This window comes from Capricornis sumatraensis, unplaced genomic scaffold (genome assembly GCF_032405125.1).
Source record: "Capricornis sumatraensis isolate serow.1 unplaced genomic scaffold, serow.2 scaffold1, whole genome shotgun sequence".
Lineage (NCBI taxonomy): Eukaryota > Metazoa > Chordata > Mammalia > Artiodactyla > Bovidae > Capricornis > Capricornis sumatraensis.
Window position 1 is genome coordinate 16,003,152 of NW_027184612.1, and position 70,491 is coordinate 16,073,642.

Sequence of the window (70,491 nt, forward strand, 5' to 3'; positions counted from 1 at the left end):
AAATGACGTCTGTCAGGCACCTTCTGGGCGCTCACCGAGTCAGCCTCCGCGTGTGTGGGGCTGCAGATCCCAGCCAGTGGCCCTGTGATCCTTGTGCTCTCCGTGCTGTGCTGAGTCTCGGCGGTCAAGCAACCGTCAGAATAGACTTCCAGTTGCCCTCCCATTGCCTCTGATAGAGCCCTCACTGCTGGAGCGCTTGGCAGTGTGCAACGCACCGGTAACGAAGCCCTCCACAAGAACGCCTGGGGACTAGGTGCAAAGGCAAGGCAGGAGTGGAGCTGAGGCCAGGAAGGCGCCAGTAACATCTCCCAGTCTCGCGCAGCCCCCTCCTTTCTGGACTGGAAGCCTAACGTGCGGCAAGTCTGGGCAAGGCTCGCCCAGGGCACAGCAGCCTCACGCCAGCAACTCTGAGAGATCGGGCCTTTGAGCAGAGCTGGAGCTCTGCCGTACTGGAGGGGCACTCGGCTCTGCCAAAGTAGTGATTGCAGCCGCACGCCGCTGGGCTGCCTTCTCTTGTACTGAGGAGGCTCGCTTCCAGCATGCTATAAACTGGGCTTCCAGGCGGGGGCGCCCCGCGCCTCCTACAGGTCTTAGCTGAGGAGCTGCTTCCCTGAGCTGGGGCTGTGGAAGGGAGTCCAGACACTCAAGGACAGGCCCCAACCACCTGCACAAGTCTCTGCTGGGGAGGAGAGCACTAGGGAAATGACGTCTGTCAGGCACCTTCTGGGCGCTCCCAGAGTTCCCCTCCGGTGTGTGGGGCTGCAGACCCCATCCAGGGGCCCGGTGAGCCTTGTGCTTTCCGTGCTGTGCTGAGTCTGGGCGGTCAAGCAAACGCAAGAGGCGACTTTCAGTAGCCCTCCCTTTGCCTCTAATAGAGCCCTCACTGCTGGAGCGCTTGGCAGTGTGCAACAAACCGGCTACTAAGCCCTCCACAAGAACGCCTGGGGACTAGGTGCAAAGGCAAGGCAGGAGTGGAGCTGAGGCCAGGAAGGCGCCAGTAGCATCTCCCAGTCTTGCACAGCATGCTCCTTCCTGGACTGGAAGCCTAGCCGCTAGGCAAGTCTGGGCAAGGCCCGCCCAGGGCAGAGCAGCCTCACGCCAGCAACTCTGCCAGATCCGGCCTCTGAGCAGAGCTGGAGATCTGCCGTACTGGAGGCGCACGCGGCTCCGCCAAAGCAGTGAATGCAGCCGCACACAGCAGGGCTGCCTTCTCTTCTCCCGAGGAGGCTCGCTTACCGCATGCTGTAAACAAGGCTTCCAGGCGGGGCCACCTGCGCCTCCCACATGTCTTGGCTCAGGAGCTGCTTCCCTGAGCTGGGGCTGTGGAAGGGAGTCCAGACACGCAGGGGCAGGCCCAAACCACCTGCCCACGTCTCTGCTGGGGAGGAGAGCACTAGGGAAATGACGTCTGTCAGGCACCTTCTGGGCGCTCACCGAGTCAGCTTCCGCGTGTGTGGGGCTGCAGACCCCAGCCAGGGGCCCTGTGAGCCTTGTGCTCTCCGTGCTGTGCTGAGTCTGGGCGGTCAAGGAACCGCTGGAGGAGCCCTGCAGTTGCCCTCCCATTGCCTTAATAGAGCCCTCACTGCTGGAGCGCTTGGCAGTGTGCAACCCACCGGCAACTAAGCCCTCCACAAGAACGCCTGGGGACTAGGTGCAAAGGCAAGCAGGAGTGGAGCTGAGGCCAGGATGGCGCCAGTAGAATCTCCCAGTCTCGCGCAGCCTGCTCCTTCCTGGACTGGAATCCTAGCCGCGAGGCAAGTCTGGGCAAGGCTCGCCCAGGGCAGAGCAGCCTCACGCCAGCAGTTCTGCCAGATCGGGCCTCTGAGCAGAGCTGGAGCTCTGCCGTAATGGAGGGGCACTCGGATCCGCCAAAGCAGAGATTGCAGCCGCACGCAGCTGGGCTGCCTCCCCTTCTGCCAAGGAGGCTCGCTTCCCGCATGCTGTAAACTGGGCTTACAGGCGGGGCCCCCTGCGCCTCCCACAGGTCTTGGCTGAGGAGCTGCTTCCCTGAGGTGGGGCTGTGGACGGTAGCCCAGACACGCAGGGGCAGGCCCCAACCACCTGCACATATCTCTGCTGGGGAGGAGAGCACTAGGGAATTGACGTCTGTCAGGCACCTTCTGGGCGCTTAAGGAGTCAGCCTCCGCGTGTGTGGGGCTGCAGACCCCAGCCAGGGGCCCTGTGAGCCTTGTGCTCTCCGTGCTGTGCTGAGTCTGGGCGGTCAAGCAACCGCTGGAGGAACCCTGCAGTTGACCTCCCATTGCCTCTAATAGAGCCCTCACTGCTGGAGCGCTTGGCAGTGTGCAACAAACCGGCAACTAAGCCCTCCACAAGAACGCCTGGGGACTAGGTGCAAAGGCAAGGCAGGAGTGGAGCTGAGGCCAGGAAGGCGCCAGTAGCATCTCCCAGTCTCGCGCAGCCTGCTCCTTCCTGGACTGCAAACCTAGCCGCGAGGCAAGTCTGGGCAAGGTTCGCCCAGGGCAGAGCAGCTTCACGCCAGCAGCTCGGCCAGATCTGGCCTTGAGCAGAGCTGGAGCTCTGCTATACTGGAGGCACACTCGGCTCCGCCAAAGCAGTGAATGCAGCCGCACGCAGCTGGGCTGCCTTCTCTTGTACTGAGGAGGCTCGCTTCCAGCATGCTATAAACTGTGCTTCCAGGCGGGGCCCCCTGCGCCTCCCACAGGTCTTGGCTGAGGAGCTGCTTTCCTGAGCTGGGGCTGTGGACGGGAGCCCAGACACGCAGGGGCAGGACCTAACACCTGCACACGTCTCTGCTGGGGAGGAGAGCACTAGGGAAATGACGTCTGTCAGGCACCTTCTGGGCGCTCACCGAGTCAGCCTCAGCGTGTGTGGGGCTGCAGATCCAGCCTGTGGCCCTGTGATCCTTGTGCTCTCCGTGCTGTGCTGAGTCTCGGCGGTCAAGCAACCGTAAGAATAGACTTCCAGTTGCCCTCACTTTGCCTCTAATAGAGCCCTCACTGCTGGAGCGCTTGGCAGTGTGCAACCCACCGGCAACTAAGCCCTCCACAAGAACGCCTGGGGACTAGGTGCAAAGGCAAGGCAGGAGTGGAGCTGAGGCCAGGAAGGCGGCAGTAGCATCTCCCAGTCACGCGCAGCCCGCTCCTTTCTGGACTGGAAGCCTAACGCGAGGCAAGTCTGGGCAAGGCTCGCCCAGGGCACAGCAGCCTCACGCCAGCAACTATGAGAGATCGGGCCTTTGAGCAGAGCTGGAGCTCTGCCGTACTGGAGGGGCACTCGGCTCCGCCAAAGTACTGATTGCAGCCGCACGCAGCTGGGCTGCCTTCTCTTGTACTGAGGAGGCTCGCTTCCGGCATGCTATAAACTGGGCTTCAAGGCGGGGGCGCCCCTCGCCTCCTACAGGTCTTAGCTGAGGAGCTGCTTCCCTGAGCTGGGGATGTGGAAGGGAGTCCAGACACTCAAGGGCAGTCCCCAAACAGCTGCACACGTCTCTGCTGGGGAGGAGAGCACTAGGGAAATGACGTCTGTCAGGCACCTTCTGGGCGCTCCCAGAGTTCCCCTCCGGTGTGTGGGGCTGCAGACCCCAGCCAGGGTCCCTGTGAGCCTTGTGCTTTCCGTGCTGTGCAGAGTCTGGGCGGTCAGGCAAACGCAAGAGGCGACTTGCAGTAGCCCTCCCTTTGCCTTTAATAGAGCCCTCACTGCTGGAGCGCTTGGCAGTTTGCAACCCACCGGCAACTAAGCCTTTCACAAGAACGCCTGGGGACTAGGTGCAAAGGCAAGGCAGGAGTGGAGCTGAGGCCAGGAAGGCGCCAGTACCATCTCCCAGTCTCACGCAGCCTGCTCCTATCTGGACTGGAAGCCTAACGTGCGGCAAGTCTGGGCAAGGCTCGCCCAGGGCAGAGCAGCCTCACGCCAGCAACTCTGCCAGATCGGGCCTCTGAGCAGAGCTGGAGATCTGCCGTACTGGAGGCGCACTCGGCTCCGCCAAAGCAGTGAATGCAGCCGCACACAGCAGGGCTGCCTTCTCTTCTCCCGAGGAGGCTCGCTTACCGCATGCTGTAAACAAGGCTTCCAGGCGGGGCCACCTGCGCCTCCCACATGTCTTGGCTCAGGAGCTGCTTCCCTGAGCTGGGGCTGTGGAAGGGAGTCCAGACACGCAGGGGCAGGCCCAAACCACCTGCCCACGTCTCTGCTGGGGAGGAGAGCACTAGGGAAATGACGTCTGTCAGGCACCTTCTGGGCGCTCACCGAGTCAGCTTCCGCGTGTGTGGGGCTGCAGACCCCAGCCAGGGGCCCTGTGAGCCTTGTGCTCTCCGTGCTGTGCTGAGTCTGGGCGGTCAAGGAACCGCTGGAGGAGCCCTGCAGTTGCCCTCCCATTGCCTTAATAGAGCCCTCACTGCTGGAGCGCTTGGCAGTGTGCAACCCACCGGCAACTAAGCCCTCCACAAGAACGCCTGGGGACTAGGTGCAAAGGCAAGGCAGGAGTGGAGCTGAGGCCAGGATGGCGCCAGTAGAATCTCCCAGTCTCGCGCAGCCTGCTCCTTCCTGGACTGGAATCCTAGCCGCGAGGCAAGTCTGGGCAAGGCTCGCCCAGGGCAGAGCAGCCTCACGCCAGCAGCTCTGCCAGATCGGGCCTCTGAGCAGAGCTGGAGCTCTGCCGTAATGGAGGGGCACTCGGATCCGCCAAAGCAGAGATTGCAGCCGCACGCAGCTGGGCTGCCTCCCCTTCTGCCAAGGAGGCTCGCTTCCCGCATGCTGTAAACTGGGCTTCCAGGCGGGGCCCCCTGCGCCTCCCACAGGTCTTGGCTGAGGAGCTGCTTCCCTGAGGTGGTGCTGTGGACGGTAGCCCAGACACGCAGGGGCAGGCCCCAACCACCTGCACATATCTCTGCTGGGGAGGAGAGCACTAGGGAATTGACGTCTGTCAGGCACCTTCTGGGCGCTTAAGGAGTCAGCCTCCGCGTGTGTGGGGCTGCAGACCCCAGCCAGGGGCCCTGTGAGCCTTGTGCTCTCCGTGCTGTGCTGAGTCTGGGCGGTCAAGCAACCGCTGGAGGAACCCTGCAGTTGACCTCCCATTGCCTCTAATAGAGCCCTCACTGCTGGAGCGCTTGGCAGTGTGCAACAAACCGGCAACTAAGCCCTCCACAAGGTCGCCTGGGGACTAGGTGCAAAGGCAAGGCAGGAGTGGAGCTGAGGCCAGGAAGGCGCCAGTAGCATCTTCCAGTCTCGCGCAGCCTGCTCCTTCCTGGACTGGAAACCTAGCCGCGAGGCAAGTCTGGGCAAGGTTCGCCCAGGGCAGAGCAGCCTCACGCCAGTAGCTCGGCCAGATCTGGCCTTGAGCAGAGCTGGAGCTCTGCTATACTGGAGGCACACTCGGCTCCGCCAAAGCAGTGAATGCAGCCGCACGCAGCTGGGCTGCCTTTTCTTGTACTGAGGAGGCTCGCTTCCAGCATGCTATAAACTGGGCTTCCAGGCGGGGCCCCCTGCGCCTCCCACAGGTCTTGGCTGAGGAGCTGTTTTCCTGAGCTGGGGCTGTGGACGGGAGCCCAGACACGCAGGGGCAGGACCTAACCACCTGCACACGTCTCTGCTGGGGAGGAGAGCACTAGGGAAATGACGTCTGTCAGGCACCTTCTGGGCGCTCACCGAGTCAGACTCAGCGTGTGTGGGGCTGCAGACCCAGCCAGTGGCCCTGTGATCCTTGTGCTCTCCGTGCTGTGCTGAGTCTCGGCGGTCAAGCAACCGTAAGAATAGACTTCCAGTTGCCCTCACTTTGCCTCTAATAGAGCCCTCACTGCTGGAGCGCTTGGCAGTGTGCAACCCACCGGCAACTAAGCCCTCCACAAGAACGCCTGGGGACTAGGTGCAAAGGCAAGGCAGGAGTGGAGCTGAGGCCAGGAAGGCGCCAGTAGCATCTCCCAGTCACGCGCAGCCCGCTCCTTTCTGGACTGGAAGCCTAACGCGAGGCAAGTCTGGGCAAGGCTCGCCCAGGGCACAGCTGCCTCACGCCAGCAACTATGAGAGATCGGGCCTTTGAGCAGAGCTGGAGCTCTGCCGTACTGGAGGGGCACTCGGCTCCGCCAAAGTACTGATTGCAGCCGCACGCAGCTGGGCTGCCTTCTCTTGTACTGAGGAGGCTCGCTTCAGGCATGCTATAAACTGGGCTTCCAGGCGGGGGCGCCCCTCGCCTCCTACAGGTCTTAGCTGAGGAGCTGCTTCCCTGAGCTGGGGATGTGGAAGGGAGTCCAGACACTCAAGGGCAGGCCCCAAACAGCTGCACACGTCTCTGCTGGGGAGGAGAGCACTAGGGAAATGACGTCTGTCAGGCACCTTCTGGGCGCTCCCAGAGTTCCCCTCCGGTGTGTGGGGCTGCAGACCCCAGCCAGGGTCCCTGTGAGCCTTGTGCTTTCCGTGCTGTGCAGAGTCTGGGCGGTCAGGCAAACGCAAGAGGCGACTTGCAGTAGCCCTCCCTTTGCCTTTAATAGAGCCCTCACTGCTGGAGCCCTTGGCAGTTTGCAACCCACCGGCAACTAAGCCTTTCACAAGAACGCCTGGGGACTAGGTGCAAAGGCAAGGCAGGAGTGGAGCTGAGGCCAGGAAGGCGCCAGTAGCATCTCCCAGTCTCACGCAGCCTGCTCCTATCTTTACTGGAAGCCTAACGTGCGGCAAGTCTGGGCAAGGCTCGCCCAGGGCAGAGCAGCCTCACGCCAGCAACTCTGCCAGATCGGGCCTCTGAGCAGAGCTGGAGATCTGCCGTACTGGAGGCGCACTCGGCTCCGCCAAATCAGTGAATGCAGCCGCACACAGCAGGGCTGCCTTCTCTTCTCCCGAGGAGGCTCGCTTACCGCATGCTGTAAACAAGGCTTCCAGGCGGGGCCACCTGCGCCTCCCACATGTCTTGGCTCAGGAGCTGCTTCCCTGAGCTGGGGCTGTGGAAGGGAGTCCAGACACGCAGGGGCAGGCCCAAACCACCTGCCCACGTCTCTGCTGGGGAGGAGAGCACTAGGGAAATGACGTCTGTCAGGCACCTTCTGGGCGCTCACCGAGTCAGCTTCCGCGTGTGTGGGGCTGCAGACCCCAGCCAGGGGCCCTGTGAGCCTTGTGCTCTCCGTGCTGTGCTGAGTCTGGGCGGTCAAGCAACCGTAAAAATAGACTTCCAGTTGCCCTCACTTTGCCTCTAATAGAGCCCTCAAGCTGGAGCGCTTGGAAGTGTGCAACCCACCGGCAACTAAGCCCTCCACAAGAACGCCTGGGGACTAGGTGCAAAGGCAAGGCAGGAGAGGAGCTGAGGCCAGGAAGGCGCCAGTAGCATCTCCCAGGCTCGCGCAGCCCGCTCCTTTCTGGACTGGAAGACGAGCCTCGAGGCAAGTCTGGGCAAGGCTCGCCCAGGGCAGAGCAGCCTCACGCCAGCACTCTGCCAGATCGGGCCTCTGAGCAGAGCTGGAGCTCTGCCGTACTGGAGGCACACTCGGCTCCACCAAAGCAGTCAATGCAGCCGCACACAGCAGGGCTGCCTTCCCTTCTCCCGAGGAGGCTCGCTTCCCACATGCCGTAAACTAGCCTTTCAGGCGGGGCACCCTGCGCCTCCCACAGGTCTTGGCTCAGGAGCTGCTTCCCTGAGCTGGGGCTGTGGACGGGAGCCCAGACACGCAGGGGCTGGCCCAAACCAGCTGCACACGTCTCTGCTGGGGAGGAGAGCAATAGGGAAATGACGTCTCTCAGCCACCTTCTGGGCGCTCACCGAGTCAGCCTCCGCGTGTGTGGGGCTGCAGACCCCAGCCAGGGTCCCTGTGAGCCTTGTGCTCTCCGTGCTGTGCTGAGTCTGGGCGGTCAAGCAACCGTAAGAATAGACTTCCAGTTGCCCTCACTTTGCCTCTAATAGAGCCCTCAAGCTGGAGCGCTTGGCAGTGTGCAACCCACCGGCAACTAAGCCCTCCACAAGAACGCCAGGGGACTTGGTGCAAAGGCAAGGCAGGAGTGGAGCTGAGGCCAGGAAGGCGCCAGTAGCATCTCCCAGTCTCGCGCAGCCCGCTCCTTTCTGGACTGGAAGCCTAACGCGAGGCAAGTCTGGGCAAGGCTCGCCCAGGGCACAGCAGCCTCACGCCAGCAACTATGAGAGATCGGGCCTTTGAGCAGAGCTGGAGCTCTGCCGTACTGGAGGGGCACTCGGCTCCGCCAAAGTACTGATTGCAGCCGCACGCAGCTGGGCTGCCTTCTCTTGTACTTAGGAGGCTCGCTTCCCCCATGCTGTAAACTAGGCTTCCCGGCGTGGGCGCCCCGCACCTCCTACAGGTCTTAGCTGAGGAGCTGCTTCCCTGAGCTGGGGCTGTGGAAGGGAGTCCGGACACTCAAGGGCAGGCCCCAACCACCTGCACACGTCTCTGCTGGGGAGTAGAGCACTAGAGAAATAACGTCTGTCAGGCACCTTCTGGGCGCTCCCGGAGTTCCCCTCCGGTGTGTGGGGCTGCAGACCCCAGCCAGGGGCCCTGTGAGCCTTGTGATCTCCGTGCTGTGCTGAGTCTGGGCGGTCAAGCAAATGCAAGAGGCGACTTGCAGTAGCCCTCCCTTTGCCTCTAATAGAGCCCTCACGGCTGGAGCGCTTGGCAGTGTGCAACCCACCGGCAACTAAGCCTTTCACAAGAACGCCTGGGGACTAGGTGCAAAGGCAAGGCAGGAGTGGAGCTGAGGCAAGGAAGGCGCCAGTAGCATCTCCCAGTCTCGCCCAGCCTGCTCCTTCCTGGACTGGAAGCCTAGCCGCGAGGCAAGTCTGGGCAAAGCTCGCCCTGGGCAGAGCAGCCTCACGCCAGCAACTCTGCCAGATCGGGCCTCTGAGCAGAGCTGGAGCTCTGCCGTACTGGAGGGGCACTCGGTTCCGCCAAAGCAGTGATTGCAGCCGCAGGCAGCTGGGCTGGCTCCTCTTCTCCCGAGGAGACTCGCTTCCCGCATGCTGTAAACTAGGCTTCCAGGCGGGGCCCCCTGCCCCTCCCACAGGTCTTGGCTCAGGAGCTGCTTCCCTGAGCTGGGGCTGTGGACGGGAGCCCAGACACACAGGGGCAGGCCCCAACCACCTGCACACGTCTCTGCTGGGGAGGAGAGCACTAGGGAAATGACGTCTGTCAGGCACGTTCTGGGCAGTCACCGAGTCAGCCTCCGCGTGTGTGGGGCTGCAGACCCCAGCCAGGGGCCCTGTGAGCCTTGTGCTCTCCGTGCTGTGCTGAGTCTGGGCGGTCAAGCAACCGCTGGAGGAGCCCTGTAGTTGCCCTCCCTCTGCATCTAATAGAGCCCTCACTGCTGGAACGCTTAGCAGTGTGCAACCCACTGGCAACTAAGCACTCCACAAGAACGCCTGGAGACTAAGTGCAAAGGCAAGGCAGGAGTGGAGCTGAGGCCAGGAAGGCGCCAGTAGCATCTCGCAGTCTCACGCAGCCTGCTCCTTCCTGGACTGGAAGCCTAGACACGAGGCAAGTCTGGGCAAGGCTCGCCCAACGAAAAGCAACCTCACGCCAGCAACTCTGCCAGATCGGGCCTCTGAGCCGAGCTGGAGCTCTGCCGTACTGGAGGGGCTCTCGGCTCCGCCCAAGCAGTAATTTCAGCCGCACGCATCTGGGCTGCCTCCTCTTCTCCCAAGGAGGGTCGCTTCCCCCATGCTGTGCACTAAGCTTCCAGACGGGGGCGCCGCGCGCCTCCTTCAGGTCTTGGCTCAGGAGCTGCTTCCCTGAGCTGGGGCTGTGCACGGCAGCCCAGACATGCTGGGGCAGGCCCAAACCACCTGCACATTTCTCTGCTGGGGTGGGGAGCCCTACGGAAATGACGTCTGTCCGGCACCTTCTGGACGCTCACCGAGTCAGCATCCGCGTGTGTGGGGCTGCAGACCCCAGCCAGGGGCCCTGTGAGTCTTGTGCTCTCCATGCTGTGCTGAGTCTGGGCGGTCAAGCAACCGCTGGAGGAGCCCTGCAGTTGCACTCCCATTGCCTCTAATAGAGCCTTCACTGCTGGAGCGCTTGGCAGTGTGCAAACCACCGGCAACTAAGCCCTCCACAAGAACGCCTGGGGACTAGGTGCAAAGGCAAGGCAGGAGTGGAGCTGAGGCCAGGAAGGTGCCAGTAGCATCTCCCAGTCTCGCGCAGCCTGCTCCTTCCTGGACTGGAAGCCTAGCCGCGAGGCAAATCTGGGCAAGGCTCGCCCAGGGCAGAGCAGCCTCACGCCAGCAACTCTGCCCGATCGGGCCTCTTAGCAGAGCTGGAACTCTTCCGTAATGGAGGTGCACTCGGCTCTGGCAAAGCAGTGAATGCAGCCGCACACAGCAGGGATGCCTTCTCTTCTCCCGAGGAGGCTCGCTTCCCAAATGCTGTAAACTAGGCTTCCAGGCGGGGCCCCCTGCGCCTCCTACAGGTCTTGTCTCAGGAGCTGCTTCCCTGAGCTGGGGCTGTGGACGGGAGCCCAGACACGCAGGGGCAGGCCCCAACCACCTGCACACGTCTCTGCTGGGGAGGAGAGCACTAGGGAAATGACGTCTGTCAGGCACCTTCTGGGCACTCACCGAGTCAGCCTCCGCGTGTGTGGGGCTGCAGACCCCAGCCAGGGGAACTGTGAGCCTTGTGCTCTCCGTGCTGTACTGAGTCTGGGCGGTCAAGCAACCCTAAGAATAGACTTCCAGTTGAACTCACTTTGCCTCTAATAGAGCCCTCACTGCTGGAGCGCTTGGCAGTGTGCATCCCACGGGCAATTAAGCCCTCCAGAAGAAAGCCTGGGGACTAGGTGCAAAGGCAAGGCAGGAGTGGAGCTGAGGCCAGGAAGGCGCCAGGAGAATCTCCCAGTATCGCGCAGCTTGCTCCTTCCTGGACTGGAAGCCTAGCCGCGAGGCAAGTCTGGGCAAGTCTCCCAGGGCAGAGCAGCCTCACGGCAGATACTCTGCCAGATCGGGCCTCTGAGCAGAGCTGGAGCTTTGCCGAACTGGAGGCGCACTAGGCTCCGCCAAAGCAGTGAATGCAGCCGCACACAGCAGGGCTGCCTTCTCTTCTACCGAGGAGGCTCGCTTCCCAAATGCTGTAAACTAGGCTTAAAGTCGGGGCCCCCTGCGCCTTCCACATGTCTTGCCTCAGGAGCTGCTTCCCTGAGCAGGGGCTGTGGACGGGAGCCCAGACATGCAGGGGCAGGCCCAAACCACCTGCACACGTCTCTGCTGGGGAGGAGAGCACTAGGGAAATGACGTCTGTCAGGCACCTTCTGGGCGCTCAACGAGTCAGCCTCCGCGTGTGTGGGGCAGCAGACCCCAGCCAGGGACCCTGCGCGCCATGTGCTCTCCGTGCTGTGCTGAGTCTGGGCGGTCAAGCAACCGATGGAGGAGCCCTGCAGTTGCCCTCCCATTGCCTCTAATAGAGCCCTCACTGCTGGAGCGCTTGGCAGTGTGCAACCCACCGGCAACTAAGCCCTCCACAAGAACGCCTGGGGACTAAGTGCAAAGGCAAGGCAGGAGTGGAGCTGAGGCCAGGAAGGCGCCAGTAGCATCTCCCAGTCTAGTGCAGCCCACTCCTTTCTGGACTGGAAGCCTAACGTTAGGCAAGTTTGGGCAAGGCTCGCCCAGGGCAGAGCAGCCTCACGCCAGCAACTCTGCCAGATTGGGCCTCTGAGCAGAGCTGGAGCTCTGCCGTACTGGAGGGGCACTAGGCTCCACCAAAGCAGTGATTGCAGCCGCACGCAGCTGGGCTGCCTCCCCTTCTCCCAAGGAGGCTCGCTTCCCGCATGCTGTAAACTAGGCTTCCAGGGGGGGACCCCTGCGCCTCCGACAGGTCTTGGCTCAGGAGCTGCTTCCCTGAGCTGGGGCTGTGGACGGGAGCCCAGAAACGCAGGGGCAGGCCCTAACCACCTGCACACGTCTCTGCTGGGGAGGAGAGCACTGGGGAAATGACGTCTGTCAGGCACCTTCTGGGCGCTCACCGAGTCAGCCTCCGCGTGTGTGGGGCTGCAGACCCCAGCCAGTGGCCCTGTGAGCCTTGTGCTCTCCGTGCTGTGCTGAGTCTGGGCGGTCAAGCAACCGCTGGAGGAACCCTTCAGTTGCCCTCCCATTACCACTTATAGAGCCCTCACTGCTCGAGCGCTTGGCAGTGTGCAACCCACCGGCAACTAAGCCCTCCACAAGAACGCCTGGGGACTTGGTGCAAAGGCAAGGCAGGAGTGGAGCTGAGGCCAGGAAGGCGCCAGTAGCATCTCCCAGTCTCGCGCAGCCCGCTCCTTTCTGGTCTGGAAGCCTAGCCGCGAGGCAAGTCTGGGCAAGGCTCGCCCAGGGCAGAGCAGCCTCACGCCAGCAACTCTGCCATATCGGGCCTCTGAGCAGAGCTGGAGCTCTGTCGTACTGGAGGGGCACTCGGCTCCGCCAAAGTATTGATTGCAGCCGCACGCAGCTGGTCTGCCTTCTCTTGTACTGAGGAGGCTCGCTTCCCGCATGCTGTAAACTAGGCTTCCCGGCAGGGGCGCCCCGCGCCTCCTACAGGTCTTGGCTGAGGAGCTGCTTCCCTGAGCTGGGGCTGTGGACAGGAGCCCAGACACGCAGGGGCAGGCCAGAACCACCAGCACACGTCTCTGCTGGGGAGGAGAGCACTAGGGAAATGACGTCTGTCAGGCACCTTCTGGGCGCTCACCGAGTCAGCCTCCGCGTGTGTGGGGCTGCAGACCCCAGCCAGGGACCCTGTGAGCCTTGAGCTCTCCGTGCTGTGCTGAGTCTGGGCGGTCAAGCATCCGTTATAATAGACTTCCAGTTGCCCTCACTTTGCCTCTAATAGAGCCCTCAAGCTGGAGCGCTTGGACGTGTGCAACCGACCGGCAACTAAGCCCTCCACAAGAACGCCTGGGGACTAGGTGCAAAGGCAAGGCAGGAGTGGAGCTGAGGCCAGGAAGGCGCCAGTAGCATCTCCCAGTCTCGCGCAGCCCGCTCCTTTCTGGACTGGAAGCCGAGCCTCGAGGCAAGTCAGGGCAAGATTCGCCCAGGGTAGAGCAGCCTCACGCCAGCACTCTGACAGATCGGGCCTCTGAGCAGAGCTGGAGCTCTGCCGTACTGGAGGCACACTCGGCTCCGCCAAAGCAGTGAATGCAGCCGCACACAGCAGGGCTGCCTTCCCTTCTTCCGAGGAGGCTCGCTTCCCGCATGCTGTAAACTAGGCTTCCAGGCGGGGCCCCCTGCGCCTCCCACAGGTCTTGGCTCAGGAGCTGCTTCCCTGAGCTGGGGCTGTGGACGGGAGCCCAGACACGCAGGGGCCGGCCCAAACCACCTGCACACGTCTCTGCTGGGGAGGAGAGCAATAGGGAAATGACATCTCTAAGGCACCTTCTGGGCGCTCACCGAATCAGACTCCGCGTGTGTGGGGCTGCAGACCCCAACCAGGGGCCCTGTGAGCCTTGTGCTCTCCGTGCTCTGCTGAGTCTGGGCGGTCAAGCAACCGTAAGAATTGACTTCCATTTGCCCTCACTTTGCCTCTAATAGAGCCCTCAAGCTGGAGCGCTTGGCAGTGTGCAACACACCGGCTACTAAGCCCTCCACAGGAACGCCTGGGGACTAAGTTGAAAGGCAAGGCAGGAGTGGAGCTGAATCCAGGAAGGCGCCAGGAGGATCTCCCAGTCTCGCGCAGCCCGCTCCTTTCTGGACTGGAAGCCTAACGCGAGGCAAGTCTGGGCAAGCCTCGCCCAGGGCACAGCAGCCTCACGCCAGCAACTCTGCCAGATCGGGCCTTTGAGCAGAGCTGGAGCTCTGCCGTACTGGAGGGGCACTCGGCTCCGCCAAAGTACTGATTGCAGCCGCACGCAGCTGGGCTGCCTTCTCTTGTACTGAGGAGGCTCGCTTCCGGCATGCTGTAAACTAGGCTTCCCGGCGGGGGCGCCCCGCGCCTGCTACAGGTCTTAGCTGAGGAGCTGCTTCCCTGAGCTGGGGCTGTGGAAGGGAGTCCAGACACTCAAGGGCAGGCCCCAACCACCTGCACACGTCTCTGCTGGGGAGCAGAGCACTAGAGAAATGACGTCTGTCAGGCACTTTCTGGGCGCTCACCGAGTCAGCCTCCGCGTGTGTGGGGCTGTAGACCCCAGCCAGGAGCCCTGAGAGCCTTGTGATCTCCGTGCTGTGCTGAGTCTGGACGGTCAAGCAAACGCTGGAGGAGCCCTGTAGTTGCCCTCCCATTGCATCTAATAGTGCCCTCACTGCTGGAACGCTTAGCAGTGTGCAACCCAGTGGCAACTAAACCCTCCACAAGAACGCCTGGAGACTAAGTGCAAAGGTAAGGCAGGAGTGGAGCTGAGGCCAGAAAGGTGCCAGTAGCATCTCGCAGTCTCACGCAGCCTGCTCCTTCCTGGACTGGAGGCCTAGTCACGAGGCAAGTCTGGGCAAGCCTCGCCCAGGGCAAAGCAGCCTCACGCCAGCAACTCTGCCCGATCGGGCCTCTGAGCGGAACTGGAGCTCTGCCGTACTGGAGGCGCTCTCGGCTCCGCCCAAGCAGTGATTGCAGCCGCACGCATCTGGGCTGCCTCCTCTTCTCCCAAGGAGGTTCGCTTCATGCATGCTGTGCACTAGGCTTCCAGGCGAGGGCGCCGCGCGCCCCCGTCAGGTCTTGGCTGAGGAGCTGCTTCCCTGAGCTGGGGCTGTGGACGGGAGCCCAGATATGCAGGGGCAGGCCCAAACCACCTGCACATTTCTCTGCTGGGGTGGGGAGCCCTAGGGAAATGACGTCTGTCAGGCACCTTCTGGGGGCTCACCGAGTCAGCCTCCGCGTATGTGGGGCTGCAGACCCCAGCCAGGGGCCCTGTGAGCCTTGTGCTCTCCATGCTGTGCTGAGTCTGGGCGGTCAAGCAACCACTGGAGGCGCCCTGCAGTTGCACTCCCATTGCCTCTAATAGAGCCCTCACTTCTGGAGCGCTTGGCAGTGTGCAACCCACCGGCAACTAAGCCCTCCACAAGAACGCCTGGGGACTAGGTGCAAAGGCAAGGCAGGAGTGGAGCTGAGGCCAGGAATGTGCCAGTAGCATCTCCAGTCTCGCGCAGCCTGCTCCTTCCAGGACTGGAAGCCTAGCCGCGAGGCAAGTCTGGGCAAGGCTCGCCCAGGGCAGAGCAGACTCACGCCAGCAACTCTGCCCGATCGGGCCTCTGAGCAGAGCTGGAGCTCTGCCGTAATGGAGGCGCACTCGGCTCTGGCAAAGCAGTGAATGCAGCCGCACACAGCAGGGCTGCCTTCTCTACTCCCGAGGAGGCTCGCGTCCCAAATGCTGTAAACTAGGCTTCCATGCTGGGCCCCCTGCGCCTCCTACAGGTCTTGGCTGAGGAGCTGCTTCCCTGAGCTGGGGCTGTGGACGGGAGCCCAGACACGCAGGGGCAGGCCCCAACCACTTGCACACGTCTCTGCTGGGGAGGAGAGCACTAGGGAAATGACGTCTGTCAGGCACCTTCTGGGCGCTCACCTAGTCAGCCTCCGCGTGTGTGGGGCTGCAGACCCCAGCCAGGGGCCCTGTGAGCCTTGTGCTCTCCGTGTTGTGCTGAGTCTGGGAGGTCAAGCCACCGCTGGAGGAGCCCTGCAGTTGCCCTCCCATTGCCTCTAACAGAGCCCTCACTGCTGGAGCGCTTGGCAGTGTGCAACCCACCGGCAACTAAGCCCTCGACAAGTACGCCTGGGGACTAGGTGCAAAGGTAAGGCAGGAGTGGAACTGAGGCCAGGAAGGCGCCAGTAGCATCTCCCAGTCTCGCGCAGCCTGCTCCTTCCTGGAATGGAAACCTAGCCGCGAGGCAAGTCTGGGCAAGGCTCGCCCAGGGCAGAGCAGCCTCACGCCAGCAACTCTGCCAATTGGGACTCAGAGCAGAGCTGGAGCTCTGCCGTACTGGAGTCGCACTCGGCTCCGCCAAAGCAGTGTATGCAGCCGCACACAGCAGGGCTGCCTTCTCTTCTCCCGAGGAGGCTCGCTTCCCGCAAGCTGTAAACTAGGCTTCCAGGCGGGGCCCCCTGCGCCTACCACAGGTCTTGGCTTAGGAGCTGCTTCCCTGAGCTGGGGCTGTGGACGAGAGCGCAGACACGAAGGGGCAGGCCCCAAACACCTGCACACGTCTCTGCTGGGGAGAAGAGCACTAGGGAAATGACGTCTGTCAGGCACTTTCTGGGCGCTCACCGAGTCAGCCTCCCCGTGTGTGGGGCTGCAGACCCCAGCCAGGGGCCCTGTGAGCCTTGTGCTCTCCGTGCTGTGCTGAGTCTGGGAGGTCAAGCCACCGCTGGAGGAGCCCTGCAGTTGCCCTCCCATTGCCTCTAATAGAGCCCTCACTGCTGGATCTCTTGGCAGTGTGCAACCCACCGGCAACTAAGCCCTCCACAAGAACGCCTGGGGACTAAGTGCAAAGGCAAGGCAGGAGTGGAGCTGAGGCCAGGAAGGCGCCAGTAGCATCTCCCAGTCTAGCGCAGCCCACTCCTTTCTGGAATGGAAGCCTAACGTGAGGCAAGTTTGGGCAAGGCTCGCCCAGGGCAGAGCAGCCTCACGCCAGCAACTCTGCCAGATCGGGCCTCTGAGCAGAGCTGGAGCTCTGCCGTACTGGAGGGGCACTCGACTCCACCAAAGCAGTGAATGCAGCCGCACACAGCAGGGCTGCCTTCTCTTCTCCCGAGGAGGCTCGCTTCCCACATGCTGTAACTAGACTTCCAGGCGGGGCCCCCTGCGCCTCCCACAGGTCTTGGCTCAGGAGCTGCTTCCCTGAGCTGGGGCTGTGGACGGGAGCCCAGACACGAAGGGGCAGGCCCAAACCACCTGCACACGTCTCTGCTGGGGAGGAGAGCATTAGGGAAATGACGTCTGTCAGGCACCTTCTGGGCGCTCACCGAGTCAGCCTCCGCGTGTGTGGGGCTGCAGACCCCAGCCAGGGGCCCTCTGAGCCTTGTGCTTTCCGTGCTGTGCTGAGTCTGGGCGGTCAAGCAACCGCACAAGGAAACTTGAAGTTGCCCTCCCTTTGCCTCTAATAGAGCCCTCACTGCTGGAGCGCTTGGCAGTGTGCATCCCACCGGCAACTAAGCCTTTCACAAGAACGCCTGGGGACTAGGTGCAAAGGCAAGGCAGGAGTGGAGCTGAGGCCAGGAAGGCGCCAGGAGCATCTCCCAGTCTCGCGCAGCCTGCTCCTTCCTGGACTGGAAGCCTAACCGAAAGGCAAGTCTGGGCAAAGCTTGCCCAGGGCAGAGCAGCCTCACGCCAGCAACTCTGCCAGATCGGGCCTCTGAGCAGAGCTGGAACTCTGCCGTAATGGAGAGGCACTCGGCTCCGCCAAAACAGTGATTGCAGCTGCACGCAGCTGGGCTGCCTCCCCTTCTCCCAAGGAGGCTCGCTTCCCGCATGCTGTAAACTAGGCTTCCAGGCAGGGCCCCCTGCGCCTCCCACAGGTCTTGGCTCAGGAGATGCTTCCCTGAGCTGGGGCTGTGGACGGGAGCCCAGAAACGCAGGGGCAGGCCCTAACCACCTGCACACGTCTCTGCTGGGGAGGAGAGCACTAGGGAAATGACGTCTGTCAGGCACCTTCTGGGCGCTCACAGAGTCAGCCTCCGCGTGTGTGGGGCTGCAGACCCCAGCCAGGGGCCCTGTGAGCTTTGTGCTCTCCGTGCTGTGCTGAGTCTTGGCGGTCAAGCAACCGCTGGAGGAGCCCTGCATTTGCCCTCCCATTACCAGTAATAGAGCCCTCACTGCTGGAGCGCGTGGCAGTGTGCAACCCACCGGCAACTAAGCCCTCCACAAGAACGCCTGGGGACTAGGTGCAAAGGCAAGGCAGGAGTGGAGCTGAGGCCAGGAAGGCGCCAGTAGCATCTCCCAGTCTCGCGCAGCCCGCTCCTTTCTGGACTGGAAGCCTAACGCGAGGCAAGTCTGGGCAAGGCTCGCCAAGGGCACAGCAGCCTCACGCCAGCAACTCTGAGAGATCGGGCCTTTGGGCAGAGCTGGAGCTCTGCCGTACTGGAGGGGCACTCGGCTCCGCCAAAGTACTGATTGCAGCCGCACGGAGCTGGGCTGCCTTCTCTTATACTGAGGAGGCTCGCTTCCGGCATGCTGTAGACTAGGCTTCCCGGCGGGGGCGCCCCGCACCTCCTACAGGTCTTAGCTGAGGAGCTGCTTCCCTGAGCTTGGGCTGTGGAAGGGAGTCCAGACACTCAATGGCAGGCCCCAACCACCTGCACACGTCTCTGCTGGGGAGCAGAGCACTAGAGAAATGACGTCTGTCAGGCACTTTCTGGGCGCTCACCGAGTCAGCCTCCGCGTGTGTGGGGCTGTAGACCCCAGCCAGGGGCCCTGAGTGCCTTGTGCTCTCCGTGCTGTGCTGAGTCTGGGCGGTCAAGCAACCGCTGGAGGAGCCCTGTAGTTGCCCTCCCATTGCATCTAATAGTGCCCTCACTGCTGGAACGCTTAGCAGTGTGCAACCCACTGGCAACTAAGCCCTCCACAAGAACGCCTGGAGACTAAGTGCAAAGGTAAGGCAGGAGTGGAGCTGATGCAAGAAAGGTGCCAGTAGCATCTCGCAGTCTCACGCAGCCTGCTCCTTCCTGGACTGGAAGCCTATGTGTGAGGTAGGTCTGGGCAAGGCTCGCCCAGGACAGAGCAGCCTAACGCCAGCAACTCTGTCAGATCGGGCCTCTGAGCAGAGCTGGAGCTCTGCCGTACTGGAAGGGCACTCGGCTCCGCCAAAGCAGTGAATTCAGCCGCACGCAGCAGGGCTGCCTTCTCTTCTCCCGAGGAGGCTCGCTTCCCGCATGCTGTAAACTAGGCTTCCAGGCGGGGCCCCCTGCGCCTACCACAGGTCTTGGCTCAGGAGCTGCTTCCCTGAGCTGGGGCTGTGGACGGGAGCCCAGACACGCAGGGGCAGGCCCCAAGCACCGGCACACGTCTCTGCTGGGGACGAGAGCACTAGGGAAATGACGTCTGTCAGGCACCTTCTGGGCGCTCACCGAGTCAGTTTCCGCGTGTGTGGGCCTGCAGACCCCAGCCAGGGGCCCTGTGAGCCTTGGGCTCTCCGTGCTGTGCTGAGTCTGGGCGGTCAAGCAACCGCTGGAGGAGCCCTGCAGTTGCCCTCCCATTGCCTCTAATAGAGCCCTCACTGCTGGAGCGCTTGGCAGTGTGCAACCCACCGGCAACTAAGCCCTCCACAAGAACGCCTGGGGACTAGGTTCAAAGGCAAGGCAGGAGTGGAGCTGAGGCCAGGAAGGCGCCAGTAGCATCTCCCAGTCTCGCGCAGCCCGCTCCTTCCTGGACTGGAAGCCTATGTGTGAGGCAAGTCTGGGCAAGGCTCGCCCAGGACAGAGCAGCCAAACGCCAGCAACTCTGTCAGATCGGGCCTCTGAGCAGGGCTGGAGCTCTGCCGTAATGGAGGCGCACTCGACTCCGCCAAAGCAGTGATTGCAGCCGCACGCAGCTGGGCTGCCTTCTCTTGTACTGAGGAGGCTCGCTTACGGCATGCTATAAACTGGGCTTCCAGGCGGGGGAGCCCCGCGCCTCCTACAGGTCTTAGCTGAGGTGCTGCTTCCCTGAGCTGGGGCTGTGGAAGGGAGTCCAGACACTCAAGGGCAGGCCCCAACCACCTGCACACGTCTCTGCTGGGGAGGAGAGCACTAGGGAAATGACGTCTGGCAGGCACCTTCTGGGCGCTCCCAGAGTTCCCCTCCGGTGTGTTGGGCTGCAGACCCCAGCCAGGGGCCCTGTGAGCCTTGTGCTTTCCGTGCTGTGCAGAGTCTGGGCGGTCAAGCAAACGCAAGAGGCGACTTGCAGTAGCCCTGCCTTTGCCTCTAATAGAGCCCTCACGCCTGGAGCGCTTGGCAGTGTGCAACCCACCGGCAACTAAGCCGTTCACAAGAACGCCTGGGGACTAGGTGCAAAGGCAAGGCATTAGTGGAGCTGAGGCCAGGAAGGCGCGAGTAGCATCTCCCAGTCTCGCGCAGCCCGCACCTTCCTGGACTGGTAGCCTATGTGTGAGGCAAGTCTGGGCAAGGCTCGCCCAGGACAGAGCAGCCTTACGCCAGCAACTCTGTCAGATCGGGCCTCTGAGCAGAGCTGGAGCTCTGCCGTACTGGAGGCGCACTCGGCTCCGCCAAAGCAGTGAATGCAGCCGCACACAGCAGGGCTGCCTTCTCTTCTCCGGAGGAGGCTCGCTTCCCGCATGCTGTAAATTAGGCTTCCAGGCGGGGCCACATGCGCCTCCCACAGGTCTTGGCTCAGGAGCTGCTTCCCTGAGCTGGGGCTGTGGACGGGAGCCCAGACACGCAGGGGCAGGCCCCAAGCACTGGCACACGTCTCTGCTGGAGAGGAGAGCACTAGGGAAATGACGTCTGTCAGGCACCTTCTGGGCGCTCACCGAGTCAGCCTCCGCGTGTGTGGGGCTGCAGACCCCAGCCAGGGGACCTGTGAGCCTTGTGCTCTCCGTGTTGTGCTGAGTCTGGGCGGTCAAGCAACCACTGGAGGAGCCCTGCAGTTGCCCTCCCATTACCACTAATAGAGCCCTCACTGCTGGAGCGCTTGGCAGTGTGCAACCCACCGGCAACTAAGCCCTCCACAAGAACGCCTGGGGACTAGGTGCAAAGGCAACGCCGGAGTGGAGCTGAGGCCAGGAAGGCGCCAGTAGCATCTCCCAGTCTCGCGCAGCCCGCTCCTTTCTGGACTGGAAGCCTAACGCGAGGCAAGTCTGGGCAAGGCTCACCCAGGGCACAGCAGCCTCACGCCAGCAACTCTGAGAGATCGGGCCTTTGAGCAGAGCTGGAGCTCTGCCGTACTGGAGGGGCACTCGGCTCCGCCAAAGTACTGATTGCAGCCGCACGCAGCTGGGCTGCCTTCTCTTGTACTGAGGAGGCTCGCTTCCAGCATGCTGTAATCTAGGCTTCCCGGCAGGGGTGCCCCGCGCCTCCTACAGGTCTTGGCTGAGGAGCTGCTTCCCTGAGCTGGGGCTGTGGACAGGAGCCCAGACACGCAAGGGCAGGCCCCAACCACCTGCACACGTCTCTGCTGGGGAGGAGAGCACTAGGGAAATGACGTCTGTCAGGCACCTTCTGGGTGCTCCCGGAGTTCGCCTCCGGTGTGTGGGACTGCAGACCCCAGCCAGGGGCCCTGTGAGCCTTGTGCTTTCCGTGCTGTGCTGAGTCTGGGCGGACAAGCAAATGCAAGAGGCGACTTGCAGTAGCCCTCGCTTTGCCTCTAATAAAGCCCTCACTGCTGGAGCACTTGGCAGTGTGCAACACACCGGCTACTAAGCCCTCCACAAGAACGCATGGGGACTAGGTGCAAAGGCAAGGCAGGAGTGGAGCTGAGGCCAGGAAGTCGCCAGTAGCATCTCCCAGTCTTGCACAGCATGCTTCTTCCTGGACTGGAAGCCTAGCCGCGAGGCAAGTCTTGGCAAGGCTCGCCCAGGGCAGAGCAGCCTCACGCCAGCAACTCTGCCAGATCGGGCCTCTGAGCAGAGCTGGAGCTCTGCCGTACTGGAGGCGCACTCGGCTCCGCCAAAGCAGTGAATGCAGCCGCACACAACAGGGCTGCCTTCTCTCCTCCCGAGGAGGCTCGCTTCCCGCATGCTGTAAACTAGGCTTCCAGGCTAGGCCCCCTGTGCCCCCCACAGGTCTTTGCTCAGGAGCTGCTTCCCTGTGGTGGGGCTTTGGACGAGAGCCCAGACACGCAGGGGCAGGCCCCAACCACCTGCACATGTCTCTGCTGGGGAGGAGAGCCCTAGGGAAATGACGTCTGTCAGGCAACTTCTCGGCGCTCACCGAGTCAGCCTCCGCGTGTGTGGGGCTGCAGACCCCCGCCAGGGGCCCTGTGAGCCTTGTGCTCTCCGTGCTGTGCTGAGTCTGCGCGGTCAAGCAACCGCTGGAGGAGCCCTGCAGTTGCCCTCCCATTGCCTCTAATAGAGCCCTCACTGCTGGAGCGCTTGGCAGTGTGCAACACACCGGCAACTAAGCCGTCCACAAGAACGCCTGGGGACTAGGTGCAAAGGCAAGGCAGGAGTGGAGCTGAGGCCAGGAAGGCGCCAGTAGCATCTCCCAGACTCGCGCAGCCCGCTCCTTTCTGGACAGGAAGCCTACGCGAGGCAAGTCTGGGCAAGGCTCGCCCAGGGCAGAGCAGCCTCACGCCAGCAACTCTGCCAGATCGGGCCTCTGAGTAGTGCTGGGGCTCTGCCGTACTGGAAGGGCACTCAGCTCCGCCCAAGCAGTGAATGCAGCCGCACGCAGCCGGGCTGCCTTCTTTTCTCCCGAGGAGGCTCGCTTCCCGCATGCTGTGAACTAGGCTTCCAGGCGAGGCCCCCCGCGCCTCCCACAGGTCTTGACTCAGGAGCTGCTTCCCTGAGCTGGGGCTGTGGACGGGAGCCCAGACACGCAGGGGCAGGCCCCAACCACCTGCACATGTCTCTGCTGGGAAGGAGAGTACCAGGGAAATGACGTCTCTCAGGCACATTCTGGGCGCTCATGAAGTCAGCCTCCGCGTGTGTGCGGCTGCAGACCCGAGCCAGGGGCCCTGTGAGCCTTGTGCATTCCGGGCTGTGCTGATTCTGGGCGGTCAAGCAAACGCTGGAAGAGCCCTGCAGTTGCCCTCCCATTGCCTCTAATAGAGCCCTCACTGCTGGAGCGCTTGGCAGTGTGCAACCCACCGGCAACTAAGCCCTCCACAAGAACGCCTGGGGACTAGGTGCAAAGGCAAGGCAGGAGTGGAGCTGAGGCCAGGAAGGCGCCAGTAGCATCTCCCAGTCTCGCGCAGCCCGCTCCTTCCTGGACTGGAAGCCTAGCCGCGAGGCAAGTTTGGGCAAGGCTCGCCCAGGGCAGAGCAACCTCACGCCAGCAACTCTGCCAGATAGGGCCTCTGAGCAGAGCTGGAGCTCTGCCGTACTGGAGGGGCACTCGGCTCTGCCAAAGCAGTGATTGCAGCCGCACGCAGCTCGGCTGGCTCCTCTTCTCCCGAGGAGGCACGATTCCCGCATGCTGTAAACTAGGCTTCCAGGCGGCGACCCATGCGCCTACCACAGGTCTTGGCTCAGGAGCTGCTACACTGAGCTGGGGCTGTGGACGGGAGCCCAGACACCCAGGGGCAGACCCCAACCACCTGCACACGTCTCTGCTGGGGAGGAGAGCACTAGGGAAATGACGTCTGTCAGGCACTTTCTGGGCGCTCACCGAGTCAGCCTCCGCGTGTGTGGGGCTGCAGACCCCAGCCAGGGGCCCTGTCAGCCTTGGGCTCTCCGTGCTGTGCTGTCCGGGCGGTCAAGCAACCGCTAGAGGAGCCCTGCAGTTGCCCTCCCATTGCCTCTAAATGAGCCCTCACTGCTGGAGCGCTTGGCAGTGTGCAACCCACCGGCAACTAAGCCCTCCACAAGAACGCCTGGGGACTAGGTGCAAAGGCAAGGCAGGAGTGGAGCTGAGGCCAGGAAGGCGCCAGTAGCATCTCCCACTCTCGCGCAGCCTACTCCTTCCTGGACTGGAAGCCTAGCCGAGAGGCAAGTCTGGGCAAGGTTCGCCCAGGGCAGAGCAGCCTCACGCCAGCAGCTCTGCCAGATCAGGTCTTGAGCATAGCTGGAGCTCTGCCGTACTGGAGGCGCACTCGGCTCCGCCAAAGCAGTGAATGCAGCCGCACACAGCAGGGCTGCTTTCTCTTCTCCCGAGGATGCTCGCTTCCCGCATGCTGTAAACTAGGCTTCCAGGCGGGGTCACCTGCGCCTCCCACAGATCTTGGCTCAGGAGCTGCTTCCCTAAGCTGGGGCTGTGGACTGGAGCCCCGACACGCAGGGGCAGGCCCCAAGCACCATCACACGTCTCTGCTGGGGAGGAAAGCACTAGGGAAATGACGTCTGTCAGGCACCTTCTGGGCACTCACCGAGTCAGTTTCCGCGAGTGTGGGGCTGCAGACCCCAGCCAGGGGCCCTGTGAGCCTTGTGCTTTCCGTGCTGTGCTGAGTCTAGGCGATCAAGCAATCGCAAGAGGCGACTTGCAGTAGCCCTCCCTTTGGCTCTGATAGAGCCCTGACTGCTGGAGCGCTTGGCAGTGTGCAACCCACCGGAAACTAAGCCCTCCACAAGAACGCCTGGGGACTAGGTGCAAAGGCAAGGCAGGAGTGGAGCTGAGGCCAGGAAGGCGCCAGTAGCATCTCCCAGTCTCGCGCAGCCCGCTCCTTTCTGGACAGGAAGCCTAACGCGAGGCAAGTCTGGGCAAGGCTCGCCCAGGGCACAGGAGGCTCACGCCAGCAAATATGAGAGATCGGGCCTTTGAGCAGAGCTGGAGCTCTGCCGTACTGGAGGGGAACTCGTCTCCGCCAAGGTACTGATTGCATCCGCACGCAGCTGGGCTGCCTTCTCTTGTACTGAGGAGGCTCGCTTCCGGCATGCTGTAAACTAGGCTTCCCGGCGGGGGCGCCCCGCGCCTCCTACAGGTCTTAGCTGAGGAGCTGCTTCCCTGAGCTGGGGCTGTGGAAGGGAATCCAGACACTCAAGGGCAGGCTCCAACCACCTGCACACGTCTCTGCTGGGGAGGAGAGCACTAGGGAAATGACGTCTGTCAGGCACCTTCTGCGCGCTCACCGACTCGGCCTCCGCAAGTGTGGGGCTGCAGACCCCAGCAAGGGGCCCTGTGAGCCTTGTGCTCTCCGTGCTGTGCTGAGTCTGGGCGGTCAAGCAGCCGCTGGAGGAGCCCTGCAGTTGCCCTCCCATTGCCTCTAATAGAGCCTTCACTGCTGGAGCGCTTGGCAGTGTGCAACCCACCGGCAACTAAGCCCTCCACAGGAACGCCTGGGAACTAGGTGCACATGCAAGGCATGAGTGGAGCTGAGGCCAGGAAGGCGCCAGCAGCATCTCCCAGTCTCGCGCAGCCCGCTCCTTCCTGGACTGGAAGCCTAGCCGCGAGGCAAGTCTGGGCAAGGCTCGCCCAGGGCAGAGCAACCTCACGCCATCAACTCTGCCAGATCGGGCCTCTGAGCAGAGCTGGAGCTCTGCCGTACTGGAGGGGCACTCGGCTCCGCCAAAGCAGTGATTGCAGCCGCACGCAGCTCGGCTGGTTCCTCTTCTCCCGAGGAGGCACGATTCCCGCATGCTGTAAACTAGGCTACCAAGCGGCGCCCCCTGCGCATACCACAGGTCTTGGCTCAGGAGCTGCTACACTGAGCTGGGGCTGTGGACGGGAGCCCAGACACGCAGAGGCAGGCCCCAACCACCTGCACACGTCTCTGCTGAGGAGGAGAGTACTAGGGAAATGACGTCTTTCAGGCACCTTCTGGGCGCTCCCGGAGTTCGCCTCCGGTGTGGGGCTGCAGACCCCAGCCAGGGGCCCTGTGAGCCTTGTGCTTTCCGAGCTGTGCTGAGTCTGGGCGATCAAGCAATCGCAAGAGGCGACTTGCAGTAGCCCTCCCTTTGGCTCTGATAGAGCCCTCACTGCTGGAGCGCTTGGCAGTGTGCAACCCACCGGAAACTAAGCCCTCCACAAGAACGCCTGGGGACTAGGTGCAAAGGCAAGGCAGGAGTGGAGCTGAGGCCAGGAAGGCGCCAGTAGCATCTCCCAGTCTCGCGCAGCCCGCTCCTTTCTGGACTGGAAGCCTAACGCGAGGCAAGTCTGGTCAAGGCTCGCCCAGGGCACAGGAGGCTCACGCCAGCAACTATGAGAGATCGGGCCTTTGAGCAGAGCTGGAGCTCTGCCGTACTGGAGGGGAACTCGTCTCCGCCAAAGTACTGATTGCATCCGCACGCAGCTGGGCTGCCTTCTCTTGTACTGAGGAGGCTCGCTTCCGGCATGCTGTAAACTAGGCTTCCCGGCGGGGGCGCCCCGCGCCTCCTACAGGTCTTAGCTGAGGAGCTGCTTCCCTGAGCTGGGGCTGTGGAAGGGAGTCCAGACACTCAAGGGCAGGCCCCAACCACCTGCACACGTCTCTGCTGGGGAGGAGCGCACTAGGGAAATGACGTCTGTCAGGCACCTTCTGGGTGCTCCCGGAGTTCGCCTCCGGTGTGTGGGACTGCAGACCCCAGCCAGGGGCCCTGTGAGCCTTGTGCTTTCCGTGCTGTGCTGAGTCTGGGCGGTCAAGCAAACGCAAGAGGCGACTTGCAGTAGCCCTCGCATTGCCTCTAATAAAGCCCTCACTGCTGGAGCGCTTGGCAGTGTGCAACACACCGGCTACTAAGCCCTCCACAAGAACGCATGGGGACTAGGTGCAAAGGCAAGGCAGGAGTGGAGCTGAGGCCAGGAAGGCGCCAGTAGCATCTCCCAGTCTTGCACAGCATGCTTCTTCCTGGACTGGAAGCCTAGCCGCGAGGCAAGTCTTGGCAAGGCTCGCCCAGGGCAGAGCAGCCTCACGCCAGCCACTCAGCCAGATCGGGCCTCTGAGCAGAGCTGGAGCTCTGCCGTACTGGAGGCGCACTCGGCTCCGCCAAAGCAGTGAATGCAGCCGCACACAACAGGGCTGCCTTCTCTCCTCCCGAGGAGGCTCGCTTCCCGCATGCTGTAAACTAGGCTTCCAGGCTAGGCCCCCTGTGCCCCCCACAGGTCTTTGCTCAGGAGCTGCTTCCCTGTGGTGGGGCTTTGGACGAGAGCCCAGACACCCAGGGGCAGGCCCCAACCACCTGCACATGTCTCTGCTGGGGAGGAGAGCCCTAGGGAAATGACGTCTGTCAGGCAACTTCTGGGCGCTCACCGAGTCAGCCTCCGCGTGTGTGGGGCTGCAGACCCCCGCCAGGGGCCCTGTGAGCCTTGTGCTCTCCGTGCTGTGCTGAGTCTGCGCGGTCAAGCAACCGCTGGAGGAGCCCTGCAGTTGCCCTCCCATTGCCTCTAATAGAGCCCTCACTGCTGGAGCGCTTGGCAGTGTGCAACCCACCGGCAACTACGCCCTCCACAAGAACGCCTGGGGACTAGGTGCAAAGGCAAGGCAGGAGTGGAGCTGAGGCCAGGATGGCGCCAGTAGAATCTCCCAGTCTCACGCAGCCTGCTCCTTCCTGGACTGGAAGCCTAGCCGCGGGGCAAGTCTGGGCAAGGCTCGCCCAGGGCACAGAAGCCTCACCCCAACAGCTCTGCGAGATCGGGCCTCTGAGCAGAGCTGGAGCTCTGCCGTACTGGAGGCGCACTAGGCTCCGCCAAAGCAGTGAATGCAGCCACACGCAGCAGGGCTGCCTTCTCTTCTCCCGAGGAGGCTCGCTTCCCGCATGCTGTAAACTAGGCTTCCAGGCAGGGCCCCCTGCACCTCCCACAGGTCTTGGCTCAGGAGCTGCTTCCCTGACCTGGGGCTGTGGACGGGAGCCCAGACACGAAGGGGCAGGCCCCAAGCACCTCCACACGTCTCTGCTGGGGAGGAGAACACTAGGGAAATGACGTCTGTCAGGCACCTTCTGGGCACACACGGAGTCAGTTTCCGCGTGTGTGGGGCTGCAGACCCCCGCCAGGGGCCCTGTGAGCCTTGGGCTCTCCGTGCTGTGCTGAGTCTGGGCGGTCAAGCAACCGCAAGAGGAAACTTGCAGTTGCCCTCCCTTTGCCTCTAATAGAGCCCTCACTGCTGGAGCGCTTGGCAGTGTGCAACACACCGGCAACTAAGCCGTCCACAAGAACGCCTGGGGACTAGGTGCAAAGGCAAGGCAGGAGTGGAGCTGAGGCCAGGAAGGCGCCAGTAGCATCTCCCAGTCTCGCGCAGCCTGCTCCTTTCTGGACTGGAAGCCTAACGCGAGGCAAGTCTGGGCAAGGCTCGCCCAGGGCACAGCAGCCTCACTCCAGCCACTCTGCCTGATCGGCCCTCTGAGCAGAGCTGGAGCTCTGCCGTACTGGAGGCGCACTCGGCTCTGCCCAAGCAGTGAATGCAGCCGCACACAGCAGGGCTGCCTTCTCTTCTCCCGAGGAGGCTCGCTTCCCGCATGCTGTAAACTAGGCTTCCAGGCGGGGCCCCATGCGCCTCCCACTGGTCTTTGCTCAGGAGCTGCTTCCCTGAGCTGGGGCTGTGGACGGGAGCCCAGACACGCAGGGGCAGGCCCCAACCACCTTCACACGTCTCTGCTGGGGAGGAAAGCACTAGGGAAATGACGTCTGTCAGGCACCTTCTGGGCACTCACCGAGTCAGTTTCCGCGTGTGTGGGGCTGCAGACCCCAGCCAGGGGCCCTGTGAGCCTTGTGCTCTCCGTGCTGTGCTGAGTCTGGGCGGTCAAGCAACCGCTGGAGGAGCCCTGCAGTTGCCCTCCCATTGCTTCTAATAGAGCCCTCACTGCTGGAGCGCTTGGCAGTGTGCAACACACCGGCAACTAAGCCGTCCACAAGAACGCCTGGGGACTAGTTGCAAAGGCAAGGCAGGAGTGGAGCTGAGGCCAGGAAGGCGCCAGTAGCATCTCCCAGTCTCGCGCAGCCCGCTCCTTTCTCGACAGGAAGCCTACGCGAGGCAAGTCTGGGCAAGGCTCGCCCAGGGCAGAGCAGCCTCACGCCAGCAAATCTGCCAGATCGGGCCTCTGAGCAGTGCTGGAGCTCTGCCGTACTGGAAGCGCACTCGGCTCCGCCCAAACAGTGAATGCAGCCGCACGCAGCCGGCCTGCCTTCTCTTCTCCCGAGGAGGCTCGCTTCCTGCATGCTGTAAACTAGGCTTCCAGGCGGGGCCCCCTGCGCCTCCCACAGGTCTTGGCTCAGGAACTCCTTCCCTGAGCTGGGGCTGTGGACAGGAGCCCAGACACGCAGGGGCAGGCCCCAACCACCTGCACACGTCTCTGCCTGGGAGGAGAGCACTATTGAAATGACGTCTGTCAGGCACCTTCTGGGCGCTCACCGAGTCAGCCTCCGCGTGTGTGGGGCTGCAGACCCCAGCCAGGGGCCCTGTGAGCCTTTTGCTCTCCGTGCTGTGCTGAGTCTGGGCGGTCAAGCAACCGCTGGAGGAGCCCTGCAGTTGCCCTCCCATTGCCTCTAATAGAGCCCTCACTGCTGGAGCGCTTGGCAGTGTGCAACCCACCGGCAACTAAGCCCTCCACAAGAACGCCTGGGGACTAGGTGCAAAGGCAAGGCAGGAGTGGAGCTGAGGCCAGGAAGGCGCCAGTAGCATCTCCCAGTCTCCCGCAGCCTGCTCCTTCCCGGGCTGGAAGCCTAGCCGCGAGGCAAGTCTGGGCAAGTCTCCCGGGGCAGAGCAGCCTCACGCCAGCAACTCTGCCAGATCGGGCCTCTGAGCAGAGCTGGAGCTCTGCCGTACTGGAGGCGCACTCGGCTCCGCCAAAGCAGTGAATGCAGCCGCAAGCATCTGGGCTGCCTCCTCTTCTCCCAAGGAGGCTCGCTTCCCGCATGCTGTGCACTAGGCTTCCAGGCGGGGTCGCCCCGCGCCTCCTACACGTCTTGGCTGAGGAGCTGCTTCCCTGAGCTGGGGCTGTGGTCGGGAGCCCAGACACGCAGGGGCAGGCCCCAACCACCTGCACACGTCTCTGCTGGGGAGGAGAGCACTAGGGAAATGACGTCTGTCAGGCACCTTCTGGGCGCTCACTGAGTCAGCCTCCGCGTGTGTGCGGCTGCAGACCCCAGCCAGGGGCCCTGTGAGCCTTGTGCTCTCCGTGCTGTGCTGAGTCTGGGCGGTCAAGCAACCGCTGGAGGAGCCCTGCAGTTGCCCTCCCATTGCCTCTAATAGAGCCCTCACTGCTGGAGCGCTTGGCAGTGTGCAACCCACCGGCAACTAAGCCCTCCACAGGAACACCTGGGGACTAGGTTCAAAGGCAAGGCAGGAGTGGAGCTGAGGCCAGGAAGGCGCCAGTAGCATCTCCCAGTCTCGCGCAGCCTGCTCCTTCCTGGACTGGAAGCCTACCGCGAGGCAAGTCTGGGCAAGGCTTGCCAAGGGCAGAGCAGCCTCAGGCCAGCAACTCTGCCAGATCGGGTCTCTGAGCAGAGCTGGAGCTCTGCCGTCCTGGAGGCGCACTCGGCTCCGCCAAAGCAGTGAATGCAGCCGCACACAGCAGGGCTGCCTCCTCTTCTCCCGAGGAGGCTCGCTTCCCGCATGCTGTAAACTAGGCTTCCAGGCGACGCTCCCTGCGCCTCCCACAGGTCTTGGCTCAGGAGCTGCTTCCCTGAGCTGGGGCTGTGGACGGGAGCCCAGACACGCAGGGGCAGGCCCCAACCACCTGCACACGTTTATGCTGGGGAGGAGAGCACTAGCGAAATGACGTCTGTCAGGCACCTTCTGGGCGCTCACCGAGTCAGCCTCCGCGTGTGTGGGGCTGCAGACCCCAGCCAGGGGCCCTGTGAGCCTTGTGCTCTCCGTGCTGTGCTGATTCTGGGCGGTCAAGCAACCGCTGGAGGAGCCCTGCAGTTGCCCTCCCATTGCCTCTAATAGAGCCCTCACTGCTGGAGCGCTTGGCAGTGTGCAACCCACCGGCAACTAAGCCCTCCACAGGAACGCCTGGGGACTAGGTGCAAAGGCAAGGCAGGAGTGGAGCTGAGGCCAGGAAGGCGCCAGTAGCATCTCCCAGTCTCGCGCAACCTGCTCCTTCCTGGACTGGAAGCCTAGCCGCGAGGCAAGTCTGGGCAAGGCTCGCCCAGGGCAGAGCAGCCTCACGCCAGCAACTCTGCCAGATCGGGTCTCTGAGCAGAGCTGGATCTCGGCAGTCCTGGAGGCGCACTCGGCTCCGCCAAAGCAGTGAATGCAGCCGCACACAGCAGGGCTGCCTTCTCTTCTCCCAAGGAGGCTGGCTTCCCGCATGCTGTAAACTAGGCTTCCAGGCGGGGCGCTCTGCGCCTCCTACATGTCTTGGCTCAAGAGCAGCTTCGCTGAGCTGGGGCTGTGGACGGGAGCCCAGACACGCTGGGGCAGGCCCCAACCACCTGCACACGTCTCTGCTGGGGAGGAGAGCACTAGGGAAATGACGTCTGTCAGGCACCTTCTGGGCGCTCACCGAGTCAGCCTCCGCGTGTGTGGGGCTGCAGACCCCAGCCAGGGGCCCTGTGAGCCTTGTGCTCTCCGTGCTGTGCTGAGTCTGGGCGGTCAAGCAACCGTAAGAATAGACTTCCAATTGCCCTCACTTTGCCTCTAATAGTGCTCTCACTGCTGGAGCGCTTGGCAGTGTGCAACCCACCGACAACTAAGCCCTCCACAAGAACGCCTGGGGACTAGGTGCAAAGGCAAGGCAGGAGTGGAGCTGAGGCCAGGAAGGCGCCAGTAGCATCTCCCAGTCTCGCGCAGCCTGCTCCTTCCTGGACTGGAAGCCTAGCCGCGAGGCAAGTCTGGGCAAGGCTCGCCCAGGGCAGAGCAGCCTCACGCCAGCACTCTGCCAGATCGGACCTCTGAGCAGAGCTGGAGCTATGCCGTACTGGAGGTGCACTCGGCTCCACCAAAGCAGTGATTGCAGCCGCACGCATCTGGGCTGCCTCCTCCTCTCCCAAGGAGGCTTGCTTCCCGCATGCTGTGCACTAGGATTCCAGGCGGGGGCGCCCCGCGCCTCCTACAGGTCTTGGCTGAGAAGCTGCTTCCCTGAGCTGGGGCTGTGGACGGGAGCCCAGACACGCAGGGGCAGGCCCAAACCACCTGCACACGTCTCTGCTGGGGAGGAGAGCACTAGGGAAATGACGTCTGTCAGGGACCTTCTGGGCGCTCACCGAGTCAGCTTCCGCGTGTGTGGGGCTGCAGACCCCAGCCAGGGGCCCTGTGAGCCTTGTGCTCTCCGTGCTGTGCTGAGTCTGGGCGGTCAAACAACCGCTGGAGGAGCCCTGCAGTTGCCCTCCCATTGCCTCTAATGGAGCCCTCACTGCTGGAGCGCTTGGCAGTGTGCAACCCACCGGCAACTAAGCCATCCACAAGAACGCCTGGGGACTAGGTGAAAAGGCAAGGCAGGAGTGGAGCTGAGGCCAGGAAGGCGCCAGTAGCATCTCCCAGTCTCGCACAGCCTGCTCCTTCCTGGACTGGAAGCCTAGCCGCGAGGCAAGTCTGGGCAAGGCTCGCCCAGGGCAGAGCAGCCTCACGCCAGCAACTCTGCCAGATCGGGCCTCTGAGCAGAGCTGGAGCTCTGCCGTACTGGAGGGGCACTCGTCTCCTCCAAAGCAGTGATTTCAGCCGCACGCATCTGGGCTGCCTCCTCTTCTCCCAAGGAGGCTTGCTTCCCGCATGCTGTACACAAGGCTTCCAGGCGGGGGCGCCCCGCGCCTCCCAAGGTCTTGGCTGAGGAGCTGCTTCCCTGAGCTGGGGCTGTGGACGGGAGCCCAGACACGCAGGGGCAGGCCCCAACCACCTGCACACGTCTCTGCTGGGGAGGAGAGCACTAGGGAAATGACGTCTGTCAGGCACCTTCTGGGCGCTCACCGAGTCAGCCTCCGCGTGTGTGGGGCTGCAGACCCCAGCCAGGGGCCCTGTGAGCCTTGTGCTCTCCGTGCTGTGCTGAGTCTGGGCGGTCAAGTGACCGTAAGAATAGACTTCCAGTTGCCCTCACTTTGCCTCTAATAGAGCCCTCAAGCTGGAGCGCTTGGCAGTGTGCAACCAACCGGCAGCTAATCCCTCCACAAGAAGGCCTGGGGACTAGGTGCAAAGGCAAGGCAGGAGTGGAGCTGAGGCCAGGAAGGCACCAGTATCATCTCCCAGTCTCGCGCAGCCTGCTCCTTCCTGGACTAGAAGCCTAGCCGCGAGGCAAGTCTGGGCAAGGCTCACCCAGGGCAGAGCAGCCTCACGCCAGCACTCTGCCAGATCGGTCCTCTGAGCAGAGCTGGAGCTCTGCCGTACTGGAGGGGCTCTCGGCTCCAACAAAGTAGTGATTGCAGCCGAATGCATCTGGGCTGCCTCCTCTTCTCCCAAGGAGGCTTGCTTCCGGCATGCTGTGCACTAGGCTGCCAGGCGGGGGCGCCCCGCGCCTCCTACAGGTCTTGGCTGAGAAGCTGCTTCCCTGAGCTGGGGCTGTGGACGGGAGCCCAGACACGCAGGGGCAGGCCCAAACCACCTGCACACGTCTCTGCTGGGGAGGAGAGCACTAGGGAAATGACGTCTGTCAGGCACCTTCTGGGCGCTCACCGAGTCAGCCTCCGCGTGTGTGGGGCTGCAGACCCCAGCCAGGGGTCCTGTGAGCCTTGTGCTCTTCGTGCTGTGCTGAGTCTGGGCGGTCAAACAACCGCTGGAGGAGCCATGCAGTTGCCCTCCCATTGCCTCTAATAGAGCCCTCACTGCTGGAGCGCTTGGCAATGTGCAACCCACCGGCAACTAAGCCCTCCACAAGAACGCCTGGGGACTAGGTGCAAAGGCAAGGCAGGAGTGGAGCTGAGGCCAGGAAGTTGCCAGTAGCATCTCCCAGTCTCGCGCAGCCCGCTCCTTTCTGGACTGGAAGTCTAGCCGCGAGGCAAGTCTGGGCAAGGCTCGCCCAGGGCAGAGCAGCCTCACGCCAGCACTCTGCCAGATCGGGCCTCTGAGCAGAGCTGGAGCTCTACCGTACTGGAGGGGCACTCGGCTCCGCCAAAGCAATGAATGCAGCCGCACACAGCAGGGCTGCCTTCTCTTCTCCCAAGGAGGCTCGCTTCCCGCATGCTGTAAACTAGGCTTCCAGGCGGGGCCCCCTGCGCCTCCCACAGGTCTTGGCTCAGGAGTTGCTTGCCTGAGCTGGGGCTGTGGACGGGATCCCAGACACGCAGGGGCAGGCCCCAACCACCTGCACACGTCTCTGCTGGGGAGGAGAGCACTAGGGAAATGACGTCTGTCAGGCACCTTCTGGGCGCTCACCGAGTCAGCCTCCGCGTGTGTGGGGCTGCAGACCCCAGCCAGGGGCCCTGTGAGCCTTGTGCTCTCCGTGCTATGCTGAGTCTGGACGGTCAAGCAACCGTAAGAATAGACTTCCAGTTGCCCTCACTTTGCCTCTAATAGAGCCCTCAAGCTGGAGCGCTGGGCAGTGTGCAACCCACCGGCAACTAAGCCCTCCACAAGAACGCCTGGGGACTAGGTGCAAAGGCAAGGCAGGAGTGGAGCTGAGGCCAGGAAGGCGCCAGTAGCATCTCCCAGTCTCGCGCAGCCCGCTCCTTTCTGGACTTGAAGCCTACCCGCGAGGCAAGTCTGGGCAAGGCTCGCCCAGGGCAGAGCAGCCTCACGCCAGCACTCTGCCAGATCGGGCCTCTGAGCAGAGCTGGAGCTCTGCCGTACTGGAGGAGCACTCGGCTGCACCAAAGCAGTGATTGCAGCCGCACGCATCTGGGCTGCCTCCTCTTCTCCCAAGGAGGCTCGCTTCCCGCATGCTGTGCACTAGGCTTCCAGGCGGGGGCGCCCCGCGCCTCCTACAGGTTTTGGCTGAGAAGCTGCTTCCCTGAGCTGGAGCTGTGGACGGGAGCCCAGACACGCAGGGGCAGGCCCCAACCACCTGCACACGTCTCTGCTGGGGAGGAGAGCACTAGGGAAATGACGTCTGTCAGGCACCTTCTGGGCGCTCACCGAGTCAGCCTCCGCTTGTGTGGGGCTGCAGACCCCAGCCAGCGGCCCTGTGAGCCTTGTGCTCTAAGTGCTGTGCTGAGTCTGGGCGGTCAAACAACCGCTGGAGGAGCCATGCAGTTGCCCTCCCATTGCCTCTAATAGAGCCCTCACTGCTGGAGCGCTTGGCAGTGTGCAACCCACCGGCAACTAAGCCCTCCACAAGAACGCCTGGGGACTAGGTGAAAAGGCAAGGCAGGAGTGGAGCTGAGGCCAGGAATGCGCCAGTAGCATCTCCCAGTCTCGCGCAGCCTGCTCCTTCCTGCACTGGAAGCCTAGCCGCGAGGCAAGTCTGGGCAAGGCTCGCCCAGGGCAGAGCAGCCTCACGCCAGCAACTCTGCCAGATCTGGGTTCTGAGCAGAGCTGGAGCTCTGCCGTACTGGAGGGACACTCGGCTCCGCCAAAGCAGTGAATGCAGCTGCACACAGCAGGGCTGCCTTCTCTTCTCCCGAGGAGGCTCGCTTCCCGCAAGCTGTAAACTAGGCTTCCAGGCGGGGCCCCCTGCGCCTCCCACAGGTCTTGGCTGAGGAGCTGCTTCCCTGAGCTGGGGCTGTGGACGGGAGCCCAAAAACGCAGGGGCAGGCCCTAACCACCTGCACACGTCTCTGCTCGGGAGGAGAGCACTAGGGAAATGATGTCTGTCAGGCACCTTCTGGGCGCTCACCGAGTCAGCCTCCCCGTGTGTGGGACTGCAGACCCCAGCCAGGGGCCCTGTGAGCCTTGTGCTCTCCGTGCTGTGCTGAGTCTGGGCGGTCAAGCAACCGCTGGAGGAGCCCTGCAGTTGCCCTCCCATTACCACTAATAGAGCCCTCACAGCTGGAGCGCTTGGCAGTGTGCAACCCACCGGCAACTAAGCCCTCCACAAGAACGCCTGGGGATTAGGTGCAAAGGCAAGGCAGGAGTGGAGCTGAGGCCAGGAAGGCGCCAGTAGCATCTCGCAGTCTCACGCAACCTGCTCCTTCCTGGACTGGAAGCCTAGCCACAAGGCAAGTCTGGGCAAGGCTCGCCCAGGGCACAGCAGCCTCACGCCAGCAACTCTGCCAGATCGGGCCTCTGAGCGGAGCTGGAGCTCTGCCGTACTGGAGGGGCACTCGGCTCCGCCAAAGTACTGATTGCAGCCACACGCAGCTGGGCTGCCTTCTCTTGTACTGAGGAGGCTCGCTTCCGGCATGCTGTAAACTAGGCTTCCGGCAGGGGCGCCCCGCGCCTCCTACAGGTCTTAGCTGAGGAGCTGCTTCCCTGAGCTGGGGCTGTGGAAGGGAGTCCAGACACTCAATGGCAGGCCCCAACCACCTGCACAAGTCTCTGCTGGGGAGAAGAGCACTAGGGAAATGACGTCTGTCAGGCACCTTCTGGGCGCTCACTGAATCAGCCTCCGCGAGTGTGGGGCTGTAGACCCCAGCCAGGGGCCCTGAGAGCCTTGTGCTCTTCGTGCTGTGCTGAGTCTTGGCGGTCAAGCAACCGTAAGAATAGAATTCCAGTTGCCCTCACTTTGCCTCTAATAGAGCCCTCAAGCTGGAGCCCTTGGCACTGTGCAACCCACCGGCAACTAAGCCCTCCACAAGAACGCCTGGGGACTAGGTGCAAAGGCAAGGCAGGTGTGGAGCTGAGGCCAGGAAGGCGCCAGTAGCATCTCCCAGTCTCGCGCAGCCCGCTCCTTTCTGGACTGGAAGCCTAGCCGCGAGGCAAGTCTGAGCAAGGCTCGCCAAGGGCAGAGCAGCCTTACGCCAGCACTCTGCCAGATCGGGCCTCTGAGCAGAGCTGGAGCTCTGCCGTACTGGAGGCGCAATCGGCTCCGCCCAAGCAGTGAATGCAGCCGCACACAGCAGGGCTGCCTTCTCTTCTCCCGAGGAGGCTCGCTTCCCGCATGCTGTAAACTAGGCTTCCAGGAGGGTCCCCTGCGCCTCCCACAGGTCTTGGCTCAGGAGCTGCTTCCCTGAGCTGGGGCTGTGGACGGTAGCTCAGACACGCAGGGGCAGGCCCAAACCACCTGCACACGTCTCTGCTGGGGAGGAGAGCACTAGGAAAATGACGTCTGTCAGGCACCTTCTGGGCGCTCACCGAGTCAGCCTCCGCGTGTGTGGGGCTGCAGACCCCAGCCAGGCGCCCTGTGAGCCTTGTGCTTTCCGTGCTGTGCAGAGTCTGGGCGGTCAAGCAAACGCAAGAGGCGACTTGCAGAAGCCCTCCCTTTGCCTCTAATAGAGCCCTCACGGCTGGAGCACTTGGCAGTGTGCAACCAACCGGCAACTAAGCCGTCCACAAGAACGCCTGGGGACTAGGTGCAAAGGCAAGCAGGAGTGGAGCTGAGGACAGGAAGGCGCCAGTAGCATCTCCCAGTCTCACGCAGCCCGCTCCTATCTGGACTGGAAGCCTAACGCGAGGCAAGTCTTGGCAAGGCTCGCCCAGGGCACAGCAGCCTCACGCCAGCAACTCTGAGAGATCGGGCCTTTGAGCAGAGCTGGAGCTCTGCCGTACTGGAGGGGCACTCGGCTTCGCCAAAGTACTGATTGCAGCCGCACGCAGCTCGGCTGCCTTCTCTTGTACTGAGGAGGCTCGCTTCCGGCATGCTGTAAACTAGGCTTCCCGGCGGGGGCGCCCCGCGCCTCCTACAGGTCTTAGCTGAGGAGCTGCTTCCCTGAGCTGGGGCTGTGGAAGGGAGTCCAGACACTCAAGGGCAGGCCCCAACCACCTGCACACGTCTCTGCTGGGGAGGAGAGCACTAGGGAAATGACGTCTCTCAGGCACCTTCTGGGCGTTCCCGGAGTTCCCCTCCGGTGTGTGGGGCTGCAGACCCCAGCCAGGGACCCTGTGAGCCTTGTGCTCTCCGTGCTGTGCTGAGTCTGGGCGGTCAAGCAACCGTAAGAATAGACTTCCAGTTGCCCTCACTTTGCCTCTAATAGAGCCCTCAAGCTGAAGTTCTTGGAAGTGTGCAACCCACCGGCAACTAAGCCCTCTACAGGAACGCCTGGGGACTAGGTGCAAAGGCAAGGCAGGAGTGGAGCTGATGCCAGGCAGGCGCCAGTAGCATCTCCCTGTCTCGCGCAGCCTGCTCCTTCCTGGACTGGAAGCCTAGCCGAGAGGCAAGTCTTGGCAAGGCTCGCCCAGGACAGAGCAGCCTCACGCCAGCAACTCTGCCAGATCGGGCCTCTGAGCAAAGCTGGAGCTCTGCCGTACTGGAGGGACACTCGGCTCCGCCAAAGCAGTGAATGCAGCCGCACACAGCAGGGCTGCCTCCTCTTCTCCCGAGGAGGCTCGCTTCCCGCATGCTGTAAACTAGGCTTCCAGGCGGCGCTCCCTGCGCCTCCCACAGGTCTTGGCTCAGGAGCTGCTTCCCTGAGCTGAGGCTGTGGACGGGATCCCAGATACGCAGGGGCAGGCCCCAACCACCTGCACACGTCTCTGCTGGGGAGGAGAGCACTAAGGAAATGACGTCTGTCAGGCACCTTCTGGGCGCTCACCGAGTCAGCATCCGCGTGTGTGGGGCTGCAGACCCCAGCCAGGGGCCCTGTGAGCCTTGTGCTCTCCGTGGTGTGTTGAGTCTGGGCGGTCAAGCAACCGCTGGAGTAGCCCTGCAGTTGCCCTCCCATTGCCTCTAATAGAGCCCTCACTGCTGGAGCGCTTGGCAGTGTGCAACCCACAGGCAACTAAGCCCTCCACAAGAACGCCTGGGGACTAGGTGCAAAGGCAAGGCAGGAGTGGAGCTGAGGCCAGGAAGGCGCCAGTAGCATCTCCCAGTCTCACGCAGCCCGCTCCGTTCTGGACTGAAGCCTAGCTGCGAGGCAAGTCTGGGCAAGGCTCGCCCAGGGCAGAGCAGCCTCACGCCAGCACTCTGCCAGATCGGGCCTCTGAGCAGAGCTGGAACTCTGCCGTAGTGGAAGGGCACTCGGCTCCGCCCAAGCAGTGATTGCAGCCTCACGGGTATGGGATGCCTCCACCTCTCCCAAGGAGGCTCGCTTCCCGCATGCTGTGCACTAGGCTTCCAGGCGGGGGCGCCCCGCGCCTCCTAAAGGTCTTGGCTGAGGAGCTGCTTCCCTGAGCTGGGGCTGTGGTCGGGAGCCCAGACACGCAGGGGCAGGCCCCAACCACCTGCACACGTCTCTGCTGGGGAGGAGAGCACTGGGAAATGACGTCTGTCAGGCACCTTCTGGGCGCTCGCGGAGTCAGCCTCCGCGTGTGTGGGGATGCAGACCCCAGCAAGGGGCCCTGTGAGTCTTTTGCTCTCCGTGCTGTGCTGAGTCTGGGCGGTCAAGAAACTGCTCGCGGACCCCTGCAGTTGCCCTCCCCTTCCCTCTAATAGAGCCCTCACTGCTGGAGCGCTTGGCAATGTGCAACCCACCGGGAACTAAGCCCTCTACAGGAACGCCTGGGGACTAGGTGCAAAGGCAAGGCAGGAGTGGAGCTGAGGCCAGGAATGCTCCAGTAGTATCTCGCAGTCTCGCGCGGCCTGCTCCTTCCTGGACAGGAAGCCTAGCCGCGAGGTAAGTTTGGACAAGGCTCGCCCAGGGCAGAGCAGCCTCACGCCAGGAACTCTGCCACATCGGGACTCTGAGCAGAGCTGGAGCTCTGCCGTACTCGAGGCGCACTCGGCTCCGCCCAAGCAGTGATTGCAGCCGCACGCAGCAGAGCTGCCTCCTCTTCTCCCGAGGAGGCTCTCTTCTCGCATGCTGTGCACTAGGCTTCCAGGCGGGTTAGCCCTGCGCCTCCTACAGGTCTTGGCTCAGGGCCTGATTCCCTGAGCTGGCGCTGTGGACGGGAGCCCAGACACGCAGGGGCAGGCCCCAACCACCTGCACACGTCTCTGCTGGGGAGGAGAGCGCTAGGGAAACTACGTCTGTCAGCCACCTTCTGGGCGCTCACGGATTCAGCCCCCGGTGTGTGGGGCTGCCAACTGCAGCCAGGGGCCCTGGGAATCTTGTGCTCCCCGCGCTGTGCTGAGTCTGGGAGGCCAAGCTACAGCTGGAGAAGCTCTGCAGTTGCCCTTCCCTTCCCTCTGACAGAGCTCGTATTGCTGGATCCCTTGGCCATGTGTCACTCACTATCCCCTAACCGCGAGTCCAAACCACGAACTCCACCCTGACTTCAAAACCCTATATCCCGAACCCAGAAACCGAATCCCGAGCTCCCGTCTCCAAACCGTGAACCTGAACCCTAACCCAACCCCGAACCCAAACACCGACCCCTAAATCCCAAACCCAAAGTCCATTCTCTAAAGCAAAACCCCAAAGCGCGAACCTCTAACCCTCAGCCGAACCCCATACCCCAAACCCCAAGCCCATAGTCAGAACCAGAAACCCCAAACTCCGAACCCCAAACCCCTAACCCAAACACCAAACCGTGTACCCCAACCCTTATACCGAATCCAAATCTCGAACCCCAAGGACCGAACTTCCAACCTGAATCAGGATCCCCTAACCCAAACCCCTAGCTGAACCCCTAATCCAAACCCGAAAACCAAGCACCAAACCCCTAACCCATAACCTGAACTGCAAACCCCTACCTTAAAACACCAACCCCAATCACTAACCCCTAACCTGATCAGCGAACCCCTAAACCGAACCCCAATCCATGAATCCCGAACCTTGAGCCCCAAACCCCAAACCCCAAAGCCTGATGCCAAACCCAAAGCGCTAACCTCTAAACTGAATCGAAACCCCAAAACCTAAACCCTTGACCCCAAACTCCTAACTCATACCCCAAAGTCCAAACTGCAAAACCCTAACCGGAACCCCATACCCCAAACAATGAACCACGTACCCCAAACCCCGAACCACATACCCCAAACATGGAACCCGAACCCCAAACCCCATACCCTGAATCCGAACCCCTATCCCAACTGCAAACCCCAAACCCCGAACCGGGAACCCCAAACCCCTAAACCGAACCGTGAACCCCTAACCCGAACCCGAACCCGAACCCTAACCCGAGCCCCAAACCCCAAACCCAAACCCCGACCCCCATACCCCAAACCGCAAACACTGATCCACGTAGCCCAAACCCCGAATCCATAACTCGAACCCCGAACCCCAAATCCAGAACCCAAACCCCGAACCCCAAACCGCTAACCCGAACCCCAAACCTAAACCCAAACCCAAACCGCACAGCCCTAATCCCTTACTGGAACCGCAAACCCCTAAACCGAACCCTAAACCCTGAACCAAAACCCCTAACCTGTACCCCACACCCCACACCCCGAACCCAAACCCAAACCCCTAACCCCAATCGCAAACCCCTAACCTGAACCCCAAAGCCCAACCGCGAACACCGAAACTGAACCCTAAAACCCGAAACCCAACCCCCAAAACCCAAACTCCAAACCCCTAACCCGAACCCCAAACCCCAAACCCCTAACCGGAACCCCAAACCTCAAACCCCAAACCGCACACCCCAAACCCCTAAGCCAAACCCCAAACCGCCAACCCCTAACTCCTAACCCGAACAGCGAAACTCTAAACTGCACCTCACACCCCCAACCCCAAACCATGAACCCAAACCCCCGAACCCCAAACCCCAAACCTCAAATCTCGACCCCCGAAACACAAACCTCACATACTGAACCCCTAATCGGAACCTCGAACCCCAATCCCCGAACCCCAAACCCAAATCCCAAAACCCCCAAACCCCAACCCTGAACCCAAATCCCAAACCCATAACAGGAACCCCAAATCGCGAACCCCTGACCCAAATCCCAAACTCCAAACCCCAAACCCCTAAACCGCGAACCCCTAACCCGAACCCCAAACCCCAAACCCTAACCGCGAACCCCTAACCCAAACCCCAAACCCTAACCGCGAACCCCTAACCCAAACCCCAAACCCCAAACCCAAACCGCGAAGCCCAAACCCCAAACCCCTAACCCGAATCCCAAACCCAAAACCCTTAACCCCAATCCCAAACCCCCAACCCAAACCACAAACCCCAAACCCCTAACCCTAACCTCAAACCCCAAACCCGAACTGCGAACCCCTAACCCAAACCAAGAACCCCTAACCTGATCCCCAAACCCCAAACCCCAAACCCTTAACCCGATCCTCAAATCCCAAACCCGAACCGCGAACCCCTCACCCGAACCCCAAATCCCAAGCCCCTATGCTGGACCTTGAACCCCTAATCGGAACCCCAAACCCCAAACTAGAACCGCGAAGCCCTAACCCCAAACCCTGAACTCCAAACCCCAAACACGAACCGCGTACTGCAAACCCGAACCCTGAACTCTAACCCGAACCCGAATCCAAACCCTAAGAAGAGAGGGGATTCCCCGAACCCGAACTCTGAACCTGAACCCTAACAAGTTGAGGGGATGCCGGAATCCTAACCCTAACCCTCACAATAAAACTCTAAAGTAAAAAGAAACTTTTCTGCCCTAAGCCCCGCCCCTTGCGGTCCCCCACCCTAAAGGCAGAAGAGATAAGCCTGGGCTTGAACTTCTGACCCACGGAGCCGGATTGCCTGTTTACTTGGCTGTCCACCTAACCGCTATGCTACCCAGATTCACGGGGTTAGAGGTTGCTCCCAGGCACTCTTCAAGCCTCAGCCCACCAGGGCAGGCTAATAAAGCACTATGGGCCCTATTAGCGCTCACTTTAAGCCATATCCCTAACACTAATGCCAACCCTAACTGTAACCCGAACCCTGACCCTGACCTGAACCCTAACCCAAATCCAAACTATAAGAAGAGGGGGGTCCCCGAATTCTAACCCTAACCCCGAACCCGAACCTGAACCCTAACAAGTGGGGGGGTTGCCCGAACCCTAACCCTAAACATAACAATAAACCTCTAAAATAAAAATAAACTTTTCTAGTCTAAGCCCCGCCTCTTGCGGTCCCCCGCCCCCTAAGAGCAAAAGGGTAACGTTGGAGACTTGAACTCCTGACTTACAGACCACAGTCTGCCTGCTCCCCAGCCTGCCTAACCGCTACGCTACAGAGGCTTCCTGTTGCTGACAGTGCTCCCGCGCCCTCTTCAAGCCTCTGCCCGCCAGGGTCTGGTTCTGTAGAATATCATGGCTGTCCTAGGTCATCTTTGCTTTCTGTAGTCATAGTTTTATCCCAAAATCATAGACAGATCAGCTGAGAAAAAGCTTGGATTGTCTCGGTGGGGTGGATTTGCTTGTCCTGTGTTTCACCTGGAGGCAGTCGCGGTCCCGCCGGCCCGTCCTGGAAGGGGGCGTGGGGGCGGGGCGCCCCGTGCGCGCGTCGGGGGCGGGGCGAACCTGGGCGGCTGGTCAGGAGCGCGGCTCACGTGAGCGGGTCTGGGGCGGGATGACCATGGCGGCGCGTCGGGGCCAGGGGTTCCCGGTTGTGCTCTCAGGGCTCGCCATCGCAGCTGGGAATGCTCGTTTCGTGGGCTCCTGGGTCCCCGTCGATCGGCAGCCAGCGAGCAGAGCGGAGGGCTGTGGACCACAGGTAAGGGAACTCGGACTCGGCGGAGCAGGGAACCATGTATTCTGCCCTCTTTGTTTGCAGTCTCGGAGCCGACTAACATGGCGGTCGCAGAAAAGCCTCGCCTTTGGGGCCAACGGTTTTACCGCTTTACCCCTTTGCATAAAGCTCAGACCCGCGCGGTTTTCCCAAGCAGCTTAGTGTATTGCTTCCTAAAGGCCTGGAGCGGATACCAGGCAGGAAGGCCAGGGGTCTCCAGACAGAGAAAATAGACTGCAAGTGTCAGACGTTTTTTTCTCTCTCTTAAGAGGCAGGAGGAGACAAAACAGTGTTGCATTTTTTTTTCTCCATCTTGATACAAATTTAAAAGGAGGTTTCTCGGAAAATTCTGTGTTGCCATGACAACTCCTGGCTCCACCTGAATTTAACTTTTCTCAAACCTTGAACTAAGCAATGCCTTTTTCTTATGGAAATGTTTGTCTTAAGGTATGGAAATGTTTGTCTTAAGTTATGTTAATGTACTATTTACCCAAGGCTCTGTCTTCAGGTCAGTTCCCCCTAAAGGCTCAGAAACGACTTGACAAACCAGTATGTTTACTCATACCTTGTTCTCTTAATCTATGTGAATGAAACTATATATTTGCTTGGAAATCTGCCTTTCTTCAAGATTCATGTCCATCATTTTATGGCCTGGGACGACTCATCTGCTGCCAGTGTTATCTCAATGCATGCTGTGGGTGAGGGGCCTGGTGCCATTCTCTGAGACATTGTCTTTTCTTTCATGCTAGTGGCTGTATAACATCTGGCTAAAGACTAGCAGGGGGTCCTCTTTCTTCCCCCTTTTAATGTCTACGTCAGCAGCTCTCTCGATCTCTTTTATACTTTAATAAAACTTTATAACAGAAAACCTCTGAGCCATCAAGCTTCGTCACTTGCCCTGGATGGAATTCTCCTCTGGAGGCCAAGAATGCTGGCATCTTTTGTGGTTTAGCAACCACCTTTCAGCCTTTTGTAATTCATATTGAATCTTCATTTCAGATTGAAGATGCATTCCACGGTATTGCCAACTGAAGTCTTCTCATCGCTATGGAGTATCTGTCCATGTCTTTAGGGTATTTTTCAGCAATCATGTATCATTTGCAGTGTGCCAGTCTTGTCATCCTCATTCTGTCCATAGCAAAGTCTTTTATTAATGTTGACATGATTGAAAGGGAATTGTTTGTTTAACTTCCTTTTCAGATTGTTATTTGCTGGTGTATACAGATAACACTGTGTCATCGTTCATTTTTATCAGTTTGGACAGCTTGATAGTTGTCTTTAATTTCTTTAATTTCTCATAATTTAAGATGACCCTGGCTCATATTTTTACAGTCTCACCCCTAGTCTCAGTCATTTCTTCAAAGAACTGTCCCTTTTTTTAACATTACATTATTTTTGACTGTGCTGGGTCTTTATTGCTAGTTTGTCTAGTTGTAGTGAGCAGAGGCAACCCTCTAGTTGCTGTGCCATGGCTTCTCATTGCAGTGCTTTCTCTGTTTGCAGAACTTGGGCTCTGGAGCATGCAAACTTCAAGAGTTGTTCAAAGGCTTCGTTGTCCGTGGGCGTGTGGAATCTTCTACACAGGGATTGAACCCGTGTTCCCTGCATCGGTAGGCAGATTCTTTACCACCGGGCCATCGGAGATGTTTTCTGTTCCCTTTTGTTAGAGAATGATATTTAAAACATACATGTAGGAGCTCAATATGCTCAGCTGACAATACATGGATATATATATACATGTATTCCAGCTCACCTTTGAACATATTCAGTTAAAGGTAATTTGTGATGATGTCTCCAACCCGATCCACCACGACATGGACATTGTAACGTTTCCTTTTGTTTATCTGTAACTTTGCATTCCAATGGTAAGAAACCTGGCTTCCACCGCTTGTCATACACAGAATTCAGTGCTTGTCCCACGTGGTTACTGAAAAAAAACTGTCAGATTGTCTTTCAAAGGGGGCTCTGCGTGCATGGCACCAGTATCTTGAGGATGTTTTTGTATGATAGTTTACTATCTGTATACCCTCAGTGGCCAGGTGTCTATTTCAGTCGCTACCAATTATGAATGGGCTTGTTTGCTCTAGTGTTCTTGGACAATTCGAGTACAGTTTCTTTGTCAGATATGCCTTTTTTTAGGAAAAGAGTTTTATTTATTGTTGGCTGTGTTGCATCTTTGTGTGTGGGCTTTTCTCTAGTTTTGGTGAGCATGGGCCATAACTAGTGGTTTGCAGGCTTCTCACTGCAGTGTCTCCTCTTGTTGAGGGGCACAGGCTCACGGGCTTCAGTGGCTGCAGCATGTGAACTCAGCATCGTGGCTTCCAGGATCTAGAGCACAGGCTCGGCAGTTGTGGCACACAGACTCCATTGGATGTGGGATCTTCCCATCCTAGGGATCGCACATGCATCTCCAGCACTGGCAGGTGGATTCTTTACTATGGAACCACCAGGGCATATTTTAGATTCTCATTTTCCACACATGTATCTAGTGAAAGAGGCCAGGATCAAGAGGCATGGCAGCTGGGAATCCTCAGCCACAGCTCTGGTGTGCTATCCAAAGCTCTGGGGCCTTTGGTGAGCACCTCAGCTTCCCTGGGACTGTTTCCTGCCATCAGAAATGCCCTGCTTTTGGACTGTACCCACCAAGCTCCTCTGTCCCTGGAATTTCTGAGACCAGAGTACTGCAGGTGGTGCCATTTCCTTCTCTGCTGCTGCTGCTGTGTCGCTTCAGTCGTGCCTGACTGTGCGTGACCCCATAGACAGCAGCCTACCAGGCTCCTCTGTCCCCGGGATTCTCCAGGCCAGAACCCTGGAGTGGGCTGCCATGTCCTTCTCCAGTGCAGGAAAGTGAAAAGTGAAAGTGAAGTCACTCAGTGAAGTCGTGTCCGACTCTTAGTGACCCCAGGGTTGCAGCCTACCAGGCTCCTCTGTCCATGGGATTCTCCAGGCAATGGTACTGGAGCGGCTGCCATTGCCATTTCCTTCTCTACAAGATAGCGTTTTGAAGATATTTTCTCCTGGATATTGCTTTTGATGAAGGAAGGGGGATCCCTTCCAGGGCTTGAGAGTGAGTTCTTGTCTGACACTGGGCAATGAGTTGTCTGAGGAGAGGAGTGCTGTCCAAGCGAGAGGCTTTATTGGGAAGGGCTGCCGGGGTGGAGGGCAGGAGGGTGAGGGAAACGGAGAGAACCACTCTGTCACGTGGCTCACAGTCTCAGGTTTTATGGTCATTGGGTTCATTTCTGGTTTGTCTCTTGCCAGGCATTCTGAATTGGGATCCTTCTTGGGGGCACACCCACCACTCAGCCGAGATGGATTCCAGCGAAGTGGATCCTGGGAGGTTGGTAGGACCTCTGAACTGGAGCCTCCCATCACCTGACCTCTCCAGAATTCTGCTTGGTGGTAGCTTGTTCGTTCCTTGTTCCTTCCCAGGACCTCCTGTTGTAAGATGACTCCTGCAAGTGTTTTCTTTTCTCTGTCGCCTGGCCAGGGTGGGTGGTCCGTGGTTCATTTAACCGTTTGTTTTTGGTTCTCTCGAGTAAGGTCCTCCACAGGGTAAATGTATGAAATGATAAAAGGCAATGTTTTAAATAATTTATATTCATAATTTGGTAAGTTGCCTTTTTGTGTGTATGTTAGACCTGATCACCAGACCAAAGTTCATGTAGAACTTTTGTAGTTTTCTAAAATTTCTATAGTTTTTAAAATGGAGTTACCTTGTTGCAAAGTTTGTGTTTATGTTCATATTTTTTTAAAGAGTTATTACTTTTTAGTTGATTGATCATTGCTTTACAATATTGGTTTGATTTGTCATGCATCCACATTAGGTGTACCTATGTCCTCTTGCTCTTGAATCTCCCTCCCACTTCACACCCATTCCCACCTCTCTAGGTCACTACAGAGCCCCAGTTTGAGTTCCCTGAATCATACAGCAAATTCCCATTGGTTGTCTATTTACAAATGTTGGTGTACCTGCATCCATGCTGCGCTCTCCATTCATCTCACCCTCTCCTTCTTGTTCCCCACCCTTGTCTGTAAATCTGTTCTCCATGTCTGGATCTCCATTGCTGCTCTGTGAACAGACTCGTCAGTACCATCCTTCTAGATTCCATGTTTTTCTCTCTTTGACTGACTCCCTCCCCTTTATTAGAACAGACTCAAATGTGTTCCTTTTTATGGCTGCATTCCATACAGGCTCTGATTGTTCCTTAGCCATGTTTTGCGGAGGGTCATGGGGCTATTCTGCTCCATTTCAGTTTGGGCTTCCAGTCTGAGTGCTCGCAGCAGAGCTGCTTCTCGGTGAGCCCTCTGAGGTCTGTGAGCGCCGGGCTGCCCGCTCTTCTCTTGTGGCCCGCAGGGGGCGCCAAACCCCCTTCTGACCCGCGGGCGCAGGACGCTTTGCCTTTAGCCTCTGCTCCGTGAGCAGCTGGCGGGAGCTTTGTCTCCTCAGGACCATCAGGGCTCAGGCTTCTGGATAACAGGGCTGCATCCAGGCTGAGAGGAGCAGGGTTGCCTCAGTGCCCACCAGCAGGGAGGCGCTGCCAGAGCGAAAAATGAGGACCGAGTAGACGTTTCTTGTGTCCAGCTGAGGGCTGACTGGAGGTCCATCTCAGAGGACTCAGGGGGAAAGAGCTCCGTGTGCAAAACGGTGGGTTTTTAGTTAGATTTGCGTTAGATGATGTAGAGGATGAACACTGATGTTCTTCCGTGTAGGTGGCCGTTTTCCTGTCACTGTTTCTTGAGAAGACTGTCCTTTCCTCTTCGCTCGTTCCTGGTTTGATTTTCAGGAATTGACCATGTACACGTGGGTTCGTTTCTGGGCTCTCTCTTCTCTCCTGGAGTCCATGTGTCTGTGTTCCTGCCAGTTCCTCACTGTGGTGGTCACTCCAGCTCCGTGATGTAGTTTGAAGAGGGATAGGAAGATGCCTCCAGCTGTGTTCCTCTTTCTCAGAGTCTTTTTGGCCATTTAAGGTCCTGTTCAACATTAGCAGTCTAATATTAGGACTATTTCTATTTCTGTGAAAAATGCCATCGAATATTATTTTGTGATTGCAGTCACTGTATTTGTTGATGACTTTGGTTGGAATGGACCTTTTAATTCCTCATTGTTCCAGTGCATGAGCGTGGGATAATTTTCTGTGTATTTGTGTTTTCTTTGGTTTCTTTATGAGTGCTTTCTAGTTTTCTGACTACTGGTCTTTCATGTTCTTGATTAAGTTTGTTGCTAGATGTTTTATTTAAGTGGGATTTTCTTAATTTTTTTTTCTGATTGTTATTAGTGTATAGAAATGCAAGTGATTTTTGGACTGTAAATGGTAGTATTTTATAGGATTGTAAATTGATCCGAAATGATTCAGCTTTACTGAATGTAGTCTAACAACTTTTTGTGAAGTTATGTGGAACATTTTATCTGTCAAATCTGTTTCTCCTGCAGTAGGTCATCCAGAGGACCCAAGACATGGTGGTTACTAATAGACTTCCCACAGTACTTCTTCATTCCACGTGGACTCCTTCAAGGGCAGTGAGCATCGCAGCTTCCCTTGAACTTCGTCTGGGTAAGTCTTGGCCTGTGTAAGAAAGTTTCCTGCCTGTCTACTCTAAATGTCTTTTGTGGTATTGACATGGTTGTTTTGAAACCTAGTATACTTTCCAGTCATTTAAAATGTACAGAAAATGCCTAGCAATGGGAACAAGTGCTAGCATTTGCCACATCATCTAAAATACTCTCTGTGTTTTATCCAAAATGGGTACCTTCTGCAGAACCAGCACATAATCTCCAAAATCAGGAAATCATATGGTATCTACATTATAATGTAATCCACAGCCCCGCTTCCACTTTTAGCAATTGTTCAAGTGTATGAGTATATCTTTTGTTTCCATCTTCATCCTTTTTTCGTTATTTAGAGTGTTACCGAGATTTTCAGTTATTTGGACAAACTTGATGGATTGAAAGCAGACATGGTGAATAAGGGTTCTGGGTGGCCTTTCCTATATGGATTTTTTTTCACTGAAGATGGTTTTAATATTTCTTCCTGTTGTAACATGTATGAATCCTGCATTCTTTCTCCCCCCATAGTAATTAAAAATAAATAATATGCCATTTACCGTTTAGATATTTGTAAGCATACAGTGTTGTAGCAGACAACCTTTTCTTGTTTTGCAAACCAGTTTAATAATGTGCACCTTGTGCGTGCTTTGGAGAAACTCAGGAAACTGAGTCAGTGACTGAAATGGCCCAAGATATCACCTTAGATTCCACCTTCATCTAAAAACAAAACAGGCACTTCCTGGTGGTCCAGTGGCTGAGACTGGACACTCCCAAAGAAGGAGGCCCAGGTTCATTCCCTGATCCAAGAACTAGATCTCCCATGCCACAGTGGAGAATTTGCATGCTGTAGCTAAATATCTGGCTTTCCTCAATGAAGGTTGACCTGGTGCAGGCAAATTAAAAAAGAAACAAATATTTAAAAAATACAACCAAAGGAAAGGAAGGGTATGGTTGTTGTGCAGATTTATGGCTTAGCTTTCCCTATGGATAGAAAAGAAAAAAGAGTTTCAAAAGACTGTGTCTCATCCTTCTATCTGGCATATAGAGAGGATTCCTTTGAAATGAGATTTCTGTGGTAAATGTGACTCACAGAAGAGCTGTCTTGAACTTGGGTTTCAGAGACGATCATGTGTCCTCTAAACAATAAAAGTTAATTGGGTCCAACTAATTCTCATGCTGAGGTGGTATATTTTGTGGTAGCATTTGCTCCCCTTCGCTTCGGATGTATCCCCATTTGTTTACACTGTCATCTACTGAAGACATCCTGATCTTTGAAAGTGTTTAGTTATTACAAGTAGAGATGTTGTATATAATCATGTGATACTTTTTTTCTGGGCATGTTTTCAAAGCTGTTTAGTAAGTGCTAGACATGTAGTATTCAGATCACAGGTGAGCCTTGTTTAGCTGTGGAAAAATCCAGCTATGTTTCTCTGTGGCATGTGGGATCTTCTGGGGTAAGGGATCGAACTAGCGTGTCTTGCATTGTCAGGCAGATTCTTCACCACTGAGCCGCCGGAGAAGCTGTGCCCTACCCCCTTTTTTGAGTTTACTGGATCTAATAGGTGTGCAGTGCTACCTCCCTGTTATTTTAGTTTGTCATTTCCTCATGATATGTGATTTTGAGTCTTTTTGATAGGCTTATTTACTATCTTGATATTTCTGTAGGCCAGGTGTTTAGGTGTATACATTGTTTACCAGATTGTTCTAGATTTTTTGGTATATTTAGAGTACAATCCTTTATCAGATATGTATTTTATCAATATATTTTCCTGTGGCTTGTGTTTAAGTTTTGTGAATAAGGTTTTTCACAGTTTAAATTTCTAATGGTTTAAAGTTGAGGTGATATATGTTTTATATCCTTTTTTGGATAGACTTTAGTGTGTTGTTGCTGTTATTACATTTTAAAAGCAGAAGTGAGGTACTGTAGATACAGTTTTAAGCTAAGCTGAAGTACCATAGATACAGTTTTGCCTTTTGTCTGTTGAGAAGTTTCAGTGAGTTTGGTGTACACTGTAACATTACGTCTACGTTCATTTGACTGGATATAGCTTCCAATTATTTGTCTAATTGGTTTTGGAGATATCACGGGAAGTCAGTTTTTCCAAGGGAAACTGAGGTCCATGAAACATGAACTCTCTTTGATCGGTCAGAATCACTTTCTGCTGTTTCTGACAGATTTGACTCGTTTGGATATCTCATATGAGTGGAATCACAGAACGTTTGTCTTTTTCTTGGTCTGGTTTATTTCACTTAATCTAATGACCATAAGGTTTGTCCACATTGTCGCATTGTCAGAATTACTGACTTTGAAGGGCCGAATCAGATTCCATTGTGGGTATACCACAGTTTGTTTATGGAATTGGTTGCCATGGACACTTAGATTACTTCTGTTTGTTTGCCAGTGTGAATCATGCTGTTGTCAGTATGACTGAAGAAGTATCGATTTTTTCAGCCCCCTTTCCCAATCCTTTTGGGTACATAGCATGAATTGGAATCAAACTATGTATTTATTCCATGTGTTCCTTTTGGAGTCATTTCTGTAATGTCTTGCAGAGTGGCAGCACCATTTCATGTACTTTTTTGTATGGGGGAATACCGTTCAAGCTTCTGAATATACCTTGTGTTGCATATTCAGTCTCCCACCAACGGACACTTGAATGAGTTCTACCTTTGAGCTATTGTGAATGTCACTGTGAATATTTGTGTACCAGTTTTTGTTTGAATTATGAACAAATACATTACTATATATAAAAGAAGCCACAAGGACCTACTGTACAGTTTAGGAAACTATTAAATATCTTATGATAATGTATCATGGAAGAGAATCTCAAAAGGAATATATGAAAAGCACATAGTAAGCATGATATTTAGTGTGCCAACAGTATGAGTTATCATAGCACTGCTCAATGTGTATTTATACATGTCACTAAAATATCCACATCTGTAAGGATATTATAAAAAATTATATTAAAAATCAAGAATTCAAACAGAGAATAAATAAACTTCCTGCCATTGCTCCTCCTCCTTTATACACTAATACTACCTGTAACACTCATCGTATAAGTGCTGGACTAGCAATTGACATTCTTGTAAACCGAGAGATTGTGAAGGTGTAAGGAAATATAACTCATTGAATTCCTTAATGAAGGATTGTAGAACTCTATGTCCATGAAGCGAATGAAATTCCGTTTTATTGAGCCACATTCTTACTAGAGTGATGAGCTTCCACCCCACCCAACGTTAGTTCACAATGAAACCCTGCCGTCCTCTGGCCTCAATGTCTGCTTCCTGCTACCGAGAAAGAAAAGATGAGGAAGTCCTGACCAAACCGATGCTATTTTTCTTTTTCTGCTTTGTATTTTATCGCAGGGCTTGGCAAAAAGAGGGCCCAACCTGTTTTCAGAGTTCCATCCCGAGGGTTCCTCCGGCATGTTCCCTGTGTTGACAAACTGCTGATTATTTTCAACAAAGGACAATGATCTGCACTTCACTATCTGTTGCTTGAGCTGGAATAGCAGGCGTCCCTTGCAGTGCAGTCCTTCATGCTGAAGTAGGCATCCCTGAAGCAATAGTGTAAGAGGAACACATTTATCATGTAGACATCCCATCCCATGCATTTGTAATAATTTTTCAGTTATACCCATCATCATCGGAGGAACTGACTTGTCCCAGTAACAAGGAGAGTACCCAGTATAACAGTTCCTTGACTTATGAGTACTTCCTATGAGTACCCTTTTGAGTACTTCTTCCAATGTTGTTTCTCCTACTTTGGTCATGAACAGTAGGAGCTGATGGCAGTGGTCCTTGAAATGTATGTCGATTCCCAGGTGGCGCAGTTGATAAATAAATAATCTGCCTACCAGTGCAGGAGGTGGAAGTGATGTGGGTTTGATCCCTGGTTCAGGAAGATAACAATTCATACACATGTTTTCTGTGAACAAGTTTGATACTCATGAGTTTTTTTCTTCCGTATACAGAAAAACAAATGCCGTTCAAGGACACTGAAAGAACCCTGATTTCGAAAATCAGATCTGTATTGTGAGCAATGCTTAGATATCCATGAGTCGAAGCATAGTATTATGCCTATCATCCTTGTATTTCCCTCGGTGAAATATGTTGAGGAAAACTCTTCATTCGTGGTCTAGATTCACGAAGAAGCTAAATAGCACTCATCCTTTACGTTGACAACTGTGGATTTAAATCTCCTGTGAATCCTATGTGACAACCACACATACCAACATGAGTTATTAGTATTATTTCAATATTTTTAGTCCTATTGTATGTCAACTAAAAAAAAAATCAACATATAATTGTACATGAAGTCCAGACATAAAATCAGTGCAAATACACAATGTTCCATCCTTTGAGAAAGGGAGAAAAACATCTCTGTGCTTAGCCTATTGCATTTTTATGTATTAGATCCTTAAGTAGTTTATTCACCACACCCTATGAATGATTCACAGATCTTCAGAGAAGAAAGGATCATTTCTCTTAAACAATGAGTAGTTCAACTCTTCTCAAAGCAAAGTCATAAGTGAGTCTAATTTTGCGTGAGACCATGAAAACTCAGTGTTTTCATTATGCTTGTGCTTATGATGGGAGGAGGTCTGAGAAGGCACTTCTGAAGGTTTCTTCATACCAGTCGTTCTCATATGTATCGAGTCTTTAAAGGTCGAATCACCGAGGTGTTGCTTCTACACTTGGACTAGGCTGAGTAGCAGCATTCCCTTTCTACCTAAGTGCAGTAGACGTGTTCCCAACCTGTCTGTCTTCTGTCCTCTGGAGTATGTATTGCTTGAGCTCACCACAGCCTAGTAGATGGAAATCGTCAGGATATTCTGGAAACCCTTTTTATTTCAGTCTGTTCAGGAGGTTACCACTGCTGCAAACCTCTGGATTTTACCACGCACTTTTCACAACCTCAGAGGAAGAATCCAAGTCAACACTCGTGACGGCCACGGGCTTCCATGGCCTATACATGATTGTTGGCTTTGCTTTCATAATCATCCTGTTTCTTACACCAACTAAACTGTCACTGTATTTTTTTATGATCATTTTATCTTTGATGGTTTTTAGATCTATTATGGATTTTCCTATATATCTTCACTTATCGGTGAGGGTCTTATGTTAGTAGAAGTTACAACAACTGACTTCCAGTCAGTTAGCTGTGGCAGAACAGAAAAAAGAATGACCCACTGTACGTTATTAATATTATGTATCAATATACTATTCGTTTCTATTGTTTGCAGTCATCCACTTCCAAGTTTCCGAAATAAACTTTCCGAAAAATCACGTCCTTTCGAATGTCTGTTTGACTGAATAGGAGCACGGAAATGTTATTCCATAAAATTGTTTACAGTCTCCATTCCGTTCCTCCTGTTTGATGTAGATATTGGCCTTTGGTTCTATCACTAGCTTTGCAAGTAAAAACAAAAAATTAATTAGAGCTCGTATGGTAATTTTACTGTTAGCAATAAGTTTAGCATAAAATGAACACAGAAGAGGTTACAGTAGACCAAATATGAAAGTCAGTTTAAAAGAAAACGTTGTGGTGAATGTTTACAGTAGGAATATAGTTATGAAGTTCCTTTATTATTATTCTATCCTTTCCGTCTCTTTTGCAGGGGTGTGAATGTACAGATTCCAGTACTATGGCTGGAGTGAATAATAGTATCATTATTCTTGAGAGCAACTCTACTAAGTCTTCACGCTCATGTCACTCAAGGTTTTTTAATACCTATTATGTTAGTCGTGTTCGTTGTTTGTGAAGTCACATAAGTTGCATTCATTCACGCAATGGTATCAAACATCTATGGCATCAATTATAGATGTGACTCGATAGCGAATGTGAATCCATTTCACTGTGACAAGTTATTATTGTAGATATTCTATTCATGCCAGTAACAAAGCTGTGCAGAAATCATACAATGTTTATTAAGAAAATAAGATTTACTAATTTGTTTTATTATTCTATTTCTTTTAAACAGATTGAATGACAACAGGCACAACTTTTCATTCACTTGTATGACTATGAGCAGTTTGACCAAGTTGAAGAAGATGACTCGTTTGTAGTCTTCCCCATCAGCTCATTCCATCTACTGGCTTTAAAATCATTTAGTACAGAGCTCACCGTCTAGGTGTTCATCCAGTGTTTTGTTTGCGTATCATGCAGGATCATTTTAAAAGGAAAAGTATGTGTGTATGAGTTAGAGCTCTGATCCCAAGAGTCCATGTAGAAGCTTCCCCTGAGAAATGTATCATTTTGGCACCAATGCTACTGAAATGTGTGAATGTGGCCTACCACACGTCCCAATAAGTGTAAACAGCTTCACATGCTACTTATTTGAAACGACCAGTATTCATGACATTCCATTCATCTGAGGACTCAATATGGCCAACTTAGGCTGTGTTTGCCAAACAGACTTTGAAGCATTCTTCACACAGTCCTTCATCAACGCCAGTTTTCAGATCAAATAAACCCTTGCTCCGTGAAGTTTGTGAACACATACACTCATGTTTTGTTTGAGATTTTAAAGTCATTCTTCAGTTTTGTTGGAGGAATGGTTCTGTATATGCCCCGTGGATCCCCAAATCCACTGATGTTCATGTGTCTTGGGGCTTCCCAGGTGGTTCCAGTGGTAAAGAGCATGCGGAACATACCCATGCAGGAGACATAGGAGATATGGATTCGATCCCTGGGGCAGGAAGATCTCCTGAGGGAGAGCATGGCAACCCACTCCAGTATCCTTGCCTAGAGAATCTCATGGAGAGAGGAGCCTGGTGGGGCCTAGTCTATACGATCCCAAAGAGTTGGACACAATGTAAGTGAGTTAGCACAGCACACGATTCATTGTCAGAGCTAATATAATGGAGATGACATGAAAAGAAGCACCAGCGGGCGAAAGTCAATATCCATCACTTTTCAACTTTGGAATGTATTGTGATATTTTAGATCCATATTTGTATGACTTGATAGTTGGCGAATCGATGCGTATGAAGGCCTGATTGTGTTATATGTATGTTGAGGGAAGATATATTTTTATGTGGTTTGACATATGGGTCCCATTTCATTCGTAGACATCTGCATACTCATCACTGAATCATCATTTGTTTTGAAAAGACCATTGTTTGGAAAGGTTGTTGTCTAACCATGAAAGATGCTTGAATTCTTGGGCTCCTTAGAGGAAGAATTCAAGCCGGGGCCAGTGATGAGGCTTGATCACTCAGAGCTTTTGTGTCGCAACGTTTTATGAAAGTATAAAAGAGAGAAAGCTTCTGACATAGACATCAGAAGGGGGCAGAAAGAGTGCCCCCTACTCATCTTTAGCTGGATGTTATCTAGCTACTAGCAGTCTACTCATTAGAGAAAGGAATGGCAGCAGACCCCTCACCCACAAGACATATGGAGATGACCGTGGCACCAGGTGAGTCATCCTGGGCCATAAAATGATTGATATGAGCAAATACATAGCTTCATTCACATAGATCAGGAGAACCATGTATGAGTAAAGCATATTGGTTTGTCAAGTCAGTTCTGAGCCTTTGGGCAGAACCTACTTGAAGATAGAGTCTAGGGTCAATACATAGTACATTCACATAGCTTAAGGCAAACCTTTCCATAAGAAAAATGCCTTGGTCAGCTCAAAGTATGAGAAAAGTGAAGTTCAGGTGGAACCAGGTGTCATTATAGCAACACAGAATTATAAGAGAAAACCTCTTTTTAAATTTGTATCAAGAAGGGGAAAGAAGAGAACAGCTTGTTTCCTCCTGCCTCGGAAGTGACAGATAACAACTGTCTGACACTTGCACCCCGTCTCCTCCCTTTGGAGACCCCTGGCCTTCCTTGCGGTTACCCTCTCAGTTTCATTCATTGAGTGTTTTCTGCCTTGTGAAACATTGGGCATAGCAGTATGTGTTTATTTAGGGGCATTTCATCCAATTTCATGTAAATGCGTATGTGAATTAGAAAGTTTGACATGCTGTTGCTTTGTATACCGATTGGGAAATGTGAGCCTCCAGGTTTAATTTAGTATTTCATGTTCATTTTAGGGGTACAAAGAAAAATAATATGACTGCTAAGATCAGCTTTCGTATTTTTTGCCAAATATGAATTGAGATCACATCGATCGGAGATGAGTCTGTGCATGAAAGCCCTAATAACTAAAGTTAATTGACTTCACTACCATGGGATGTTTTCCTATCTATTGAGGATTTACTTCATGTATTTCGATTTTAACTTTCTGTCTTACAGCCTTGTTTGTAGATCAAAGCTATTTGAAATTGTCATCTGGTTTTCAATGGCTTGTGAGGTTATTCATGAGTGGTTTATGAAACCGAATGGAGTGTACGTAGCCATACTTTGTTGTCATTCTATGAATTTGAAGAATGTCTGAAGCATGTCTGCAGTTATGCCTTAAAGATTCACACAATTGATGTCCAATATTAAACTCAATAGACTTGTTTTCAATGTGTAGTTTCCTATGCCTACGTCTCTCCTTATGGATTTGGGTAGAACTTGTATTGGAACACTGAAAAATCTCTGATATCAACCGTGCTGACCTTCTTTCTGGTGGTCATCATTAAGATTTTCATGCTCACTGTCACTTTGTGCAATGATATGGATCCTAGTGGAAACAGGTGCTGTTCATCCTACTTTTGTGAAGATTGAATTCATCGTAGAAAGTGGAATGTGTTGAAATATTTATGGTATAAATATATCTTGTGTATATAATTACCCAGATTACTGCTGCGTATTTGACTGCTAAGTTATGAAATGTATGAGATAGATGTGATCCATCAATGGCGATTGGATACGTGGTGGAGAGGTATTTTGGTGATGCAAGAGATTTAAATGATGTGATCACAGTATGTATACTCCTTTTCTGTGGATAATGGATCTTGGATCCATGTTTGAAACATTACGACCTTGTCTTTTGTTATGCATGGGACGTGTCAAAAACGAAGATGAGGCGGGTACGTGCTTCAAGGGTAAGTATAGGGTTGAGGGCGTGACTATGATGTGGGTTCGGTTTAGGATGTGGATAGGGTGTCGGGTTAGGGTGGGGTGAAGGTTAGAGTTTGGGGAATAGCCCCCACCATGTTAGGGTGAGGGTGAGGGTGAGGGTGAGGGCAACGGTTCAGGGTGAGGGTGAGGGCCTCATCGCTGGTAAAGGATTGTCCTCCAAATATGCCCTTCCTTTCCCTCGAACTGAGCTCTCACTGCTGGAGCCCTTGGCAGTGTGGAACACACCAGCCCCTAAAACGTCCGCAAGGACGCCTGGGGCCTAGGTGCAAAGGCAAGGCAGGAGCGGAGCTGAGGCCAGGAAGGCGCCAGTGGCGTTTCCCAGCCGCGCGCAGCCTGCTCCTTCCTGGGCACTACGATTAGCGGCCAGGCAAACCTGGGCAAGGCTCGCCCAGAGCGCAGCAGCCTCGCGCCAGGAACTATGCCAGATCGGGCCTCTGAGCAGAGCTGAAGCTCTGCCTTACTGGAGACGCACTAGGCTCCCCCCAACCAGGGCTGGCAGCTGCAGGCAATTGGGCTGCCTCATCTTCCCCCAAGGAGGCTCGCTTCCGTGCATGCTGTGCACTCGCCTTCCAGGCGGTGCCGCCCCTCGCCTCCTGCAGGTCTTGGCTCAGGGGCTACTTCCCACGAGCTGGGACTGTGGGCAGGATCCCAGACACGCAGGGGCAGGCCCCAACCACCTGCACACATCTCTGCTGGGGAGGAGAGTGCTAGGGAACCTAGGTCTGTCAGGCACCTGCTGGGCGCCCACGGAGTGTGTCTCCGGGTCTGGGGGCTGCAAACGCCAGCCAGGGTCCCTGGCTGCCTGGTGCTCTCCGTGTGGCGCTGAGTCTGGGCAGTCAAGATACAGCTGAAGGAGCTCTGCAGTTGCCCTTCCCTTCCCTCTGACAGAGATCTCATTGCTGGAGCCCTTCTGAGTCTGGAACCCACCGGCCCCTAACCCCTCCACAACGACGCCTGGGGCCTAGGTGCAAAGTAAAGGCAGGAGGGGAGCTGAGGCCAGGAAGGCGCCAGTGGCGTCTCCAAGCCTCGCGCAGCCTGCTCCTTCCTGGGAAGGAAGCCTAGCCGCGAGGCAAGTCTGGCCAAAGCTCGCCCAGGGCAGAGCAGCCTCGCGCCAGGACCTCTGCCAGATCGGGCCTCTGAGCACAGCTGGAGCTCTGCCGTACTGGAGGCGCACTCGGTTCCGTCCAAGCAGGGCTTGCAGCCACACGCGGCTGGGCTGCCTAGTCTTCCCCCGAGGAGGCTCGCCTCCCCGCTTGCTGTGCACTCGCTTCCAGCCGGGGACGCCCCGCGCCTCCTGCAGGTCTTGGCTCAGGGGCTGCTTCCTCGGAGCTGGGACTGTGGGCGGGATCCCAGACACGCAGGGGCAGGCCCCAGCCACTGGCACACGTCTCTGCTGGGGAGGAGAGCTCTAGGGAACCTACGTCTGTAAGGCCCCTGCTGGGCGCCCACAGAGTCAGCCTCTGGGAGTGCGGAGCCGCAGACCCCAGCCAGGGGCCCTGGGAGCCTGGTGCTCTCCGTGCAGCGCTGAGTCTGGGTGGCCAAGCAACCGCTGGAGGAGCCCTGCACTTGCCCTTCCCTTTCCTCTGACAGAGCTGGTACTGCTGGAGCCCTTGGCTGTGTGGCACTTACTAGCCCCTCACCGCGACTCCAAACCCCGAAGTCGACCCTGACCTCAAAACCCTATATCCCGAACCCGTAAACTAAACGCCGAGCTCCAATCCCCAAACCGTGAACCTGAACCGTGATACCGTAACCCTAACCCAACCCCAAACCCCAACACCGACCCTTAAAGCCCAAACCCAAACTTCAATCTCCAAACCCAAATCCCAAACCACAAACCTCTAACCCCTAAGCCGAATCCCAACCGCCAAACCCCTAAGCTGAACCTTGAACCCCTAATCGGAACCCCAAACCCCAAACTAGAACCACGAACCCCTAACCCCAAACCCTGAACGCCAAACCCCAAACACGAACCCTGAATCCGAATCCGAACCCTAAGAAGAGAGGGGATTCCCCGAACCCGAACTCTGATCCTGAACCCTAACAAGTTGGGGGGATGCCGGAACCCTAAACCTAACCCTCACAATAAAACTCTCAAATAAAAATAAACTTTTCTGGTCTAAGCCCTGCCTCTTGCGGTCCCCCGCCCCCTAAAAGCGAAAGGGTTAAATGGGGGACTTGAACTCCTGACTCGCAGGCCACAATCTGCCTGCTCACCAGCCCACGTAACCACTACGCTACAGAGGCTTGCTCTTGCTGACAGGGCTCCCGGCCCCTCTTCAAGCCTCTGCCCGCCAGGGTCTGGTTCTGTAGAATATCATGGCTGTCCTAGGTCATCTTTGCTTTCTGTAGTCATAGTTTTATCCCAAAATCATAGACAGATCAGCTGAGAAAAAGCTTGGATTGGCTCGGTGGGGTGGATTTGCTTGTCCTGTGTTTCACCTGGAGGCAGTCGCGGTCCCGCCGGCCCGTCCTGGAAGGGGGCGTGGGGGCGGGGCGAACCTGGGCGGCTGGTCAGGAGCGCGGCTCACGTGAGCGGGTCTGGGGCGGGATGACCATGGCGGCGCGTCGGGGCCAGGGGTTCCCGGTTGTGCTCTCAGGGCTCGCCATCGCAGCTGGGAATGCTCGTTTCGTGGGCTCCTGGGTCCCCGTCGATCGGCAGCCAGCGAGCAGAGCGGAGGGCTGTGGACCACAGGTAAGGGAACTCGGACTCGGCGGAGCAGGGAACCATGCATTCTGCCCTCTTTGTTTGCAGTCTCGGAGCCGACTAACATGGCGGTCGCAGAAAAGCCTCGCCTTTGGGGCCAACGGTTTTACCGCTTTACCCCTTTGCATAAAGCTTAGACCCGCGCGGTTTTCCCAAGCAGCCTATGTATTGCTTCCTACACGCCTGGAGAGGATACCAGGCAGGAAGGCCAGGGGTCTCCAGACAGAGAAGATAGACTGCAAGTGTCAGACGTTTTTTTCTCTCTCTTAAGAGGCAGGAGGAGACAAAAGAGTGTTGCATTTTTTTTTCTCCATCTTGATACAAATTTAAAAAGAGGTTTCTCTGAAAATTCTGTGTTGCCATGACAACTGGCTCCACCTGAATGTCACTTTTCTCAAACCTTGAACTAAGCAATGCCTTTTCCTTATGGAAACGTTTGTCTTAAGGTATGTTAATGTACTAGGTATTCACCCAAGGCTCTGTCTTCAGGTCAGTTCCCCCTAAAGCCTCAGAAACGACTTGACAAACCAGCATGTTTTACTCATACCTTGTTCTCTTAATCTATGTGAATGAAACTATATGTGTGCTTGGAAATCTGCCTTTCTTCAAGATTCATGTCCATCATTTTATGGCCTGGGATGACTCATCTGCTGCCAGTGTTATCTCAATGCATGCTGTGGGTGAGGGGCCTGGTGCCATTCTCTGAGACATTGTCTTTCTTTCATTAGCAGACTGCTAGTGGCTGTATAACATCTGGCTAAAGACTAGCAGGGGGTCCTCTTTCTTCCCCCTTTTAATGTCTACGTCAGCAGCTCTCTCGATCTCTTTTATACTTTAATAAAACTTTATAACAGAAAACCTCTGAGCCATCAAGCTTCCTCACTTGCCCTGGATGGAATTCTCCTCTGGAGGCCAAGAATGCTGGCATCTTTTGTGGTTTAGTAACCACCTTTCAGCCTTTTGTAATTCATATTGAATCTTCATTTCAGATTGAAGATGCATTCCACGGTATTGCCAACTGAAGTCTTCTCATCGCTATGGAGTATCTGTCCATGTCTTTAGGGTATTTTTCAGCAATCATGTATCATTTCCAGTGTGCCAGTCTTGTCATCCTCATTCCGTCCATAGCAAAGTCCTTTATTAATGCTGACATGATTGAAAGGGAATTGTTTGTTTAAATTCCTTTTCAGATTGTTATTTTGCTGGTGTATACAGATAACACTGTGTCATCATTCATTTGTATCAGTTTGGACAGCTTGTTAGTTGTCTTTAGTTTCTTTAATTTCTCATAATTTAAGATGACCCTGGCTCATATATTTACAGTCTCACCCCTAGTCTCAGTCATTTCTTCAAAGAACTGTCCTTTTTTTTTTTTAAACATTACATTATTTTTGACTGTGCTGGGTCTTTATTGCTGGTTTGTCTAGTTGTAGTGAGCAGAGGCTACCCCCTAGTTAGTTGCTGTGCCATGGCTTCTCATTGCAGTGCTTTCTCTGTTTGCAGAACTTGGGCTCTGGAGCATGCAAACTTCAAGAGTTGTTCAAGGGCTTCGTTGCCCCTGGGCGTGTGGAATCTTCTACACAGGAATTGAACCCGTGTTCCCTGCATCGGTAGGCAGATTCTTTACCACCGGGCCATCGGAGATGTTTTCTGTTCCCTTTTATTAGAGAATGATATTTAAAACATACATGTAGGAGCTCAATATGCTCAGCTGACAATACATGGATATATATATACATGTATTCCAGCTCGCCTTTGAACTTATTCAGTTAAAGGTAATTTGTGATGATGTCTCCAACCCGATCCGCCACGACATGGGCAGTGTAACGTGTCCTTTTGTTTATCTGTAACTTTGCATTCCAATGGTAAGAAACCTGGCTTCCACCGCTTGTCATACCCAGAATTCAGTGCTTGTCCCACGTGGTTACTGAAAAAAAACTGTCAGATTGTCTTTCAAAGGGGGCTCTGCGTGCATGGCACCAGTATCTTGAAGATGTTTTTGTATGATAGTTTACTATCAGTATACCCTCAGTGGCCAGGTGTCTATTTCAGTCACTACCAGTTATGAATGGGCCCGTTTGCTCTAGTGTTCTTGGACAATTCGAGTACAGTTTCTTTGTCAGATATGCATTTTTTTAGGAAAACAGTTTTATTTATTGTTGGCTGTGTTGCATCTTTGTGTGAGGGCTTTTCTCTAGTTTTGGTGAGCATGGGCCATAACTAGTGGTTTGCAGGCTTCTCACTGCAGTGTCTCCTCTTGTTGAGGGGCACCGGCTCACGGGCTTCAGTGGCTGCAGCATGTGAACTCGGCATCGTGGCTTCCAGGATGTAGAGCACAGGCTGGGCAGTTGTGGCACACGGGCTCCAGAGGATATGGGATCTTCCCATCCTAGGGATCGCACATGCATCTCCAGCACTGGCAGGTGGATTCTTTACTATGGAACCACCAGGGCATATTCTAGATTCTCGTTTTCCACACATGTATCTAGTGAAAGAGGCCAGGATCAAGAGGCATGGCAGCTGGGAATCCTCAGCCACAGCTCTGGTGTGCTATCCAAAGCTCTGGGGCCTTTGGTGAGCAGCTCAGCTTCCCTGGGACTGTTTCCTGCCGTCAGAAATGCCCTGCTTTTGGACTGTAGCCCACCAAGCTCCTCTGTCCCTGGGATTTGTGAGACCAGAGTACTGCAGGTGGTGCCATTTCCTTCTCTGCTGCTGCTGCTGCGTCGCTTCAGTCGTGCCTGACTCTGCGCGACCCCAGAGACAGCAGCCTACCAGGCTCCTCTGTCCCTGGGATTCTCCAGGCAAGAACCCTGGAGCGGGTTGCCATGTCCTTCTCCAGTGCAGGAAAGTGAAAAGTGAAAGTGAAGTCACTCAGTGAAGTCGTGTCCGACTCTTAGTGACCCCGGGGTTGCAGCCTACCAGGCTCCTGTATCCGTGGGATTCTCCAGGCAATGGTACTGGAGCGGGCTGCCATTGCCTTCTCTGATTTCCTTCTCTGCAAGATAGCGTTTTGAAGATATTTTCTCCTGGATATTGCTTTTGATGAAGGAAGGGGGATCCCTTCCAGGGCTTGAGAGTGAGTTCTTGTCTGACACTGGGCAATGAGTTGCCTGAGGAGAGGAGTGCTGTCCAAGCAAGAGGCTTTCTTGGGAAGGGCTGCCGGGGTGGAGGGCAGGAGGGTGAGGGAAACGGAGAGAACCACTCCGTCACGTGGCTCACAGTCTCAGGTTTTATGCTCATCGGGTTCATTTCTGGTTTGTCTCTTGCCAGGCACTCTGAACTGGGATCCTTCTTGGGGGCACACGCATCATTCAGCTGAGATGGATTCCAGCGAAGTGGATCCTGGGAGGTTGGTAGGACCTCTGAACTGGAGCCTCCCATCTCCTGACCTCTCCAGAATTCTGGTTGGTGGTAGCTTGTTCGTTCCTTGTTCCTTCCCAGGACCTCCTGTTGTAAGATGACTCCTGCAAGTGTTTTCTTTTCTCTGTCGCCTGGCCAGGGTGGGTGGTCTGTGGTTCATTTAACCGTTTGTTTTTGGTTCTCTCGAGTAAGGTCCTCCACAGGGTAAATGTATGAAATGATAAAAGGCAATGTTTTAAATAATTTATATTCATAATTTGGTAAGTTGGCTTTTTTTGTGTATGTTAGACCTGATCCCCAGACCGAAGGTCATGTAGAACTTTTGTAGTTTTCTGAAATTTCTATAGTTTTTTAAATGGAATTACCTTGTTGCAAAGTTTGTGTTTATGTTCATATTTTTTTAAACAGTTATTTCTTTTTAGTTCATTGATCCTTGCTTTACAATATTGGTTGGATGTGTCATACATCCACATGAATTAACCATAGGTGTACCTATGTCCTCTTGCTCTTGAATCTCCCTCCCACCTCGCACCCATTCCCACCTCTCTAGGTTACTCCTGAGCCCCACTTTGAGTTCCCTGAATCATACAGCAAATTCCCATTGGTTGTCTATTTACAAATGTTGGTGTACCTGCATCCATGCTGCTCTCTCCATTCAGCTCACTCTCTCCCTCTTGTTCCCCACCCTCGTCTGTAAGTCTGTTCCCTATGTCTGCACCTCCATTGCTGCTCTGTGAACAGACTCGTCAGTACCATCCTTCTAGATTCCATGTTTTTCTCTCTTTGACTGACTTCCCTCCCCTTTATTAGAACAGACTCAAATGTGTTCCTTTTTATGGCTGCATTCCATACAGGCTCTGATTGTTCCTTAGCCATGTTTTGCGGAGGGTCATGGGGCTATTCTGCTCCATTTCAGTTTGGGCTTCCAGTCTGAGTGCTCGCAGCAGAGCTGCTTCTGGGTGAGCCCTCTGAGGTCTGTGAGCGCCGGGCTGCCCGCTCTTCTCTTGTGGCCCGCAGGGGGCGCCAAACCCCCCTCTGACCCGCGGGCGCAGGACGCTTTGCCTTTAGACTCTGCTCTGTGAGCAGCTGGCGGGAGCTTTGTCTCCTCAGGACCATCAGGGCTCAGGCTTCTGGATAACAGGGCTGCATCCAGGCTGAGAGGAGCAGGGTTGCCTCAGTGCCCACCAGCAGGGAGGCGCTGCCAGAGCGAAAAATGAGGACCGAGTAGACGTTTCCTGTGTCCAGCTGAGGGCTGACTGGAGGTCCATCTCAGAGGACTCAGGGGGAAAGAGCTCCGTGTGCAAAACGGTGGGTTTTTAGTTAGATTTGCGTTAGATGATGTAGAGGATGAACACTGATGTTCTTCCGTGTAGGTGGCCGTTTTCCTGTCACTGTTTCTTGAGAAGACTGTCCTTTCCTTTTCGCTCGTTCCTGGTTTGATTTTCAGGAATTGACCATGTACACGTGGGTTCGTTTCTGGGCTCTCTCTTCTCTTCCTGGAGTCCATGTGTCTGTGTTCCTGCCAGTTCCTCACTGTGGTGGTCACTCCAGGTCCGTGATGTAGTTTGAAGAGGGATAGGAAGATGCCTCCAGCTGTGTTCCTCTTTCTCAGAGTCTTTTTGGCCGTTTAAGGTCCTGTTCAACATTAGCAGGCTAATATTAGGACTATTTCTATTTCTGTGAAAAATGCCATTGAATATTATTTTGTGATTGCAGTCAGTGTATTTGTTGATGACTTTGGTTGGAATGGACCTTTTAATTCCTCACTGTTCCAGTGCATGAGCATGGAATAGTTTTCTGTGTATTTGTGTTTTCTTTGGTTTCTTTATCAGTGCTTTCTAGTTTTCTGACTACTGGTCTTTTATGTTCTTGATTAAGTTTGTTGCTAGATGTTTTATTTAAGTGGGATTTTCTTAATTTTTTTTTTCTGATTGTTATTAGTGTATAGAAATGCAAGTGATTTTTGGACTGTAAATGGTAGTATTTTATAGGATTGTAAATTGATCCGAAATGATTCAGCTTTACTGAATGTAGTCTAACAACTTTTTGTGAAGTTATGTGGAACATTTTATCTGTCAAATCTGTTTCTCCTGCAGTAGGTCATCCAGAGGACCCAAGACATGGTGGTTACTAATAGACTTCCCACAGTACTTCTTCATTCCACGTGGACTCCTTCAAGGGCAGTGAGCATCGCAGCTTCCCTTGAACTTCGTCTGGGTAAGTCTTGGCCTGTGTAAGAAAGTTTCCTGCCTGTCTACTCTAAATGTCTTTTGTGGTATTGGCATGGTTGTTTTGAAACCTAGTATACTTTCCAGTCATTTAAAATGTACAGAAAATGCCTAGCAATGGGAACAAGTGCTAGCATTTGCCACATCATCTAAAATACTCTCTGTCTTTTATCCAAAATGGGTACCTTCTGCAGAACCAGCACATAATCTCCAAAATCAGGAAATCATATGGTATCTACATTATAATGTAATCCACAGCCCCGCTTCCACTTTTAGCAATTGTTCAAGTGTATGAATATATCTTTTGTTTCCATCTTCATCCTTTTTCCTTTATTTAGAGTGTTACTGAGATTTTCGGTTATTTGGACAAACTTGATGGATTGAAAGCAGACATGGTGAACAAGGGTTCTGGGTGGCCTTTTCTTTGTGGATTTTTTTTTTTCACTGAAGATGGCTTTAATATTTCTTCATGTTGTAACATGTATGAATCCTGCATTCTTTCTCCCCCCATAGTAAATAAATAATATGCCATTTACCATTGAGATATTTGTAAGCATACAGTGTTGTAGCAGACAACCTTTTCTTGTTTTGCAAACCAGTTTATTAATGTGCACCTTGTGCGTGCTTTGGAGAAACTCAGGAAACTGAGTCAGTGACTGAAATGGCCCAAGATATCACCTTAGATTCCATCTTCATCTAAAAACAAAACAGGCACTTCCTGGTGGTCCAGTGGCTGAGACTGGACACTCCCAAAGAAGGAGGCCCGGGTTCATTCCCTGCTCCAAGAAGTAGATCTCCCATGCCACAATGGAGAATTTGCATGCTGTAGCTAAATATCTGGCTTGCCTCAAGGAAGGTTGACCTGGCGCAGCCAAATTAAAAAAGAAACAAATATTTTAAAAATACAACCAAAGGAAAGGAAGGGTATGGTTGTTGTGCAGATTTACGGCTTAGCTTTCCCTATGGATAGAAAAGAAAAAAGAGTTTCAGAAGACTGTGTCTCATCCTTCTATCTGGCATATAGAGAGGATTCCTTTGAAATGAGATTTCTGTAGTAAATGTGACTCACAGAAGAGTTGTCTTGAACTTGGGTTTCAGAGATGATCATGTGTCCTCTAAAAAAATAAAAGTTAATTGGGTCCAACTAATTCTCATGCTGAGGTGGTATATTTTGTGGTAGCACTTGCTCCCCTTCACTTTGGATGTATCCCCATTTGTTTACACTGTCATCTACTGAAGACATCCTGATCTTTGAAAGTGTTTAGTTATTACAAGTAGAGCTGTTGTATATAATCATGCGATATGTTTTGTCTGGACGTTTGCAAAGCTGTTTAGTAAGTGCTAGACATGTAGTATTCAGGTCAGAGGTGAGCCTTGCTTAGCTGTGGAAAAATCCAGCTATGTTTCTCTGTGGCATGTGGGATCTTCTGGGGTAAGGGATCGAACTAGAGTGTCTTGCAGCCACCGGAGAAGCTGTGCCCTACCCCCTTTTTTTGAGTTTACTGGATCTAATAGGTGTGCAGTGCTACCTCACTATTGTTTTAGTTTGTCATTTCCTCGTGATATGTGATTTTGAGTCTTTTTGATAGGCTTATTTACTATCTTGATATTTTTGTAGGCCAGGTGTTTAGGTGTATACATTGTTTACGAGATTGTTCTAGGTTTTTTGGTATATTTAGAGTACAATCCTTTATCAGATATGTATTTTATAGATATATTTTCCTGTGGCTTGTGTTTAAGTTTGTGAATAAGGTTTTTCACGGTTTAAATTTCTAATTGTTTAAAGTTGATGTGATATATGTTTTATATCCTTTTTTGGATAGACTTTACTGTGTTGTTGCTGTTGTTACATTTTAAAAGCAGAAGTGAGTTACTATAGATACAGTTTCAAGCTAAGCTGAGGTACCATAGATACAGTTTTGCCTTTTGTCTGTTGAGAAGTTTCAGTGAGTTTGGTGTACACTGTAACATTACGTCTACGTTCATTTGACTGGATATAGCTTCCAATTATTTGCCTAATTGGTTTTGGAGATATCACAGGAAGTCAGTTTTTCCAAGGGAAACTGAGGTGCATGAAACATGAACTCTCTTCGATCGGTCGGAATCACTTTCTGCTATTTCTGACGGATTTGACTCGTTTGGATATCTCATATGAGTGGAATCACAGAACGTTTGTCTTTTTCTTGGTCTGGTTTATTTCACTTAATCTAATGACCATAAGGTTTGTCCACATTGTCGCATTGTCAGAATTACTGACTTTGAAGGGCCGAATCAGATTCCATTGTGGGTATACCACAGTTTGTTTATGGAATTGGCTGCCATGGACACTTAGATTACTTCTGTTTGTTTGCCAGTGTGAATCATGCTGTTGTCAGTATGACTGAAGAAGTATCCATTTTTTCAGCCCCCTTTCTCAATCCTTTTGGGTACATAGCATGAATTGGAATCGAACTATGTATTTATTCCATGTGTTCCTTTTGGAGTCATTTCTGTAATGTCTTGCAGAGTGGCAGCACCATTTCATGTACTTTTTTGTATGGTGGAATACCGTTCAAGCTTCTGAATATACCTTGTGTGGCATATTCAGTCTCCCACCAACGGACACTTGAATGAGTTCTACCTTTGAGCTATTGTGAATGTCACTGTGAATATCTGTGTACCAGTTTTTGTTTGAATTATGAACAAATACATTCCTATATGTAAAAGAAGCCACAAGGACCTACTGTACAGTTTAGGAAACTATTAAATATCTTATGATAATGTATCATGGAAGAGAATCTCAAAAGGAATATATGAAAAGCACATAGTAAGCATGATATTTATTGTGCCAACACTATGAGTTATCATAGCACCACTCAACGTGTATTTATACATGTCACTAAAATATCCACATCTGTAAGGATGTTATAAAAAATTATATAAAAAATCAAGAATTCAAACAGAGAATAAATAAACTTCCTGCCATTGCTCCTCCTCCTTTATACACTAATACTACCTGTAACGCTCATCGTATAAGTGCTGGACTAGCAGTTGACATTCTTGTAAACCGAGAGATTGTGAAGGTGTAAGGAAATGTAACTCATTGAATTCCTTAATGAAGGATTGTAGAACTCTATGTCCATGAAGCGAATGAAATTCCGTTTTATTGAGCCACATTCTTACTAGAGTGATGAGCTTCCACCCCACCCAACGTTAGTTCACAATGAAACCCTGCCGTCCTCTGGCCTCAATGTCTGCTTCCTGCTACCGAGAAAGAAAAGATGAGGAAGTCCTGACCAAACCGATGCTATTTTTCTTTTTCTGATTTGTATTTTATAGCAGGGCTTGGCAAAAAGAGGGCCCAACCTGTTTTCAGAGTTCCATCCCGAGGGTTCCTCCGGCATGTTCCCTGTGTTGACAAACTGCTGATTATTTTCAACAAAGGACAATGATCTGCACTTCACTATCTGTTGCTTGAGCTGGAATAGCAGGCGTCCCTTGCAGTGCAGTCCTTCATGCTGAAGTAGGCATCCCTGAAGCAATAGTGTAAGAGGAACACATTTATCATGTAGACATCGCATCCCATGCATTTGTAGTAATTTTTCAGTTATACCCATCATCATCGGAGGAACTGACTTGTCCGAGTAATAATGAGAGTACCCCGTATAACAGTTCCTTGACTTACGAGTACTTCCTATGAGTACCCTTTTGAGTACTTCTTCCAATGTTGTTTCTCCTACTTTGGTCATGAACAGTAGAAGCTGATGGCAGTGGTCCTTGAAATGTATGTCGATTCCCAGGTGGCGCAGTTGATAAATAAATAATCTGCCTACCAGTGCAGGAGGTGGAAGTGATGTGGGTTTGATCCCTGTTTCAGGAAGGTAACAATTCATACACATGTTTTATGTGAACAAGTTTGATACTCAGGAGTTTTTTTCCTCTGTATACAGAAAAACAAATGCTGTTCAAGGACACTGAAAGAACCCTGATTTCGAAAATCAGATTTGTATTGTGAGCAATGCTTAGATATCCATGAGTCGAAGCATAGTATTATGCCTATCATCCTTGTATTTCCCTCAGTGAAATATGTTGAGGAAAACTCTTCATTCATGGTCTAGATTCACGAAGAAGCTAAATAGCATTCATCCTTTACGTTGACAACTGTGAATTTAAATCTCCTGTGAATCCTATGTGACAACCACACATACCAACATGAGTTATTAGTATTATATCAATATTTTTAGTCCTATTGTATGTCAACTAAAAAAATCACTGTATAATTGTACATGAAGTCAAAACATAAAATCAGTGCAAATACAAAATGTTCCATCCTTTGAGAAAGGGAGAAAAACATCTCTGTGCTTAGCCTATTGCATTTTTATGTATTAGATCCGTAAGTAGTTTATTCACCACACCCTATGAATGATTCACAGATCTTCAGAGAAGAAAGGATCATTTCTCTTTAACAATGAGTAGTTCAACTCTTCTCAAATCAAAGTCATAAGTGAGTCTAATTTTGTGTGAGACCACAAAAACTCAGTGTTTTCATTATGCTTGTGCTTATGATGGGAGGAGGTCTGAGAAGGCACTTCTGAAGGTTTCTTCATACCAGTCGTTCTCATATGTATCGAGTCTTTAAAGGTCGAATCACCGAGGTGTTGCTTCTACACTTGGACTAGGCTGAGTAGCAACATTCCCTTTCTCCCTAAGTGCAGTAGACGTGTTCCCAACCTGTCTGTCTTCTGTCCTCTGGAGTATGTATTGCTTGAGCTCACCACAGCCTAGTAGATGGAAATCGTCAGGATATTCTGGAAACCCTTTTTATTTCAGTCTGTTCAGGAGGTTACCACTGCTGCAAACCTCTGGATTTTACCATGCACTTTTAACAACCTGAGAT